This window comes from Salvelinus sp. IW2-2015, linkage group LG33 (genome assembly GCF_002910315.2).
Source record: "Salvelinus sp. IW2-2015 linkage group LG33, ASM291031v2, whole genome shotgun sequence".
NCBI classification, from domain to species: domain Eukaryota; kingdom Metazoa; phylum Chordata; class Actinopteri; order Salmoniformes; family Salmonidae; genus Salvelinus; species Salvelinus sp. IW2-2015.
Window position 1 is genome coordinate 36,143,984 of NC_036872.1, and position 72,089 is coordinate 36,216,072.

Sequence of the window (72,089 nt, forward strand, 5' to 3'; positions counted from 1 at the left end):
TATTTAATGGAAGATGATCTAATGTTAAATGTGTGTTGTACCACAGGGCAGCTCTCTAGGCACTCTACTCTTTTCTGTTTTGATCAATGACCTGCCACTGGCATTAAACAAAGCATGTGTGTCTATGTATGCTGATGATTCAACCATATACACATCAGAAAACACAGCTAATGAAGTAACTGAAACCCTTAACAAAGAGTTGCAGTTTTGGAATGGGTGGCCAATAATAAACCGGTCCTGAACATCTCTAAAACTAACAGCATTGTATTTGGTACAAATCATTCCCTAAGTTCGATACCTCAGCTAAATCTGGTAATGAATGATGTGGCTGTTGAACAAGTTGAGGAGACTAAATTACTTGGTGTTACCTTAGATTGTAAACTGTCATGTTCAAAACATATAAATTCAATGGTTGTAAAGATGGGGAAAGGTCTGTAATATAGAGATGCCACTAGGGTTATTTTCACAGTCCCCAGGTTTAGAACAAATGAAAGGAAACGTACAGTATTATACAAAGCCATGAGTGCATGGAACTCCCTTCAATCTTYTAGTGTAAATAAACAGCAAACCTGGTTTCAAAAAATAAATAAAGCAACACTTCATGACACAACGCCTCTCCCCCATGTGACATACTTGTTGTGTGTATGTARTGACATGTATGTGGAACTGATAGATGCACACARACACACTACATGTTAATGTTTTAAATGTATGTCAATTGTAAAGTATTTTGTCTGTAATGTCTTTGTCACGCCCTGACCTTAGTTCCTTTTTTATGTCTCTATTTTGGTTTGGTCAGGGCATGAGTTGGGGTGGGCATTCTATGTTTTGTTCTATGTTGTCCTTTTCTATGTGTTTGGCCGGGTATAGTTCTCAATCAGAGGCAGCTGTCTATCATTGTCTCTGATTGAGAACCATACTTGGGTAGCCTGTTCCCACCTGTGTTTGTGGGTAGTTGTTTTCTGTTGTGTGTCTGCACCAGCCAGAACAGGTCGTTCTCTTTGTTATTTTTGTTATTTCAGTGTTCATTAAATAAATTATGGACACGTACCACGCTGCACCTTGGTCCACTCCTTCCAACAGCCGTTACAGTCTTTTTCGTTATGTGTCAGACCCCAGTAACGCTAGCAGTCACCATTGGCGTTGCTATGGGGATCCTAATAAATCAACACAAAAAAAACACCTGAGGCCGAGCCTGCATACCCATGCTTTAACTATGCAGCAAACTATCTTCAGACATGTCACTCRCCTCTCCCAAATGGCAAACGACATCAAAATGACTGGATGCATGAGTTACAATAAAAAATGTCATGTCTTTTAACATTTCCACACATTGACACATGTATCAAGAGCAAAGAAAATACCACATAGTGTAAATTAACATCTCCCAAGTGTGTGTTGTTGGAGGGTAGTTTTCCAGCAGCCTGACTTCCATCAGACCGTTCAAAGGGGTGGATGAAGGTGATACGAAGCCCGAAGGATTGGTGATGATACTGGGCTAGAATCCCAAACATCTCAGTGGAGGATCCATGGCTACAGGAAGTTAACATCATACCCAGTTGGGATCCAAACATACTGTACATCATAGGATAGCATGGACTGACTATCATATCAACTGTGTTAGTGTGCCCGCTAGTTATTCTGCAATGTAAGCATCTTCAAAGGGAGACGCTACCTACGGTTTTAAACCATGTGACAGATTGCATTGCTTGGACTCAGAGTCTCTGAGAAACCAAGATGCGACTTGAGATGGAATAGCAATCTATAAATCCACTGAACCCAAGAAAGCCCATCAGTTTATAATGAGTTACAATCTGAAATCATATCAAACAGTATTGTGATACAGTCCATAGAGACAGTCCACAAAGTTGTCAACGTAAAGTTGAAACTGGGATTTTAGATTTGATGAATCGAAAGGATTTCACACGTCAATGCATTGCGCCAATATACTTTTATTTATGTGAAATACCATTCCACAGACAGACAGGTACATATGGTGTGATCAATGAACATATGTCACAGCGGGTGGATAATATAACATCGTTTTTGAGACATAAAGTATCAAAGTACAATTAATAGAACTTTAACATTCAGTAAACTATCAACATTTTCAATACAATATGTTTTGTTTCATCTGTAAAAAGAAAATAAATATTTGATTGGTCTTTATATTTTTGTATAGCTTTGCTTTGATAATAAACATGTCTTGGAGTGTTTCATGTCTCAGAGTATAAGGCAAAGTATTAGATCATGGAACAACATTCTCAACACCCTCTGTTTCAAACGGCAAAATGATCTCATTAGAATATGCCAAAAGTAATGATATTTAACCATTGTAGCCAAATGTCACCCAAGCCGACATATTAGTGTCACCCAAGCTGACATATTAGTGTCACCCGAGCTGACATATTTGTATCACCCAAGCTGAAATATTAGTGTCACCCGAGCTGACATATTTGTATCACCCGAGCTGACATATTTGTATCACCCAAGCTGAAATATTAGTGTCACCCAAGCTGACATATTAGTGTCACCCAAGCTGACATATTAATGTCACCCAAGCTGACCATATAGTGTCACCCAAGCCACATATTAGTGTCACCCAAGGCTGACATATTAGTGTCACCCAAGCGACATATTAGTTGTCACCCGAGCTGACATTATTTGTGTGCACCCAAGCTGAAATTATAGTATCACCCAAGCTGGACATATTAGTTCACCCTAGCTGACATATTAGTGGTCACCCAAGCCGACATATTAGGGTCACCCAAACTGAAATATTTAGTATCACCCAAGCTGCATCATATAGTATCACCCAAACTACATATTAGTGTCACCCAAGCTGGCATATTAGTATCACCCGAGCTGAAATATTAATATCACCCGAGCTACAATTAGTGTCACCAAGCTGACATATTAGTGTCACCCAACTGACATATTAGTGTCACCCAAACTGAATATTAGTGTCACCCAAGCTGGCATATGAGTGTCACCAAGCTGACATATTAGTGTCACCAAGCTGACATATTTGTGTCACCCAAGCCGACATATTCGTGTCACCCGAGCTGACATTTTAGTGTCACCCAAGCTGACAATTAGTTCACCCGACTACTTTTAGTGTCACCCAAGCTGACATATTAGTGTCACCCAAGCTGACATATTAGTGTCACCCAAGCTGACATTTTAGTGTCACCCAAGCTGATACAATATGTACCAACAACAGATGAAGTGGGTTCATATATCAGTTATCTATCATCTACTCCCATATTTTCTGAAGATGTAAGGAAAATGTATATACAATACTGTAACCATTCAAGACGTATGTACAGTATGTTTTGAAATTGAACACAATCATAATGGCGGTGTATTATCGTTGTGCGCATCTACACCATATTATAAAGTGCAAAATGAAAACAAAGCTATTTGTTTACAGTACGGTGAATTGACAATGTGCAATTGTATTATGTCCTCTGTGAACTTGCTGCAACCTTACTGCAACCTTGCTGCTTTTAACAAAACACTCAGCAAAATGAGATAATTGTTATCTGTCTTGACTGTTTTTAGACAGGACAGTAATCATAATTCCATCACCTGGTTGCTGAATTGTACCACCAAAATATTGGTGTGCTCAATCGTGTAAAACCAAATAGTCCAATACAGTAGGTTTTATTTAACTAGGAAAGTCAGATAAGAACAAATTCTTATTTAAAATGACGGCCTATGAACAGTGGGTTAACTGCCTGGTTTGATCAACCTTTCGATTACTGGCCCAACGCTCTAACCACTAGGCTACCTTCCGTTACATTACAAAAAGTCCTCCGCCTCAAAAACAGATGTCAGTATTTTAGTGAAGGGCATTTATCTTTTAGTTCTTTGTTTTTGCATCTCTCCAGTGCATTGTATTATACTTGCCTATTAGTTTCTTTACAACAAATCTAATAGAAGACATCATGACTATTTTTTGAATTCCAACAACAATACATATTGATGAGCTATTCAAGTTTCCCTTTCATTTGGCAACTACATTAAAAAATGGTGTGCTTTTCCATTGACTTGTTTTACTGTTCTCTCTCCTACATTCTGAGAGCCATTTACTCCACACAATGGTTGACTTTCATAGCTTTGGTCGAAATGTGTATTATACAGATGTATAGAGATTATCAGTATTCCAAGATGTCACTGGCAATCATGCACAACACTCTAAAGAGCACTGGAACAGCAATGGTGGAAATATTGCCCAGAGTTGGATTAGTGCTTTATTGCAGGGTTTCACAGGCCATTTGATGATCAGTATAGCAAAGTCTGTGTCCCAGAATGAGACATAGGATAGAAACCTGGTTTCAGAAGAGTCTTTAAGATGAAAGTGCTTCCTGGTTCTTTTATCTAGTGTGAATGTCATTACTTTTTAATWAAAAAAAACAAGATAGAATATATTGCTATGGTATGTTCAAAGTCGCCATAGCAAGAGTCTTGCATCCCAAGGACAACAAGGAGCTACCAAGGCATGGAAGTGGATTGAAGGTTATTGCTCCTGCTTCAATTCTCCAGAGCAGAGCTTCCTCATGGATGAGCCTAAAGGTCTATATTGAACATGTCTAGCCGGCGATATCACATGTGAGATGTATACTCGTGATATATTGCCTAATATAGCAGTGTATACATTCCATCACATTCATCATATTCCCCGTGTACAGAGCAGATCTCTGTTATAATGTTATTATGCATATATGTCACATATCAAGCAAATACTGTATGATTTCTCAGTGATATGCTAATACAACACCCATCACGTCTGAGTTGTTGGTTTTTCAATGGCAGTGAGATATGTTAGGATCCTTATGGCAGTGACATATGTTATGATCCTTATGGCAGTGAGATATGTTGGGATCCTTATGGCAGTGACATATGTTATGATCCTTATGGCAGTGAGATATATTGTGATCGTTATGGCTGTGAGATATGTTGTGATCGTTATGGCTGTGAGATATGTTGTGATCGTTATGGCTGTGAGATATGTTGTGATCGTTATGGCTGTGAGATATGTTGTGATCGTTATGGCTGTGAGATATGTTGTGATCGTTATGGGGTGCTCAGTGAAGCTAATAGTCCACAGTATGTCAATAAGAACAGTTGTCCAAAAACTACTTTTACAATATGATCATGTAGTCCACTAAACAGCCCTTTTGATCATGCAGAACTGTGAAATATACATTTATTATGAAATATTAACTTGTTTGTTGTTGTTTGTTTGTTGTTGTTTGATACACAGTACAGATGTAAAACCCATTGTTCATTCCCGCCACTGACCCCTTGACCCGCGACCCTATTAACAAAGTTGGTCACAGTTGGTTCACCATAAGTTAATAATGACACACCTCTGTTTGTTACACAGTCATATGGATATACACTGATAATAACCTCTACAAATGTTTCAAGAGACGACTGGTTAAATCCATGCACTTCATGCACAGATGATGGTCAACCCTCCAGGCCACCATAGTTAAGGGTCTCAATGGGTTCCATTCAGAAAGGATATAAAGGAGCATGTTGGGAAATATGCCCATGAAGTCATTTGGATGAGAGCCATGCCTTTCTGTCAGTTTATTTAGATGGTGGATTAATTGTCTGTTGTTGTTGTTGTTGTTGAGCTGTTTTTTCTCAGTCATTTGTCCAGGTGTCTTACAGCAGTCTCTTTCAGAGGGCCAGGAGGCCATGAACGTCCCCGCCTACTTCATGCCGCTCCGAAGCACCTGATTGGCTGCGATAAGCATGACGCTGATGATGAAAGCGATGGCAAAAGCACATATCAGGCTCTTGCGTACACACGTCTGCTTGACTTGCTGCGTTGGACTAGCTGCTTGACAGGGAAAGGAGACAAGAGGAGAAGGAGGAAAGTGAGAGATTATGAAGAAGGAGAGACATGCACCTGTGAGTCTTTTGAATAAAATCTCTGTTGATGCTCTGCACATATCTGATACCGGAGGCAAGTTACATTGTAATCTCATCTCCAAATGTACAAGTATCTGAACACAATTATTACGGATGAATACTGCTTGGAGATGTGTTTTTACACCAGTGTGTACGATACATAATTACCTAGATTACAGCCTAGAATCAGTTTACAGCTGATTTCAGTTAGCTCCAAACAAGTTAACCAATGCATTGGCACCTGAGAAGCATGATAAAGTAGAGTATGTTCAGGAGTTTGGTGTACAGTGCCTTGCAAAAGTTTTCATCAACCTTGGCATTTTTCCTATTTTGTTGCATTACAACCTGTAATTTAAAAATATTTTTATTTGGATTTCATGTAACGGACATACACTAAATAGTCCAAATTGGTGAAAAAAATTACATAAAAATAAAAAACTATGAAAAAGTGGTGCATGCATATGTATTCACCCCCTTTGCTATGAAGCCCCTAAATAAGATCTGGTGCAACCAATTACCTTCAGAAGTCATATAATTAGTTAAATGAAGTCCACCTGTGTGCCATCTAAGTCTCACATGATCTGTCACATGATCTATGCATATATACACCTGTTCTGAAAGGCCCCAMAGTCTGCAACACCACCAAGCAAGTGGCACCATGAAGYCCAAGGAGCTCTCCAAACAGGTCAGGGACAAAGTTGTGGAGAAGTACAGATCAGGGTTGGGTTATAAAAAAATATCAGAAACTTTGAACATCCCACAGAGCACCATTAAATCCATTATTAAAAAATGGAAAGAATATGGCACCACAACAGACCTGCCAAGAGAGGGCCGACCACCAAAACTCACAGACCAGGCAAGGAGGGCATTAATCAGAGAGGCAACAAAGAGACCAAAGATAACCCTGAAGGAGCTGCAAATCTGCAAAGCTCCACAGCGGAGATTGGAGTATCTGTACATAGGACCACTTTAAGCCCTACACTCCACAGAGCTGGGCTTTATGGAAGAGTGGCCAGAAAAAAAAGCCATTGCTTGTAGAAAGAAATAAGCAATCACATTTGATGTTTGCCAAAAGGCATGTGGGAGACTCCCCAAACATATGGAAGAAGGTACTCTGGTCAGATGAGACTAAAATTGAGGTTTTTAGCTATCAAGGAAAACGCTATGTCTGGCGCAAACCCAACACCTCTCATTACCCCGAGAACACCATCCCCACAGTGAAGCATGGTTGTGGCAGCATCATGCTGTGGGGATGTTTTTCATCGGCAGGGACTGGGAAACTGGTCAGAATTGAAGGAATCATGGATGGCACTAAATACAGGGAAATTCTTAATGGAAACCTGTTTGTCTTCCAYAGATTTTAGACTTGGACAGAGGTTCACCTTCCAGCAGTACAATGAACCTAAGCATACTGCTAAAGCAACACTTGAGTGGTTTAAGAGTAAACATTTAAATGTCTTGGAATGACCTAGTCAAAGCCCAGACCTGCATCCAATTGAGAATTTGTGGTATGACTTAACGATTGCTGTACACCAGCGGAACCCATCCAACTTGAAGGAGCTGGAACAGTTTTGCCTTGAAGAATGGGCAAAAATCCCAGTGGCAAGATGTTCCAAGCTTATAGAGACAAACCCCAAGAGACTTGCAGCTGTAATTGCTGCAAAAGGTGTCTCTTCAAAGTATTGCCTTTGGGGGGGTGAATAGTTATGTACGCCCAAGTTTTCAGTTTTTTTGTCATATTTCTTGTTGGTTCACAAGAAAAAATATTTTGCATCTTTAAAGCGGTAGGCATGTTGTGTAAATCAAATGATACAAATCCATTTTTCTAGGTTGTAATGGAAACAAAATAGGAAAAAATGCCAAGGGGGGTGAATACTTTCGCAAGCCACTGTATAGGCAATGCAGCCAACTCCGGGCTACGCATTTTTCCACCACTTCCACTCTGCATATCTCTCACCTTTCACTCCCTCTCAGTTAATCCACTGAACAAAAATATAAATGCAACATGCAACAATTTCAACAATTTTACTGGGTTACAGTTTATATAAGGAAATTAGTCAATTGAAATAAATTCATTAGGCTCTAATCTATGGATTTCACAAGACTGGTCAGTGGTGCAGCCATAGGTGGACCTTGGATGGCATAGGCCCACTCACTTGGGAGCCAGACCCACCCACTGGGGAACCAGGCCCAGAAAATCAGAATGAGTTTTTCCCGACAAAAGTCTCTAAAACGATGTTGGAGGTGGTGGCTTATCGTAGAGAAATGGACAGTCAATTCTCTTGCAACAGCTCTGGTGGACATTCCTGCAGTAAGTATGCCAACTGCATGCTCCCTCAAACCTTGAGACATCTGTGGCATTGTGTTTTGTGACAAACCGGCACATTTTAGAGTGGCCTTATATTGTCCGCAGCACACGGTGCACCTACAGTATGTAATCTGTTTATTCAGCTTCTTGATAAGTGCATCAAAGTGTACAATAGGTCTCCACCTGTCCATATTAACCTGAGACACATTAAAGTCTCTACTACAAAGTGTGTACTACAAAGTGTGTACTATACAGTGTGTACTACAAAGTGTGTACTATAACATGTATACTATAAAGTGTGTACTATAAGGTTCCTTACTGTCTATATCCACCTGGCAGGCCCCTGGGTTCGCTATGTGGCTCTCCTCGGTCATGATGATGTTCTCGATATCCTTCATGGTAAGGTGGTCGGAGAATGTATCGTACAGCAGCCTCTTCAGCTCCTCCACCGTCAGCTTCTGCATGTCAGTCTGGACACACACAAACACGCACGCACACACACACGTACACACACACACACACACGCACACACACACACACACACACCACATGCACACACACAGGAACTGATGTCACTACAATGAGCTACTGTTCTATGGCCGATTTTAGTTTATACAATGTGTTGTATTTGGGGATGGTAAGCTAAGTGATCCTGGAGATTTTAGCCAGAGATAACAACACAACACTGCCCATTGATGCATGTGGCATACTGTATGACTGTCTGGACTTAGGGATTCAATTCTTTTGAGCATACAGTACACTGCCATAGACCTCCCCTTCAAATAAAAAACGTGACATTTTCAAGTCAGATGTGGTTTTCAGGCACCTGTGATGTTTCACATTAATCTTTCACATGTGAACAAATCACTTAACAAATGTCACGTGGGAAAAACATACTTTTTTTTGGACACGTGTGAAGATTCACATGGTTTTCTCATATTACTCAGACATGTGTGGTCTCCCAACATTTCACATCATGAGTTTCATATGTGTGCTTTTGTAGCAGGCGGGATTAGCGCCCATGGGAGAAGCCAACGTCTTGACCATTAGACCAAGAGGGCCAAAACTAATTTTGAAGTCGCAGGCGAGACTACCTCATCATGTCACCATGAGCAACCATGACCGACTCATGCCCTCTACATTTTCACATGTGTATCTTCATATTTTAATGTACATTTTAACTATGGGTATCAAATGTACTTGAATTTACTGCAGGTTTTTCTGTGATTAATTATGATTAATCGCAAATTTGGAWTTTGCTCAAATTGAGCTGTAATTTAAGATTATTTATGCAAAAAAGCATTACAAAAATATTTACATCTTGATTTTGTTCAAAGTAATGGTTAGCAAAACTTTCTTTAACCTCAATGTCAACTTGTTTTGACATTGCATAGTTGTTTTTGGCTGTAAATATTATGTATGTTGGATGTTTTCAGTGTATTTTGAAAGCAATAAAAAATGTGTGCACAAGAATTACAGAAAATTAATTTCAGATTAAATCAGTTAATTTTAACATTGTAAACCAGGGCACCCAGTTTTCTTAGCATGTGAAACTGAAGTTTGATTTACACATGTTATTGTTTTTCAAGTGGAGTTTTTGAACATGTGACACTGCAAATGAGATTTTTACATGTGATTGTTTTTACATGTGATTGTTTTTACATGTGATTGTTTTTACATGTGATTGTTTTTACATGTGATTGTTTTTACATGTGATTGTTTTTACATGTGATTGTTTTTACATGTGATTGTTTTTACATGTGATTGTTTTTACATGTGATTGTTTTTACATGTGATTGTTTTTACATGTGATTGTTTTTACATGTGATTGTTTTTACATGTCAATATGCGATTTTCACATAAGAACGTTTCTCACGTGAATCTGCATAACCGATTTTAATAAGGCCAAGCACACATTTCACATGTGCAACTGCAATTCACATTAGGTGAAGACATGTTTTTGTTATCACATGTGAAAAGTTGGTGTTAACATGTGAATAAAAAATGTAATACACGTGAAAATATGGTGTCAAGTGAAATTTTTGCTCAGCATGTGAAAACAGCTATTTCACATGTGAAAATGTCAATTTTATATGTCGTTTTTTTTAGGGCGGGAGGGGCACACACAATAAGATATGAGTTTGTTCTAGAATCTGGATTGTATACAAAGACACTGCATAGATATTGCAAACACAAGTCTGACTCTGAATCAGTCTCTAAATACTTGTTAACTCCTACTACTGTCAATATGGAGGGTAATTATCTGAGAAACTGTCACACAGTAAAAACCTGATTTAATCTAAATTMATTTTACTTCATRCGATCGTAAGACTAGTYTATAAAATGGGTGGGGGTGGTTMTTGAAAGTCAGGAAGGAAGYACACAGTTTTGACAGAAGAACATTACTAAGAATACTAAGTACTAAGTAAATACTAAGGTTGCATTCCAAACACATAAAAGTCACACATTCTCCGCTCAGCCCTCAAATTAAGTGGACACTTCTGATGACGTATCATGATGTCTGYKGAGTTGACACTCGCAGGGCAAGGGGTGAGGGAAGAATGAATGGATTTTAAATGGACTGCTCTTGCCCGGAAATGTGCCACTCGTTCGTCCCACAGTTGTGTTTTCAGTTATCAGTTACAGTCAGTTACAGTCAATTATGATTGGCTAGAAGACAACACCTCCGCAGACATCGAATGCTAGCCATCCGACTATATCAGGTAAATCAAAAATTACAATGTATAAGTGTGATGTCGGGGGAAAGTTGTATGCGCAAGCTAACGTTTCCAAAAGCTAACCAAACAAAAGCATRATTACTCACCAGGGGTCACTGCCTTATCAACCCTCCACTGAATCTGGGAATTACATTTGTTTTCCTTTCAAGTCACAAAGTCTCCATGCGATGGATAAATGGTGCAATAGATGACAGTTACAGTATAGCATAACATCCTAATCACCCAGAAGCTTTTGTAGCTTGTCAGTTGTAATAAGCAGGAAGGAAGCGGTTTATGATTACTTACCTTCCAGAACACAGAGTCAAAGTCTGTTCCGTGGAACTTGTCTGGCATTCCGGCTGCTGTCAGCTTGGGTCCGAGGAGAGTGACAAACTCTTCGAAATCCACCTGACCATCACCTGTTGATGACAGGAATTTTGATGACACCTGGTATGCTTGTGTGTGTGTGTGTGTGTGTGTGTGTGTGTGTGTTCGGGTTGGTGGGTGTGAGCGCCCGTCTGTGTCGTAAATGCGTGAATGTGTGCATGTCTGTGTACGTGAGTGTGTGTGTGTACGTGTGTGTGTGTGTACGTGCCGTGTCTGTCTGTCTGTCTGGTCTGTTCTGTCTTTGTCCTGTCTGTCTGTCTGTCTGTCTGTCCTGGTTGTCTGTCGTCTGGTCTGTCCTGTCTGTCTGTCTGTGTCTGTCTGTGTCTGTCTGTCTGTGTCTGTCTGTGTCTTTTGTGTCTGTTGTGTGTGCGTGCGTGCCGCGTATGCGTGTGTCTTTGTGTGTGGCGTGTGTCTATCTCACATCGTCCATAGTCCCAGTCTCTGTATGATGAACCTCCAGCTCCACCTCAAATTAAGGGCAATGTACCCCAGAGACCTCATGGCCCCATGCCCAGCTCTTTGCTTCGAGATGAAGCTCATTCCCCATCACGGTCAAATACCATTGAACGCCTCGCGGATCCCTGTGAAGAAGACAACACAGAGAAGTGTTATAGAATTCAGCCTACTGTGTCGTGTGCCTAAGCACTAAATAATTTTCAATTTCAAAAATAAGGTTTTTAAATATGCTACAACAAGTGACTGGTCAATCTCTACCAACGAATGTAGTTGGATGCACTAAAAGACATGAAAAAAACAAACATATTAAGGAATGAATTAAAATAGTGTTTTTTCTCCAATAGCGATCATAGGTTCTCAAGGGGATAAAGTGAATGTGTGAGGATGAACAAATGCGCATTCACTTACACCACGTGGTATAGATTGGAATCTTAAAACCTCTCTTGGTACGTGAGATCATTAGCCGTCCCACCTCTTCAACAGCCAGTGAAACTACTGGGCGCCATTCAAATACAGAAATACTCATTATAAAAATTCTAAAAACAAAACATATTTTACATAGTTTAAAGATTAACTTCTTGTGAATCCAAACCACGGTGTCAGATTTAAAAATGCTTTAACGGGCGAAAGCATACCTTATTTGAGAATTATTATTTGAATTATTGAGAACATAGCCCACTAGACAAATCTTAAACAGTAACCAGCCCAAGTAGAACAGTTACAAGTTACAAAAGTAAGAATATAAATAAATTAATCCCCTTACTTTGATGATCTTCATATGGTTGCACTCAAGGCAGACATTCATTTTACTAATAAATGGTTCCTTTTGTTGATAAAGTCTCTTTATATCCTAAAAAACCTCCGTTTCGTTTGCGCGTTTTCTTCAGCAATCCACAGGCTCAAATGGCAGTCAAACAGAGACAAAAAAAATCGCAATATTGTATCCGTAAAGTTCATAGAAACTGTTTATGTATTCAATCCTCAGGTTTTTTTTAGCCTAAAATATGCGATAATATTTCAACAGGAACAATAACGTTGTCCAATTTAAAGGTAAACAAGAAACAGCCTCTCTCCGTCTCGCGCATGAAAAGGCTTGTGACACTTTACGGGTCCACTCATTCAGAACTGCTCTTGACTTCCTCGATTAAATTGTCAGAGATACAAGGCCTGATAAACAAATATTTAAAGACTGTTGACTCTAGTGGAAGGTGCATAGAAACTGCAATTTGAGTCCTAAGTCATGAACTGGTAAAAAGGGATTGAATAGAACTACAAAACCAAAAAAATAACTAAACTTTCTGAATGGATTTTTCTCAGGTTTTCGCCTACCAAATCAGTTCTGTTATACTCACAGACACTATTTTAACAGTTTTGGAAACTTTAGAGTGTTTTCTATCAAAATCTACCAGTTATATGCATAMCATATCTTCTGGGCCCGAGAAGCAGGCAGTTTAATTTGGGCATGCATTTKATCCAAAATTCCGAATGCTGCCCCCTACCCTAGAGAAGTTTTAAGAGAGCCACTGTGGCCATTTTGACAGACCAAAATGCATTCGTTAAAAAATGAACTGGGTTACTGTATGTAAAAGGTCACTTCAGGACAAAAATGTATGACAGAAACCTAAGAAGAGGAAATGTTGGCTTTTCCAATAGTTATTTAAATTTAAACTAATCTAAAGCATACCAGAGATCTGTATAATGAAGAGATATTCATGTCTCCGCCCTAACAATGGGAGTCGTTGTCCCAAAGGCAGCAAGGCAGGCGYAAAGCTTAGGTCTGCATACTAAGCCCATAGAAACGGATTGYGCTTATTCTGGACAGATTTTGGCAAGAGTGAGCCCTCTCATTTTGCCTCTTCCTATCTGAGCATACTGACCAGGTCCGTCCTTAAAATACTTCCCCCACAGCTCAAAAGCCCCTTTCCTTACAAGTGACCAAATCCCATCATTCATATGCGTTGTAGACCGTCGGCCAGTCAATTACTGATTGTAAAAGATCTAMCATACAGGAAACTGGTTCAGGTGATGATGAACAATCTTCCCTACATACACTTGATGATGGGTAGATCTGGGATGAATCTGCTCCGGTATCTACTGTGATTGCTTTTGCAGTAGCCAAGAATCACAAAACACATTGTTAACATAATTATGTACGATATTAGATGTGTTAAGTCAGTGTAAGCCTTATGGAAATGAAATGTAGCTCTGTGAGATTACATTCTAGATAACATTTGCAGGTGGAAAATAGGCGACTGCAAACATGCCTATGTAAAAAAAAAAAAGATATGGACCCCCATTTGAATTTGAATGACATTGAATAAATCTATAATTTAATACATAAGGGACAATTGTATATATTCATTCAAGTGATTAGAGAAAGCAGGAATGAGTAGATGTACCTATCACTAAGTATAATGAATTATCATAATAAAATGTACTTCATTCACTCTGTAGCTTATTGTTAGTGACATGCGGTGTAGTAAATAACATTTGCTGTTGCATTGATGTAGTGGGGTGTCAGAATAGGGATATGTGGGCATGTCCGTGGCCAAAATAAACCCCTGACTTATTTTGACAAATATTTTGGGCAAGAAAGAAAACCAAAATGTGAGACGGATGAATGAAGACAGAATGTGTTGTGTATACATGAGGTGATGCCAATGCTTTAGGAAATAGTTTAGTATTATTTTCAAGGCGCAGAACGGAATGGATGCCCATCTGCTTCAGGGACAGGGGCACTTGACTATCATGGATTACAATGTGACACACAATTTACAAGGTGGAGCAGAATGACATTTCCCCAACTCATGGCCACCCCAGCTGCTTCCGATCCTATTAACAACACCTCCAAATCCACCTGAGGTCCCTCACTCCATCTTTTTCTGGTGTTTGCTGTATAAACAGCTCTTCAGCTGAGCAGAGCCCTATTCCACTGAAAAGCTCAAACGCTGCCTCTCAGGAGGGGCGAGACTCTTAGAGAAGGTGCCAGCACCATTTTAGAAGGTCTATATCTCTTACAATGGGCTATGAACTATAAGAGAGTTACATCATAACAACTAATGACAATATACACGTAGTGGCCAGTTTATTAGGTACACCCACCTTTGCCTCCAGAACAGCCTGAAATCTTTGGGACATGGAAAAGTTGATCAATTGGTATCAAAACAAAGTTTATTTGTCACGTGCGCCGAATACAACAGGTGTAGACCTTACAGTGAAATGCTTACTTACCAATAACAGTAGCGAGGCTATATACAGGCACCGGTTAGTCAGGCTGATTGAGGTAGTATGTACATGAAGGTGTGGTTAAAGTGACTATGCATATACGATAAAGAGAGAGTAGCAGTAGCGTAAAAGAGGGGTTGGCGGGTGTTGGGTGGAGGGACACAATGCAGATAGTCTGGGTAGCCAATGTGCGGGGGCACCGGTTGGTCGGGCTAATTGAGGTAGTATGTACATGAATGTTTAGTTAAAGTGACTATGAGTATATGATAAACAGAGAGTAGCAGCAGCGTAAAAGAGGGGTCGGGATGGCACACAATGAAAATAGTCCGGGTAGCCATTTGATTACCTGTTCAGGAGTCTTATGGCTTGTGGGGTAAAAACTGTTGAGAAGCCTTTTGGTCCGAGACTTTGCACTCCAGTACCGCTTGCCATGGTAGAGAGAACAGTCTATGACTGGGGTGGCTGTGGTCTTTGACAATTTTTAGGGCCTTCCTCTGACACTGCCTGGTGTAGAGGTCCTGGATGGCAGGCAGCTTAGCCTCAGTGATGTTCTGGGCCGTACGCACTACCCTCTATAGTGCCTTGCGGTCAGAGGCCGAGCAGTTGCCGCACCAGGCAGTGATGCAACCAGTCAGGATGCTCTCGATGTTGCAGCTGCAGAACCTTTTGAGAATCTGAGGACCCATGCCAAATCTTTTTAGTTTCCTGAGGGGGAATAGGCTTTGTCGTGCCCTCTTCACGGCTATCTTGGTGTGTTTGGAACATTCTAGTTTGTTGGTGATGTGGACACCAAGGAACTTGAAGCCCTCAACCTGCTCCACTACAGCCCCGTCGTTGAGAATAGGGGCATGCTCGGTCCACCTTTTCCTGTAGTTCACAATCATCTCCTTAGTATTGATTACGTTGAGGGATAGGTTGTTATTCTGGCACCACCCGGCCAGGTCTCTGACCTCCTCCCTATAGGCTGTCTCGTCATTGTCGGTGATCAGGCCTACCACTATGGTGTCATCAGCAAACTTAATGATGGTGTTGGAGTCGTGCCTGGCCACGTAGTCGTGGGTGAACAGGGAGTACAGGAGGGGACTGAGCACGCACCCCTGAGGGGCTCCAGTTTTGAGYATCAGTGTGGCAGATGTGTTGCTACCTACCCTCACCTCACCTACCCTCACCAAGTCCAGTATCCAGTTGCAGACGGAGGTGTTTAGTCCCAGGATCCTTAGCTTAGTGATGAGCTTTGAGGGCGCTATGGTATTGAACGCTGAGCTGTAGTCAATGAATAACATTCTCACATAGGTGTTCCTTTTGTCCAGGTGGGAAAGGGCAGTGTGGAGTGCAATAGAGATTGCATCATCTGTGGATCTGATTGGGCGGTATGCGAATTGGAGTGGGTCTTGGGTTTCTGGGATAATGGTGTTGATGTGAGCCATTACCAGCCTTTCAAAGCACTTTATGGCTACGGACGTGAGTGCTATGGGTCTGTAGACATTTTGGCAGGTTGCCTTAGTGTTCCTGGGCACAGGGACTATGGTGGTCTGCTTGAAACATGTTGGTATTACAGACTCAATCAGGGACATGTTGAAAATGTCAGTGAAGACACCTGCCAGTTGGTCAGCACATGCCGGCAGCACATGTCCTTGTAATCCGTCTGGCCCCGCAGCCTTGTGAATGTTGACCTGTTTAAAGGTCTTACTCACGTCGGCTACGGAGAGCGTGATCACACAGTCGTCCAGAACAACTGATGCTCTCATGCATGCCTCAGTTTTGCTTGCCTCGAAGCGAGCATAGAAGTGATTTAGCTCGTCTGGTAGGCTCATGTCACTGGGCAGCTCTGTGCTGTGCTTCCTTTTGTAGTCAAGGGGCCTAACGTGTTCCCCACATTATTACACCACTGCCACCAGCCTGTACCATTGACAACAGGCAGGATGGGGCCATGGACTCATCCTGCTTACGCCAAATCCTGACTCTGCCATCAGCATGGCACAACAGGAACTGGGAWTCGMCAGACCAGGCAATGTTTTTCCTCTCCGTAATTGCCCAGTGTTGGTGATCGCGTGCCCACTGGAGCTGCTTTTTCTTGTTTTTAGCTGATAGGAGTGGAACCCGCTGTGGTCGTCTGCTGCAATAGCCAATACGTGACAAGGACCGACAAGTTGTGTGTTCAGAGATGTCGTTCTGCACAGCAGTGTCATACTGTACCAATATTTGCCTGTTTGTGGACCGTCTGTTAGCTTGAACGATTCTTTCCATTCTCCTTCAACTTGTCATCAACTAACTGTTCTCTCCCACAGGGATGCCCCTTACTGGATGTTTTTTGGTTATAGCACCATTCGGGTGGTGGGTAACCCAGTGGTTAGAGCATTGGGCCAGTTATCGAAAGGTTCCTAGATTGAATCCCCAAGCTGACAAGATTTAAAAAAAATATTCTTCCCCCAAGGCAGTAAACCTACTGTGCTGTGGATTGATTAAGGCAATACGCCCCCCCCCCCATACACCTCTCTGATTCAGAGGGTTGGGTTAAATGTAAAAGACACATTTTAGTTGAAGGCATTCAGTTGTACAAATGACTAGGTATCCCCCTTTCCTTCTCAATAACCTCTAGACACTGTCGTGTGTGAAAAGCCCTGGAGGCCAACTGTTTCTGCAAAACTGAAACCAGCGCACCTGGTATTGACAAACATACCACCCTCAAAATCGCTTAGGTCACTCATTTTGTCCATTCTAATGTTCAATCAAACAGTAACTGAATGCCTTGATGCCTATCGGCCTGCTTTATATAGCAAGCCACGGCCACGTGTCTCTGTCTGTAAGGGCAAACCATTTTCATAAACTGGGTACCTAACAAACTGGACATTGACTGTATATTTGCCACCATTGCCAATACTTGTCAGCACAAGACATCTATTAACATTAATCAAATAAATCAAAACAAACTCCTAACTCCTAGTTCTCCAGCCAACTTCGGCTAAAATTACAGGCATATCCAAAACCAGAATCAGTGCAAAGGGGTCTTGGAAGCAATCTCTTCCATGAGGGCGAACTTTTCCACTCGAAAGTGTTGTAACAGGAATTAGTGAGGTTAAACTTTACCTTAACTCCACGCGCTTTGACAAAGCAGAGGAACGCATTAGCATGGTGGAAGTTACTGTAGTCACTGTCAAAACAACGACCGAAAAGTTGGAAAAACAGGTGGCCGACATTACTTCAAAACTAAGCTCGCTCGAGATCCACCACAGGAGGTAAAATTTGAAACTGGTTGATCTACCCGAAAAGTGAAAAATGTTGATGCAGTTGCATCACTTGAGAAATGGCTGCCCAGGCATTGGGGCCGGACATCTTTTCGGACCCCCTGTGCGTTGAAAGAGCCCATTGGCTTCCAGCTCCTAAAGGCCCAAGTCCTAATCATGAAGTTTCTCAACTTTCAAGACAAAGTCTGACTGTTGTGGAAAGCCAGAGCCAAGGGTAAGGTGATGTACGGGGACCAAGAGATCATGTTCTTCTCTGACATATCAGCGGACCAGCACCAAAAAATAAAAGGCTACGACTGGGTTAAACGCCAGCTCAGGTCCATCCCTCAACATTGCCTATGGAATAGCTTTCCCAACTAAACTACGTCTGACGTACAWTGGACGGTCACACGAATTTGAATCTCCCTCTCAAGCCTTGGCATTCATCTGTGATGTATAACGTGATTCTTCTTTCTAGTCGTGTTTGCTGCTGTGAAGTTTATCACCGCTGTGAAGTTTATCACCACCCTGGACTTCGGAGAATTAAACCACCATGGATTATGTGACTGGTTACAAGCTAGCAAACTAACGTTAGCCAATTTGTTGGCAGCTAGCTAGCATAACATTTAAGCGAATAAAAACTCCTCTGAATAACAGTGTCTTGACAAGTGAGCACATTTTCTATGCCAGATAAAATCGTGCCTCATTAGCTCATTGTTATGGATGTTTCCAAATAAATATCACTAGAAAACWGCTTAAACAAATGCAAATACAGCTACTTTGCTGTTATTCTGGCTGCACTTGTTGGCGGGACTGTAAGTTACCCGTAGTTGGCTAGGTAGCAACCAACAGATAAGAYCATTGCCAGCCAGCACGGCGATGGAACATTTAGAACYAACAACTGGGTTGCGTCCATAGATAAAGAACAAAAATACTGAGCYATTGGGTCACGTCTCTGGCAACCGAACCGATAGACCAGCCGGCTTGGGTAGCAACCCTACAMTTGTGTCGGGACTATATATTGTGGAAGGATGAAGTAGCATGAATAAATGTATCAAAATAAAGTTTTTATTCAAATATGTCAATCATTACTTGAACATGTTGGTAACCTGTTGTATAAAAGTGATAATGCCTTCAAAGCCAGTGTTTGGGCCTAACAACACACATGCCAATATATCTTCCAAGCATCGGCTTCTCGGACATTAGCACTTAAGCATGTCGCATAGCATGTTGCTAGGTATGCCTTTTGTTTGGTTCGTGAGGAAAAATAGTCGAGAGAAGGCAGGAGACACTTTGTTTTGTTTAGCATCACTTAGATTAGACTGCTCCCTTTACTGGATCAGTTGTCAACCAGGCTACACTTTACGATTAGGAGGATGTGGGAGGGGAAGCGTTGAGTGTCTCGGTTAGGGAGCCAGGGGAATGGGGTTCAGTGTTTTACTGTTAGGAAAGTTTTAGGTTTTTTGTTTCAACAGATCTTTACATATTTTTCTCACTACAAAATACTCATGCAGTGCTTGTGGTTACTAAACATATTTTAGAAATGTGTTTATACTCTAGCTTATTCCATGTTCATATCTTTAGTTATATGACTTCAAATGCAAAACTGAAATTTACTTTGTGGAATGTCCGTGGAGTTGATAAACTATCCAAGCTTAAACAGGTTATTACTAATCTATTGTGTTCCTACAAGAAACTCACTTTTTGAAGGATGAGCTAATTAAAATATACAGGAGATTGCAAGCACAAGTGATGGCATCCTGTTTCTCCTCTCATTCTCATGGTATTATGGTTTTAATTAAAAAATCTGTTCCATTTCAAATGGAAAATATTATAACTGATACAGCTGGGTAGATACATTTTGATACAGGAAACTCTTTTGAATGAACGTATTAATCTGGTTAATGTATATGTTCCTAATGATAATAATCTCAAATTATTTGAGAATTTCTTTCTATTCATAGTATAGCCTCCCTTCCTGGTAAAGTCCTAATGGCAGGGGATTTTAATTGCACTCTTGATCCTCATCTAGATTACGCCACTTGCAGAGTAGAAAGAAATTACAGCATTTCATTAAGAAWACAGAACAAGGTTTTACATATCTTGGTATTAAAATCACATCAGAAATTAGCTCCTTGAGTTCAACAAATGATGAACCCATMMTAACGAGTGTAACAAAATCCATRAACAGATGGACATCATTACAGCCTAATCTATTATTGGTAGAATAAATATAATTAACATGAATATTCTGACTCAATATCTTTATCTATTTCAATCAATTCCTCTGGCTCCACCACCTTAATTTTTTCCAAAGATCAGAAAGATACTAACATTTTATCTGGAGCAACAGAAAACCAAGGCTTAGACTTTCTCTTATTTATTTGCCCTAAGACAGAGGGGGGTTAAAACTTCCAAACCTACAGTGGCATTACTGGTCTCCACAACTGAGGGCTGCAATGTTTTGGTTTTCCAAGGAACCATACTTARCCTGGCTGCAGACTGAAATCTTATCCACGAAAGACTTAACTTTGGATGGATATTTGTACTCTGCTCCCTTTAAGAAACTAAGAAGAACACTACTAATCCTTTTGGTAAAAACAACCTATTTATATGGCACGAAGTYCAGCAATATTGTGTGAATCCCCTGTATTATCCAGTTGTACACCAATTTTGGGGCAAAGACAATTTCACACCTGATAAAAATGACTTGGGGTTTAAAGAATGGGAAAGAAAAGGTACTGTTAAAGTAATGGACTTATACAATGAAAAAGGGCTCATGTCGTTTGAAGAACTAAAGGGCATTTTTTCAAATACTTACAATTGAAAAGCTTTATTTTTTCCAGTCCAAAACAATCTGCCCTACAACCTCATTTGACCACTTTAGAAATGTTCTCTGTTGATATGTGTTATGGGAGAGGTCACATGACATTACTATATGGGAAAATGGTAGCTACTCAAAAAGACAACTCTGATAGTAAGAGACTTCAGTGGATACAAGATATGGAAGAAGATATTTCCGAAGAGGACTGGGGTATGATATGCTCTAGAGCTCAGATACAGACACTAAACACTCGCCGGAAATTGTTGCAAAACAATTAGAAAATGTGAACATACATGTATATCACCCTTGTTAAGCTTCCCAAGTTTGACCCTAAAATCCAAGACCTGTGTTTTAAAAGTAACATGCATCTACAGTAGGAACCTTGTATCATTGCTTATGGGAGTGTGCTGAGATATAAAGGTTTGGGAGCTCACTTCAGCGTTACATCTCTGAGATGACCTTTACCCTAATACCAATAATCCCTACATTTTGCATCTTACATTTTTTGTCAGAGAATTTGTCTTTACATAGGAGAGAAAAGAAAACAGTTGACCTCTGTCTAATACGAGCTAGACGTTCAAATGCTCTCCACTGGAAGTATGTCAGTTCCCACTCGTCATTGGTTAAAATAATTCATGTCAAGCTCTTGAAAAATGTACTTATATAGTGAAAAAGAAAGTGTTCATTGGAATCTGTTTTTGAATTTCTGTAAAACGGTGACATTGTAGAAGCATTGGAATTGTATATTGGAATCTGTATATTTTCTCTCTTTTTGGTTGTGAATATTGGCTATAGTTGAAGCATAATCTGCATTATCTGCGACTGCATATTATTATTTGTTTATTTTGACTATTGGGAATGTGAGGATGTATTTTTTTCTGTTTATCTGTTGTTAATGTTGGTTCTTGTTATGTTTTTGTCTTTGTTTTGGGGTTGGGGGGGTGAAAAACATACATTTTATATTTTATTTATGTAACTGTTGATTGTCCTATTTGAAACAAATAAATAAGTATGTGTAAAAAAAATCAAAACTAAATAAATAAAAATAAGAATATGTATAATATAGCATGCACTCTTCAAGTGGAATTTGGTAAATCATAATCCTGCCGATGTCATTTAGTTTTATGGCCACATGACACACAACTCACAGTCCTTCTGTCAAGCTCTCTAATGAATCTCATACGAATATGATCAGCGATTAAATGAGGGGGACCTTAATATCGGAAACAGAAATAAAAAGATTCCTGTTCAAACGATCATGAAGAAGCACACCAGTTATAAGGACATTTCCACCAGTTTCAAARATAACTGTGACTCACATATTACCATGAAGAGGACCGTAAAAGACAAAGACTACTCTAAAGTGGTTCACCTTTTACAAAGCTGTTTAGGGTATATCTGCACAATACAACCTGAGGCAATAGTCAGCACATGGTCAAAAACTGGACAAAATGGAGGTTACAGTACAACCTTTAGGGCATGGAGACGATTTAAGATGCATTATAAACTTGGTGGTTCAAGCACTGAATGCTGATTGGCTGACAACACATTTTTTTATACTGATCTAATTAAGTTGGTAACCAGTTTATAATAGCAATAAGGCAGCTCGGGGGTTTGTGGTATATGGCCACGACTAAGACCTCAGCGATGCGTCATACATAAGAACAGCCCTTAGCCGTGGTATAATGGCCCTATACCACACCCCCTTAGGCATTATTACTTAATTAGCACTCCCTAATGACACGGATCAAGTGAATAAGCATTGATGCTCTTGGCCTCGTTCAGATACTGTTTCCTTGGTGCAGCAGCTTTTCTGTATCTGTTTGACCCTCTTTAAACTGACCCGTGTTTGTTCCCTTTTCTTTCATTTGTTCCTGCTCGGTTCGGTGAGCTTCAGAGTGGCCTCCTCTCTCTGGGAGTGTGTGCCGCCATTGAAGACATAATAAACAAATATATTTGTACCGAGTGGCATTTCCTTTGATGTAAGAAGGTGCTTCAAACATGCCGTTATGTACAGTCCCCTAGGGGTTTGATGGAGTGGAGATCTGGAGACACTCCTTTAAAGTTTAGCCTCACAAGAGAAAGGTGTTCCAGGCTTCTTTTCCCTACATTACATAGAAAGCCATAAACAGTGTATCGTTACAGCTCACAAGTCACTATTTGATCATATACAAAGTACTTGGGAACCAAACAGTTGAAGTAAGTTACTTTGGGATAGCAACAACATTCACATGAGACTCAAAGGAAACTTCATATCTGAACATTTTCTGTGGACCTGGATTGATCTTACATTTAAGGTGATTTTGGCTCGCAATTCAGATAATGCTAAGTCACACTCTCAGTAACATGGTGGAGGAGGTTTGTTGATTGCGCTCACATGGACGGAAAGACCACAGTCAACAAAACATGTAGCAGTATTGGACTAAACAAGAAACATCCTGCCGATACACCAAATGGAATACCTTGATCAAAGGTTTATGGTCAATCCCATACACTTCAAAAACATTTTAGAGAACAAATAATGAAATGGTTGAACAATCTTCATTCCTGAATAAAAGCCCACCACAGAAAATATGGATTGTCTTTGACACATCCATTTCCTAAAGTAAAGTTGTTGCCTTGAGTTTAGTTATTAACTTTGTCATTACTAGCTGCAGTGGCTTTGTGAGAGCTTAGTAAAGTGGTGAGGAGAGGAAATACCCACTCCTAGAATCCTGGGTTCCTCTACACACATTCACTCTCACACACATGCACTCTCACGCACTCTCACACACACATGCACTCTCACACACACACACACACACACACACATGCACTCTCACACACACACAACACACCACACACATGCACTCTCTCACACACACACACACACATGCACTCTCTCACACCACACACACACACACACACACACACACACACACACACACACACACACACACACACACACACACACACACACACACACACACACACACACACACCTTTAATCCTGGGCTCCTATCCATGCTTCAGAGCCAGGGAACTTCTCCAGTCAGTCAGAGCCTGTGTGTGCGTGAGTGTGTGAGTGTGTGTGTATGTGTGTGATGTACTCCTCCAGTCAAGCTCCCATCTGCCAGGACGACTCCCTCACATCAGTAATTGCTGCAGACCAACCATGTCTTTATGTAAGGCCCCTAAAAATCGATACTTCCAACCAAAACACCTCTTCACTGTGTTTGTGTGTGTGTGCGTGTGCGTGTGCGTTCCTGACTGTGTGCGTGTGTGCGTGTTTCTGTGGGTGAGGATGTGCAGGTATGTGCCTGTGCTCATTCCTGCACGTGTGGCAATATACAATATATATATTGTGTCTAATGTGTATATTTATGTTGTATCATACAAGGCGCATTTCAAAAAGAGACCTAGGTCTCAATATGTCTTCCCTGTAAAAATAAATGTTAAATAAAAAATACCCTAACATGATGCTAACACCTAAATACTAGAAAATATAAAGGGATCAACATCATTGCATTCACTCTGCGTTACTGGCCTGTATGACAGAGTGAAAACAGGGAAGCTTGTTTAAAAGAATATCCACTCCAAATCATGCATTCTGTTTACAACAAGGCTGTTAAGTAATACTGCAAGACAACGTGGCAAAGACATTKACTTTTTGGCCTAACAGAAAAACTGCAGGTTTGAGTCAAATGCAATACAACACAACACAAAGTGAAACCCTCTGTATTTTCAAGTATTGTGGTGGCAGCATCATGTTATGGGTATGCTTGTCACCGGCAGGGACTGGGAAGTTTGTTGGGATCAAAAGAAATATGAAAAGACCAAAGCCCATGTAAAAATTGAGAGGAAAACCCGCCTAAGTCTGATAGTTATTTTTCAGCGATACATTTACAAAAATGCTTGCAGTATGTCAAAGCCACACCAGAATGTCTTTCCAATAGGTGTTMAGTGTTCCTGGGTGTCAGTCCTACTAGTGTCAGTCCTACTTAAATTTGCTTGAAAATCAGAGACAAGGTTTGAATATTGCTGTCCATCACTGATACCTAACCAAATTTACTGAGCTTGACCAATTTTGACAAAAAACAATGGAGTGAATTGTGCAAAGCTGGTAGAATAATATTCCAAATGATTCACAGCTGTAATGGCTGTCAAGTTCTTCCACTAAGTCTTAACTACTGGGTCTTGCAATCAAGACCTCATCAGTTTTTGGGGGAGGGGTTCTTCTATAACATTCTTTTACTTTGAACATGTGGAGTTGGTTGTGTAGATCCGTAGAGAAAAACATCTAAATTAATARTTTAATTTAATTTTAAGGCAGCAAAATGTGAAGACCGTGAAAGGGGTGTGTACACTTTCACCTGGCACTGTATATTACCCCTCAACAACTGCGTTACAAAGAGGGCTAAAGTGGACAAGAATTCAATAAAGCATAGAGTTCCTGCATCTATAAGAATACTGAATGCAGCCGCTCCAGTGTATAGCTAGCTGTAAGATGAATCTTTGTGTTAGTGTTCATCCTCTTTCTGTGGAATATACTGAGTCATTGATCTAACTCCTCTTTTCTCCATTTCCCCTCCCTCTTCAAAGCTGTGTGCTCAAATAATCTCTCCAGAAATCAAACTGAGTCTCTCTATATCCTTCAGGCTAAAACCATGAGATCACCCAAAAAGGTCAAATGCGAAAATCTAATGTTCTGCTACGCATATAAACAAAGCTGTCCAAAAAGTTTTTCCTAAATGTATTCAAACTATTTATTAAACATCCATTATGTTTATACCACACTGATCTTATGAAGGGCAACAACAGGGTGGGATATTGATAACTGCACAACAGTCTATATATTTTCATAATATAAAATAAGTATACTGTATATGCTTCTATATATCCAGTGAAGATCAAATTACTTTTCATTAAACTGAGACACAATATCATCCAATTAGGGTGGTTTCTTTCTTTTGATTGAAAAACGTTCAACCTCCAAAACTCATCACAGTTCATTTCACAGGAAATAAAGTGTACACAGTCCATCTCTGCAATCGATCAAAGGGGAAATAAAAGATTTAACCCTACCTTAACTGACAGCTACTATCTAGCAGCTCTATGAAATTCAGAGGCATTCCTTTATCTGGCCCACATTGTATTCCATCAGAATGTTGAACAAGTTGAACAAGGGAAGTACAGTCCAGTACATTGATGACAATAACATTTTGTATTACCTTCAGTCCGGTTTTAGACAATCCTATTCTACCGACACCTGTTTACAATACTTGGTTAGTCCTCAACTGGCAGCTTCATTAAATAGTACCTGCATAACATCAGTCTCAATGTCAACAGTGAAGAGGTGACTCAGGGATGCTGGCCTTTTAGGCAGAGCTGCAAAGACAAAGCCATATCTCAGACTGGCCAATAAAAATAAAAGATTAAGTTGGGCAAAAGAACACAGACACTGGACAGAGGAACTCTGCCTAGAAGGCCAGCATCGCGGAGTCGCCTCTTCACTGTTGACGTTGAGACTGATGTTTTGCGGGTACTATTTACTGAAGCTGCCAGTTGAGGACTTGTGAGGTGTCTGTTTCTCAAACTAGAAACTCTAATGTACTTGTCCTCTTGCTCAGTTGTGCACCGGGGTCTCCCACTCCTCTTTCTATTCTGGTTAGAGGCAGTTTGTGCTGTTCTGCGAAGGGAGTAGTACACAGCGTTGTACGAGATCTTCAGTTTCTTGGCAATTTCTCACATGGAATAGCCTTCATTTCTCAGAACAAGAATAGACTGACGAGTTTCAGAAAAAAGTTATTTGTTTCTGGCCATTTTGAGCCTGTAATCGAACTCACAAATGCTGATGCTCCAGATACTCAACTAGTCTAAAGAAGGACAGTTTTATTGCTTCTTTAATCAGACAACAGTTTTCAGCTGTGCTAACATAATTGCAAAAGGGTTTTCTAATGATCAATTACAGCCTTTTAAAATTATAAACTTGGATTTGCTAACACAACGTGCCATTGGAACACAGGAGTGATGGTTGCTGATAATGGGCCTCTGTACGCCTGTGTAGATATTCCATAAAAAATCATCCGTTTCCAGCTACAATAGTCATTTACAACATTAACAATGTCCACACTATATTTCTGATCAATTTGATGTTATTTTAATAGACAAAAAAAATTGCTTTTCTTTCATAAACAAGGACATTTCTAGTGACCCCAAACTTATGAACGGTAGTGTATATCTGACATGGTATAGGTGTCAAATATTTTTAAGACGATAACCATGTGTGTGAGGTGTATAGTTTTGTTTCAAAGACTACCAAGATTTGTTTAAGACTACCAAGAAGCACACTGTGTGACCCCGATTTAGCCCACTGCAGTAAAAGGTTAACATTTATTTAGGCAAGGTGGAGTCCCACTCTGATTCTTTGTTACCCCATATTGTATGGAGATAAACTATTAACATATTATAGGCCCACAGGTGAAATACAGTATGCAAGGACAAGAATACGGTATGTTTTTTATTGGGAGAAGTAAAGCCTTGTGGTGGTCTAAAGAGATGCTGGCTAGATGATCAACAATCAGGAGTAACAAGTTCTTCTCTTGGAGTACAGTACAGTATGAGTATTTGGTCATCCTGCACCCAGAGAACATGAAAATCAGCCAACACATCTTTGCCATGAAGATTGGTCACTGTCACGTGTTGTCCTCATCACCATGGCAACATGTGTTTCCAACGGACGGTTGGTGTTTGACCCCTTGAAAGTACACCCCCACAACGCCCACAAATTCTGCACAGGCAAACATAATGTGCATCATTTCTGACTTAGCCTACTGAGCATATCCCGGATTCTTTAAATATCTTCATTTGTATTCACTCAAGTATTTCCACAGAAATGGAAAGCAAGCCATCACCTTGAGGCTATGAGATGTCAATGTTTCTTCTGCATCTAGAAGGGGAGCAACAGACATATCAAAATAGCCTTGCAGGCTGTCAGTGTCATTATTAATACACTGCTGTTATTTAAAACCTCTTAAGCTGACAGTCCCCGAAATCGGGCACTAGAATTACATTTAAAAATATGTATATTTTTACGTAAACATTTTACACAGTGGCAAGAAAAAGTATGTGAACCCTTTGGAATTACCTGGATTTCTGCATAAATTGGTCATAAAATGTGATCTTATCTTCATCTAAGTCACAACAATAGACAAACACAGTCTGCTTAAACTAATAACACACAAACAATTATACGTTTTCATGTCTTTATTCAACACACCTTGAAAACATTCACAGTGCAGGATGCAAAAAGTATTGTTTCAGTTCAGCAATATTCTTGGAATGTCTGATGTGAACCACTCTCTTGAGGTCATGCCACAGCATCTCAATCGGGTTGAGGTCAGGACTCTGACTGGGCCACTCCAGAAGGCATATTTTCTTCTGTTGAAGCCATTTTGTCGTTGATTTACTTCTGTGTTTTGGGTCGTTGTCCTGTTGCATCACTCAACTTCTGTTGAGCTTCAATTCGCGGACAGATAGCCTCACATTCTCCTGGAAAATGTCTTGATAAACTTGGYAATTCATTTTTCTGTCGATGATAGCAAGCTGTCCAGGCCCTGAGGCAGCAAGCAGCCCCAAACTATGATGCTCCCTCCACCATACTTTACAGTTGGGATGCGGTTTTGATGTTGGTGTGCTGTGCCTTTTTTTCTCCACATATAATGTTGTGTGTTCCTTCCAAACAACTCAACCTTAGTTTAATCTGTCCACAGAATATTTTACCAGTAGCGCCGTGGAACATCCAGGTGCTCTTTTGTGAACTTCAGAAGTGCAGCAATGTTTTTTTGGACAGCAGTGGCTTCTTCCGTGGTGTCCTCCCATGAACGCCATTCTTTTTTGTGTTTACGTATCGTAGACTCGTCAACAGAGATGTGAGCATGTTCCAGAGATTTCTATAAGTCTAGTTGACACTCTTGGATTCTTCATAACCTCATTGAGCATTCTGTGATTTGATTTGATTTGTGCTGTGCTCTTGCAGTCATCTTTGCAGGACTACCACTCCTGGGGAGAGTAGCAACAGTGCTGAACTTTCTCAATTCATAGACAATTTGTCTTACTGTGGACTGATGAACATCAAGGCTTTTAGAGATACTTTTGGAACCCTTTCAAGCTTTATGCACGTATTCTGAGATCTATTTTGTTTGAGGCATGGTTCACATCAGTCAAAGCTTCTTGTCAATAGCAAACTCAAGGGCCTCCCGGGTGGCGCATTGGTCTAAGGCACTGCATCACAGTACTAGCTGTGCCACCAGAGATTCTGGGTATGAGCCCAGGCTCTGTTGCAGCTGGCCGTGACCGGGAGGCCCATGGGGCGGCGCACAATTGGCCCAGCGTTGTCCGGGTTAGGGAGGGTTTGGCCGGCAGGGATATCCTTGTCTCATTCCGCACTTGCGACTCCTGTGCTGGGCTGGGCGCAGTGCATGCTGACCAGGTTGTCAGGTGTACAGTGTTTCCTCCAACACATTGGTGCGGCTTGGTTGTGCATTGTGTCAAGAAGCAGCGCGGCTTGGTTGGGTTGTGTTTTGTAGGACTCATGGCTCTCGACCTTCGCCTCTCCCGAGTCTGTATGGGAGTTGCAGCGACGAGACAAGACTGTAACTACTACCAATTGGATACCACGAAATTGGGGTAAAATAAAAATAGCAAACTCAAATTTTTATAGGACAGGGCAGCTCTAACCAACAACTCCAATCTTGTCTCATTGATTGGACTCCAGGTTAGCTGACTCCTGACTCCAATTAGCTTTTGGAGAAGTCATTAGTCTAGGGGTTCACATACTTTTCCAACATACACTGTGAATGTTTAAATGATGTATTCAATATAGACAAGAAACATACAACAATATGTTCATTATTAGTTTAAGCACACTGTGTTTGCCTATTGTTGTGACAGATGATGATCAGATACAATTTTATGACCAATTTATGCAGAAATTCAGGTAATTCCAAAGGGTTCATATACATTTCTTGCCATTGTAAGTCAGAAGACAGCCATCCAGACCTTCCTATGACAATAAGTAAAGAAGTAATTTTGTGTGTAAGTCAATTAAAAAAACTTTGTCGGAGGCAGACACATTGCATATTCTCAGAACAACAATATTGAGCCCTAAACATAGCTCTTCTCCCCTTGTCTGTTAAAATGGCTCAAATGTTTATTTACACTACCGTTCAGAAGTTTGGGGTCACTAGAAATGTCCTTGTTTTTGAAAGAAAATTTAAAAAATTGTCCATTAAAATAACACTAAATTGATCAGAAATACAGTGTAGAGATTGTTAATGTTGTAAATGACTATTGAAGCTGGAAACGGCTTATTTGTAATGGAATATCTACATAGACGTACAGAGGCCCATTATCCGTAACCATCACTCCTGTGTTCCAATGGCATGTTGTGTTAGCTAATCCAAGTTTATCATTTTAAAAGGCTAATTGATCATTAGAAAACCCTTTTGCAATTATGTTCTACCCCCAAGCAATAAGACTGCTGAACAATTAATCAAATGGCCACCGGACTATTACATTGATCTTGTTTGTTATGTACACTGCTGCTACTCGCTGTTTAATATCTATGCATAGTCACTTCACCGCTACCTACATGTACAAATGACGTCTAACCTGTACCCACGCACACTGACTCAGTACCACCTGTATGTAGCCTTGTTATTGTTATGTTATTGTGTTACTTTTCATTATTTTTTATTTTAGTTTATTTGGTAAATATTTTCTTAACTCTTCTTGAACTGCACTGTTGGATAAGGGCGTGTAAGTAAGCATTTCACGGTAAGGTCTACAGTTGTTGTATTCAGCGCATGTGGCAAATAAAGTTTGATTTGATTTGAAACAAGCCTAAACATTTCACAGACAGGTGTTGATTTTTGAAATTGTCTTTACTGTATTGGCAAAAGACGAGCACAGAGGAGATTCCAGTTCTGCCCTATCAGGTGTCAGAAGGTCTTTAGGACTCCTCCTTCTCGTCTCTGTGTGTAATGATGTAACACAGTGACTTGTAGTCGATGTTGCCGGCCATGTCAATTGGAGCCACAYAGAAGGCCTGATCCACCTGAGGATTTCATCAGGAGAGGACAGTGGGGTTAGGCAACTCACTGGGAACGGATCCCAAAAAATGTGCACAGATATTGATTCTACTGTCCATGTAGGACTGTGCTACTGATCACTCTAGTAATTTGTCAACTGTGTGATTTTTAGACATTACCAACCTCATCTGCTGTGAATTTGATTTGACTTGATTTGAAACCCAGATTTGTCCGTCGGACTGCCAGATGGTGAAGCGTGATTCATCATTCCAGAGAACGCGTTTCCACTGCTCCAGAGTCCAATGGTGGCGAGCTTTACAACACTCCAGCCGACACTTGGCATTGCGCATGGTGATCTTAGGTTTGTGTGTGGCTGCTCGGCCATGGAAACCCATTTCATGAAGCTCCTGACGAACAGTTCTTGTGCTGACATTGCTTCCAGAGGCAGTTTGGAACTCGGTAGTGAGGACAGACGAGTTTTACGCACTACGCACTTTAGCACTTTGCGGTCCCGTTCTGTGAGCGTGTGTGAGACTAGTCAAGGATCATATCACCTCCACCTTACATGTCACCCTAGACCCACTGCGATTTGCATACCACCCCAATAGGTCCACAGACGATGCAATCGCCATCACACTACACACTGCCCTATCCCATCTAGACAAGAGGAATATCTATGTAAGAATGCTGTTCATTGACTACAGCTCAGCATTCAACACCATAGTACCCTCCAAGCTCATCATTAAGCCCACCCTGTGTGATTGGGTCCTGGACTTCCTGACAGGCCGCCCCCAGGTGGTGAAGGTAGGAAACAATATCTCCACTTCGCTGATCCTCAACACTGTGGCCCCACAAGGGTGTGTGCTCAGTCCCCTCCTGTACTCTCTGTTCAACCATGACTGCATGGCCATGAACGCCTCCAACTCGATCATCAAGTTTGCAGATGACAAAACAGTAGTAGGCTTGATCACCAACAACGACGAGACAGCCTATAGGGAGGAGGTGAGGGCACTCGGGAGTGTGGTGTCAGGAAAACAACCTCTCACTCAATGTAAAAAAAACAAGGAGATGATTGTGGAATTCAGGAAACAGCAGAGGGAGCACCCCCCTATCCACATCGACAGGACAGCAGTGGAGAAGGTGAAAAGTTTTACGTTCCTCGGCATACACATAATGGACAAACTTAAATGGTCCACCCACACAGACAGTGTGGTGAAGAAGGCGCAACAGCGCCTCTTCAACCTCAGGAGTCTGAAGAAATTTGGTTTGTCACCTAAAACCCTCACAAACTTTTACAGATGCACAATTGAGAGCATCCTGTATCACTGCCTGGTACGGCAACTGCACCGCCCACAACCGCAGGGCTCTCCAGAGGGTGGTGCCATCTGCACAACCCATCACTGGGGGCAAACTACCTGCCCTCCAGGACACCTACACCACCCGATGTCACAGGAAGGTCAAAAAGATCATCAAGGACAACAACCACCCGAGCCACTCCCTGTTCACCCCGCTACCATCTAGAAGGCGGGATCAGTACAGGTGCATCAAAGCTGGGACTGAGAGACTGAAAAATAGCTTCTATCTCAAGGCCATCAGACTGTTAAACAGACATCACTAACACATTGATGCTGCTGCCTACATACAGACTTGAAATCATTGGCCACTCTAACAAATCCCTAGTCGTTTTATTATTGCCACTTTAATAAGGTGGCAATAATAATTAATAATAATGGGATGAATAATCTTGCATTATTCATCCCATATGTATATACTGTATTTTATACCATCTATTGAATCTTGCCTATGCCGCTCGGTCATTGCTCATCCATATATTTATATGTACATATTCTTATTCCATCCATTTTCTTAGATTTGTGTGTATTAGGTAGTTGTTGTGGAATTGTTAGATTCCTTGTTAGATATTGCTGCACTGTCGGAACTAGAAGCACAAGCATTTCACTGCACTCGCAATAACATCTGCTAACCATGTGTATGTGACCAATAAAATTTGACTTGATTTGTGGCCTACCACTTCGCAGTTGAGCTGTTATTATTCCTAGACGTTTCCACTTCACAATAACAGTACTAACAGTTGAACCGGGGCAGCTCTAGCAGGCCAGAAATTTGATGAACTGAAATATTGGAAAGGTGGCATCCTATGACGGTGCCACGTTGAAAGTCACTGAGCTCTTTAGTAAGGCCATTCTACTGCTAATATTTGTCTATGGAGATTGCATGGCTGTGTGCTCGATTGTATACACCTGTCAGCAACTARGGGGTGTCCACATACACTATATATACAAAAGTATCTGAAGATGATAGAAATCTGTTTTTGAAGAGGATCCATCCTCATTCCTCCCCAATAGTGTAGGAGGAAATGATGAGAACACATCCCCTTAATCCTGGTCTTGTTGTACATATGCATCCCACACACACTTCAGGCTTCAGAGCAACACAAATGATGGCTTTTGACAACCCTCTCAGGCGCTGGGAGAAGGATGCTGTTTGCCTTATCCCCCTGAGAGGCCAATCTGAAAATTGAAAATCAAGTTCTTGGCTATGAGTGTCAATAGTAATTGCCCTGGCCGTCCCCTATCACATACCAATGTGCAATTTGGCCGGCTGAAGTCAAAGCTCCCTGCCTCCCTAATCGGCTGGCTGATGCTGATGATTTTAACATCTCCGACGACCAAAGACAATTCCCGATCCTCATCTAAAGAGACTCTACCTAGCTGAGACCTTACAGAGAGCGTACTACATACAGTGTACATACAGAGTTTCAGTGGTATTAGATGTGAGAAAGAACTGAAAGCTCTGTGCATCTTGGCTCCCCTTAAAAACTTGAGTAATGAGAATTAAAATCATTCAAAATAAGCACATATTGTGAATGATAATTATGATTCCCACAGCTGTTGAAAAGGATGCATTAAAATCATTAAAAAAACACACTGGAGATAATATAAGACTGGAAACGATAGGACACTATGAAAAATCTGGGAAACAGGGCCTGGTATTCATAGCTGACTTTGAAAAGGCTTTTGATGAAGTACGACTGAAATGTATATATAAATGCCTGGAATATTTCAATTTTGAAAAATATCTTATTCAATGGGTTAAAGTGATGTATAGTAACCCTAGGTGTAACATTGTAAATAATGGGTATTTCTCAGAAAGTATCAAGGGAGTAAAACAAGGCTGTCCACTATCGGCATATCTACTATATATTTTGGCTATCGATATGTTAGCTATTAAAATGAGTTCCAAAAATAATATCAAGGGGCTAGAAATCCAGGGTTTAAAAACAAAGGTGTCATTGTACACTGAGGACTCATGTTTTCTTTAAACCCACTATATGGATCCCTCCAAAGCCTCATAGAGGATCTACAAAATGTTTCATAATTACAAACAAATTACAATAAGTGTACTATATTACATATTGGATCACAAAAAAATTWAACTTTAACCTGTTATGGCTGCAGGGGGCGTATTGAAAAACTGGAAAATATGTGCAAATTTTCAAACGGCCTCTTAATCAATTTTTGCTCTTACAATATGCATATTATTATTACTATTGGATAGAAAACAGTCTCTAGTTTCTAAAACCGTTTTAATTATTTCTCTAAGTGGAACAGAACAATTTTTACAGCCCATTTCCTATCCGGAAGTGAGATTTCCAAAATCGATGTCGCTTTTCAAGCCCTTGTCTATAAAAGGGCATGTCACTTAGGACTGTATAAACACGTCATACGCCTTCCTCTGGGTGTCATGCGGAAGTGAGAGAAGAAATCACTTGATTATCTCGGTCAGGGATTGTATACAACATCTTGGAGTGAGAAGTGCGCACTTAATTTTTTTTGGAAGGCGCGAAGTTGGATCTGGAGTAGCCTCCTGGAAAACCGTCGTTATAGGTGAATATGATCTCTGGCTTCGATTTTATTTGATACATGTCACAATATCATCCTAAAGTATGTTTTTTCAATATACTTTAATTATATTATTGAAATGTATTCTGGACTTTAGACGTGATGCGACGCAAGAATTTTTTCAAGATGAGAGGTTAGCGTCGCACTGCCAGTGTGCTTGCTAATTCAAGAGGGAAATTGTTCGTTCTGGATCGAAATAAAAGACATTTCTGAACAAAGGACCCTTGGAGAACATTCTGATGGAAGATCAACAAAGATAAGGACCCAATTTGGGATGCTTTTTCATATATCTGTCGAACTGTGCTATGCTACCGTTTGACTAGAATCAATGCTGCTGTGTGCTAGCTATTGTAGTAAGCTAATATAACGATATATTGTGTTTTAGCTGTAAAACACTTCAAAAATCGGAAATATTGGCTCTGTTCACAAGATCTTATTCTTTCATTAGCTATCCACCATATATTGTTCTGAAATGTTTTTATGATGTGTAATTAGTAGTTGACGTTGGTGTCTGTATTTTCTCTGGCTACTCCCGTGCGATTTCTGACTGTAGCTTGATGGTGGCTATGATGGTAGCAGTAATGTAAAACTGATTTATAGCTAAAATATGCACATTTTTCGAACAAACAATAGATTTATTGTGTAACATGTTATAGGACTGTCATCTGAGGGAGTTTTTTCTAGGTTATTTAGGTTGGTTCTAGGTTAGTTAGGTTAGCTTTGTGCATGCTACTTGCATGCTACCGTTGCTGTGAAAAATGTCTGTCTGTCTTTTGTATTTGGTGGTGAACTAACATAAATATATGTGGTGTTTTCGCTGTAAAACACTTCAAAAATCGGAAATATTGGCTCTCTTCACAAGATCTTTCTCTTTCATTAGCTATCCACCATATATTGTTCTGAAATGTTTTATGATGTGTAATTAGTAGTTGACGTGGTGTCTGTATTTTCTCTGGCTACTCCCGTGCGATTTCTGACTGTAGCTATGATGGTAGCAGTAATGTAAAACTGATTTATAGCTAAATATGCACATTTTTTGAAACAAAACATAGATTTATTGTGTAACATGTTATAGGATGTCATCTGAGGTAGTTTTTTCTAGGTTATTTAGGTTGGTTCTAGGTTAGTTAGGTTGGCTTGTGCATGCTACTTGCACCTACTTGTGCTGTGAAAAATGTCTGTCCTCCTTTTTTATTTGGTGGTGAGCTAACATAAATATATGTGGTGTTTTCTCTGTAAAACATTTAAAAAATACGGACATGTTGGCTGGATTGACAAGATGTTTATCTTTCAAATGCTGTATTGGACTTGTTAATGTGTGAAAGTTAAATATTTTAAAAAAATAGATTTTGAATTTCGCGCCGTGCACTTGAGCTGGATGTTGTCATAGGTGTACCGGCATCGGGATGACGTCGGGCTGCAGCCATAACAGGTTTAACATTACCGTGTAGTTAATCAATAAAATGGTCTGACGGGGATGTGGACATACTCTGTATTCATATCTGGAAAGAAGGAAATGATCTCACTACAATATATTATAATAGAAAGTTAGAAAAAACAGATAAGATCTTACTACCATGGAAAGGAAAATTTAGTAATATCTCAGTTTACCTATTTGCCTTGCCAACACCAAGCAATTTATTGTTGTTTTTTTACAATAAATGGGCCTATTTATATAACGAATATAAATTCAGAGGGCAGAAATGATGAAATATTAAACCATTAAACCTCTAAAAGCTTCAGTCATAAAAATGTTATACTTAAATCCGAACTAGCAGATTAGTAAGAATGTCTCACCCCATGTTCAAGAATGGCATTTTCCCCTTTATTCAGATTACAACCTCTCACTTTCGGTTATTAAAAAAAATATATATATCATTATGTTTTAAACAAGTCATAGAAAGTTAGTTGCAATTTCAGTTTAATCGACCAGAAAAGACAGAACAAATAATACAACAAATATTATGGTTAATAAACGCAAAACTCAAATGGTGCGGCAGGTAGCCTAGTGGTTGGAGCATTGGGCCAGTAACCGAAAGGTTGCTAGATTGAATCCCCGAGCTGACAAGATAAAAATCTGTTGTTCTGCCCCTAATCAAGGCAGTTAACCCACAGTTCCTAGGCCGTCATTGTAAATAAGATTTTTTTTTTTACGGACTTGCCTAGTAAAAAAGTAAAAATATACTGATGAAAAAAATATATATCTTATTTTATGTATAATCTTTGTCAGTTAAATCATAAATAGCAGTGGTGGAGTTATCTAAAAAAATATATGAAAAATCTCTGCTCTACCCAAAATTACAACCAACTAATTGCAGCATTACCGCAGAAATAGAAGAGGCAAGTGGAAGGGGCAGACAGGTAAGGAACTTGTCTGTTTGCCCTGCATTAAAGACCAGTTTCATTTAAGGACCAAAAAATGGACAGCTGTGCAATAAAGATTGCAATATAGTTGGGAAGAGATTTTCGATGTACCGATTCCATGGCACATGGTTAATGAACTGATATACAAAACAATTCAAAACTATGTTTTTTAATTTCAATTATATATATTTTTTTAAATCAACCAATAGAATGTTATATTAAGTGCATTCGGAAAGTATTCAGACCCTTTGACTTTTTCCAAATGGTGTTAGGTTACAACCTTATTCTAAAATTGATTAAATAAAACATGTCTCTCATCAATCTACACACAATACCACATAATGACAAAGATCGAATCCCAGAGCTGACAAGGTAAAAATATGTCTTTCTGCCACTGAGCAAGGCAGTTAACCCACTGTTCCCCGGGCGCCGAAGACGTGGATGTCGAATAAGCACACCTGTATTTGAGAAGTTTCTCCCAATCTTGTTTCTCATAGTCTGACAGTCTTTAGGTGCCTTTTGGCAAACTCCAAACGGGCACTTCTCTAATTCAGAGGGGTTGGGTTAAATGCAGAAGACACATTTCAGTTGAAGGCATTCAGTTTACAACTGACTAGGTATCTCCCTTTCCCTTTCCCAAAAACAGGTTTTTAGACATTTTTGCAAATGTTGGGYAAAAAAACGGAAATATCACATATACTGTATATACGTTTTCAGACTCTTTACTCAATACTTTGATGAAGCAACTTTGGCATCTATTACAGTTTTGAGTATTCTTAGGCAGAATGCCACAAGCTTGACACACCTGTATTTGGGAAGTTTCTCCCTATCTTGTTTCTCATGGTTTGATAGTCTTTAGGTGCCTTTTGGCAAACTCCAAACGGCCTGCCATGTGGCTTTTACTGAGGAGTGTCTTCCGTCTGGCCAATCTACCATAAATACCTATTTGGTGGAGTGCTGCAGAGATGGTTGTCCTTCTGGAAAGTTCTCCCATCTCCACAGGGGAACTCTGGAGCTCTGTCAGAGTGAATATCGGGTTCTTGGTCACCTCCCGATTGCTCAGTTTAGCAAGGCGGCCAGCTCCAGGAAGAGTCTTGGTGGTTCCAAACTTCTTCCATTTAAGAATGATGGAGGCCATTGTGTTCTTGGGGACCTTCAATGCTGCAGACATTTTTTCGTACCCTTTCGCAAATCTGTGCCTCGTCGCAATCCTGTCTCGGAGCTCTACGGACAATTCTTTCAACCTCATGTCTTGGTTTTTGATCTGACATACACTGTCAACTGTGGGACCTTATATAGACAGGTGTGTGCCTTTCCAAATCATGTCCAATTAATTGAATTTACCAAAGGTGGACTCCAATAAAGTTGTAGAAACATCTCAAAGATGATCAATGGAAACAGGGTGCACCTGAGCTCAATTTCGAGTCTCATAGCAAAGGGTCTGAATACTTATGTAAATATGGTATTTCTGTTTTTTATTACTAATATATCTGTAACAATTTCAAAAATTCTGTTTTCGCTTTGTCATTATGGGGTATTGTGTGTAGATTGATGATTTTTTTATTTATTTAATRCATTTTAGAATAAGGCTGTAATGTAACAAAATGTGAAAAAAGTCAAGGGGTCTGAATAATTTATGTAAACTGTATCCAAACTAGAGAATGGCGATGGAGGGTTGCCGCTTTTGGGCTCCTAACAATTGTGCTATTTTGTGTGGTTTTTTTGCATTGTTTGAAACTTATTTTGTACATAATGTTTCTGCTACAGTCTGGTATGACCGAAAAGAGCTTCTGAATATCAGGACAGCGATTACTCACCTCCGACTGGATGAAGATTGTTTCTTTCGTCTGAAGCGAAGGATATACTGTTGCTCCGGAACAGGCCCAAATCCCTGTCATTCGCATGAAGAGAAGACAGAGAGGGGGGCGCAGATCCGGGTGCCTTGTAAAACGGAATCCAAACCGGCTGTGCGCCATCGTGCGCCATCGTGCATAAATGTATTTTGTCCCCCTACACCAAACGCGATTACGACACGCAGGTTAAAATATGAAAACAAACTCTGAACCAATTGCATTAATTTGGGGACAGGTCGAAAAGCATTAAACATTTAAGGCAATTTAGCTTGTTAGCTTGCACTTGCTAGTTAATTTGTCCTATTTAGCTAGCTTGCTGTTGCTAGCTAATTTGTCCTGAGATATAAACATTGAGTTGTTATCTTACCTGAAATGCACAAGGTCCTCTACTGCGACAATTAATCCACACATAAAACGGTCAACCGAATGTTTTCTAGTCATCACTCCTCCTTCCAGGCTTTTTCATCTTTGAACTTATATGGTGATTGGCATCTAAACTTTCATAGTATTACTACACCGACCGGCAAAACAGTTCGTCTTTCAATCACCCACGTGGGTATAACCAATGAGGAGATGGCACGTGGGTACKTGCTTCTATAAACCAATGAGGAGATGGGAGAGGCAGGACTTGCAGCGCGATCTGCATCAGAAATAGGAATGACTTCTATTTTAGCCCTTGGCCACGCAGATGCTCGTTGACGGGTGCGAGCAGTGTGGGTGCAATAATTGAATTACATAGATTCATAAATMTATTTTGCGCACGCGATGCGAGCGGTGTGGTCAGCCTGTAAGAGATCCATTCTATTGGCCAACGTGAAAACGTTGGATAATAAACTGGTTGAGTTCGGTTCAAGACCATCCTACCAACGGAACATTAAAACTGTAATATCTTATGTTTCACCGAGTCGTGGCTGAATCACGACACGGATAATATACATTTGGCTGGGTTTTCCGTGCATCAGCAAAACCAAACAGCTACTTCCGGTAAGACGTGGGGTGGGGGTGTGAGTCTATTTGTCGATAACAGCTGGTGCGCAATGTCTAATACTAAGGAAGTCTCGAGGTATTGCTCGCCTGAGGTAAAGTACATCATGATAAGCTGTAGACCACACCACCTACCAAGAGAGATTGTATCTATATTTTTCGTAGCTGTCTATTTACCACCACAAACTAATGCTGGCACTAAGCCTGCACTCAACAAGCTGTGTAAGGCCATGAGCAAACAAGAAAATGGTCATCCAGATGCGGCTGGAGACATTTTTGCAGGCAAACTTAAATCTGTTTAACCTAATTTCTACCAGCATGTCACATGTGCAACCAGAGGAAAAAATGCTCTAGACTACCTTTACTCCAATACAGGACTAAGTTTGAATACTACTACACTGGCTCTGAAGCTCGGCAGATGTGGCAAGGCTTAAAAACTATTACGGACTATTAAAGGAGAACATGGCTGCGAGCTGCCCAGTGACGCAAGCCTACAAGATGGGATAAATACCTTTTATGCTTGCTTCGAGGTAAGCAACACTGAAGCATCCATGAGAGCACCAGCTGTGCCGGATGACTGTGTGATCACGCTCTCCGTAGCCAATGTGAGCAAGACCTTTAAGCAGGTCAGATGACAGAAGGCCGCTGGGTCAAATGGATTACCAGGACGTGTACACAGGGCATGCGCGGACCAACAGGCAAGTGTCTTCACTGACATTTTCAACCTCTCCCTGACTGAGTCTGTAATACCTACATGTTCCAAGCAGACCACCATAGTCCCTGTGCCCAAGCCATGAAGTGCTTTGAAAGGCTGGTCATGACTCACATCAACACCATCTTCCCAAAAACCCTAGACCCACTCCAATTCGCATACCGCCCTAACATATCCACAGATGATGCAATCTCAATCGCACTCCATACGGCCCTTTCCCACCTGGACAAAAGGAACACCTATGTGCGAATGCTGTTTATTGACTACAGCTCAGCGTTCAACACCATAGTGCACAAAGCTCATCACTAAGCTAAGGACCATGGGACAAAACACCTCCGTCTGCAACTGGATCCTGGACTTCCTGACGGGACGCCCCCAGGTGGTAAGGGTAGGTAACAACACATTTGCCATGCTGATCCTCAACACATGGCCCCTTAGGTGTGCATGCTTATTCCCAACCTTTACTCCCTGTTCACCCACGACTGTGTAGCCAAGCACTACTCCAAACACCATCATTAAGTTTGCTGATGATATAACGGTGGTAGGCCTGATCACCGACAACAATGAGACAGCCTATAGGGAGGAGGTCAGAGACCTGGCAGCGTGGTGTCAGGACAAAAACCTCTCCCTCAACGCGAGCAAGACAAAGGAGCTGATCGGGTACTAAAGGAAAAGGAGGGTCGAACAAGCCCCCATTCACATCCACGGGGCTATATTGGAGCGGGTCGAGACCTTCAAATTCCTTGGTGTCCACATCACCAACAAACTATCATGTTCCAAACACACCAAGACAGTGACAAAGGCATGACAATGCCTTTTCCCCCTCAGGAGACTGAAAAGATTTGGCATGGGTCCCCAGATTCTCAAAATGTTTTACAGTTGCATGGTAAATGCTCGGTATCTAACCGTAAGGCGCTACAGAAGGTAGTGCGTACGGCCCAATACATCACTGCAGCCAAGCTTCCTGCCAACCAGGACCTCTATACAAGGCGGTGTCAGAGGAAGGCCCAAAAAGTTGTCAAAGACTCCAGTCACCCAAGTCATAGACTGTTCTATCTGCTACCGCAAGGCAGGCGGTACCAAGTCCAGGTCCAAAATGCTCCTTAACAGCTTCTACCCCCAAGCCATCATAAGACTGCTGAACAATTAATCAAATGGCCACCGGACTATTGGCAATGACCCCCCCCCCCCCCCCCCTTGTACACCTTGTATTCGGCGCATGTGACAATTTGATTTGAATTTGATTTGAATTCAGATCCTTTGCTATGAGACTCGAAATTGAGCTCAGAGGCATCCTGTTTCCATTGATCATTCTTGAGATATTTCTACAACTTGATTGGAGTCCACCTGTAGTAAATTCAATTGATTGGACATGATTTGGAAAGGCACACACCTGTCTATATAATGTTCCCCAGTTGACAGTGCATGTCAGAGCAAAAACCAATCCAAGAGGTTGAAGGAGTAGTCCGTAGAACTCCGAGACCGGATTGTGTCGAGGCACAGAACTGGGGAAGGGTACTAAAACATTTCTGCAGCATTGAAGGTCTCCTAAAACACAGTGGCCACCATCAGCCTCAATCAGGCTAGTCAGGCTGTAATTTACTTACGCAAATGTGATATTTACATTTTTTTTATWAAAAAAACWATTGAATCCATTTTAGAATAAGGCTGTAATGATACAAAATGTGTAGAATTTCAAGGGGTCTAAATACTTTCTGAATGCACTGTATACAGTTGACGTCGGAAGTTTACATACACTTAGGTTGGAGTCATTAAAAATAGTTTTTCAACCACTCCACAAATTTCTTGTTAACAAACTATAGTTTTGGCAAGTCAGTTAGGACATCTACTTTGTGCATGACACAAGTAATTTTTCCAACAATTGTTTACAGACAGATTATTTCACTTATAATTCACTGTATCACAACTCCAGTGGGTCAGAAGTTTACATACACTAAGTTCACTGTGCCTTTAAACAACTTGGAATATTCCAGAAAATTATGTCATGGCTTTAGAAGCTTCTGATAGGCTAATTGGCATCATTTGAGTCAATTGGAGGTGTACCTGTGGATGTATTGCAAGGCCTACCTTCAAACTCAGTGCCTCTTTGCTTGACATCATGGGAAAATCTAAAGAAATCAGCCAAGAAAAGAAGTTGTAGCCCTCCACAAGTCTGGTTCATCCTTGGGAGCAATTTCCAAATGCCTGAAGGTACAATGCTCATCTGTACAAACAATAGTACGTAAGTATAAAACACCATGGGACCACGCAGGCATCATACCGCTCAGGAAGGAGACGCATTCTGTCTCCTAGAGATTAAGGTACTTTGGTGTGAAAAGTGCAAATCAATCCTAGAACAACAGGTACAAAAGTATCTATATCCACAGTAAAACAAGTCCTATATGGACATACCCTGGAAGGCCGCTCAGCAAGTAAGAAGCCACTGCTCCAAAACCACCATAAAAAAGCCKGACTACGGTTTGCAACTGCACATGGGGACAAAGATCGTACTTTTTGGAGAAATGTCCTCTGGTTTGATAAAACAAAAATAGAACTGTTTGGCCATAATGACCATTGTTATGTTTGGAGGAAAAAGGGGGTGGGCTTGCAAGCCGAAGAACACCATCCAACCGTGAAGCACGGGGGTGGCAGCATGTTGTGGGGGTGCTTTGCTGCAGGAGGGGTTGGTGCACTTCACAAAATAGATGGCATCTTGAGGAAAGAAAATTATGTGGATATATTGAAGCAACATCTCAAGACATCAGTCAGGAAGTTAAAGCTTGGTCGCAAATGGGTCTTTCAAATGGACAATGACTCCAAGCATACTTTCAAAGTTGTGGCAAAATAGCTTAAGGACAACAAAGTCAAGGTATGGAGTGGCCATCACAAAGCCCTGACCTCAATCCTATAGAAAATGTGTGGGCAGAACTGAAAAAGTGTTTGCGAGCAAGGAGGCCTACAAACCTGACTCAGTTACACATTTACATTACATTTACATTTAAGTCATTTAGCAGACGCTCTTATCCAGAGCGACTTACAAATGGGTGCATTCACCTTATGATATCTAGTGGAACAACCACTTTACAATAGTGCATCTAACTCTTTTAAGGGGAGGGGGGGGTTAGAAGGATTACTTTATCCTATCCTAGGTATTCCTTAAAGAGGTGGGGTTTCAGGTGTCTCCGGAGGTGATGATTGACTCGCTGACCTGGCGTCGTGAGGGAGTTTGTTCCACCATTGGGGTGCCAGAGCAGCGAACAGTTTTGACTGGGCTGAGCGGGAACTGTACTTCCTCAGAGGTAGGGAGGCGAGCAGGCCGAGGTGGATGAACGCAGTGCCCTTGTTTGGGTGTAGGGCCTGATCAGAGCCTGAAGGTACGGAGGTGCCGTTCCCCTCAAGCTCCGTAGGCAAGCACCATGGTCTTGTAGCGGATGCGAGCTTCAACTGGAAGCCAGTGGAGAGAGCGGAGGAGCGGGGTGACACCAGCTCTGTCAGGAGGAATGGGCCTCTACTGGGCCTTTACTTGGTTTAAATGTCAGGAATTGTGAAAAACTGAGTTGAAATGTATTTGGCTAAGGTGTATGTAAACTTCAGACTTCAACTGTATAAACTAAAAGTATATATGGGGGATTGGAAATAATGCAGACAATTACATTGATGGAAGCTACAATCTATCTGCAATGTCTACCCCCTGAAAGAAAAACTCAAACACATCGTGATCATCACTGGCTGAAGGAGATGTATTTTCTTATAAAGCTGTTTTTATAATTCCGTCTGTCTAAAACACTACCCTGGCACAGATTTGAGTGTAACGCCTGAGCGGCTGAGCTCATTGTGAGAGAGTCTGATTGCAGTGAGCCAACACCTTCCGTTTTCTTCTCATATCATTGGATAAATTCTAAATTAAACTGTATCTGTTCAAAGAGCCTGAGGCTATTGCTTACAGATGACAAGTAGAACAAAATAAAACAACTAGAAATTGAGATCCATTTGTACTATATGCAGTACATCAAAACTCCTCACTCAGAAAACTGGGAAATCAATTTGTACCACCCAGAATATGAGATACTGCCTTGACTTCTTTCGTAGGTCACATCATGCAGTCAGTGTGCAAAAACAAATCTATGTGACGCGATGTGCTATGTCTTTTCTCTGAAAGTCATATTTGCTCTTAAGGAATGTGACACAGTCTGATGTCGGTTATGTGGGAGTGACGGGTAGACAGAAGGAATGAATGGTATAATTAAGCAATAAGGCCCAAGTGGGTGTGGCATATGGTCAATTTCCCACGSCTAAGTGCTGTTCTTATGCACGACGCAACACAGAGTGCCTGGATTTTTTATTTTTATTTCACCATTATTTAACCAGGTAGGCTAGTTGAGAACAAGTTCTCATTTACAACTACGACCTGGCCAAGATAAAGCAAAGCAGTGCGACACAAACAACAACACAGACTTACACATGGAATAAACAAACATACAGTCAATAACACAATAGAGAAAAAAAGTCTATATACAGTGTGTGCAAATGAGGTAAGATAATGGAGGTAAGGCAATAAATAGGTCATAGTGGCGAAATAATTTAAATTTTGCAATTAAACACTGGAGTGATAGATGTGCAGAAGATTAATGTGCAAATAGAGATACTGGGTTGCAAAGGAGCAGAAAAAAAAGAACAGTATGGGGATGAGGTAGTTGGATGGGCTATTTACAGATGGGCTATGTACAGGTGCAGTGATCTGTGAGCTGCTCTGACAGCTGGAGCTTAACGTTAGTGAGGGAGATATAAGTCTCCAGCTTCAGTGATTTTTGCAATTCGTTCCAGTCATTGGCAGCGGAGAACTGGAAGGAAAGGCGGCCAAAGAAGGAGTTGGTTTTGGGGATGACCAGTGAAATATACCTGCTGGAGCACATGCTACGGGTGGGTGTTGCTGTGGTGACCAGTGAGCTGAGATAAGGCTGGGCTTTACCTAGCAAAGACTTATAGATGACCTGGAGCCAGTGGGTTTGGCGATGAATATGAAGCGAGGGCCAGCCAATGAGAGCATACAGGTCGCAGTGGTGGGTAGTATATGGGGCTTTGGTGACAAAACGGATGGCACTGTGATAGACTGCATCCAATTTGCTGAGTAGAGTGAAGTCAAGGATCGGTAGGATAGTCAGATTTACGAGGGTATGTTTGATACAGTCCTTAGCCGTTGTATATTTGCAATATACCACCAACACCCAAGGTGCCTTATTGTTATTATAAACTGGTTACCAACGTAATTACATCAGTAAAAATACATGTTTTGTTATACCCATGGTATATGGTCTGATATACCATGACTTTCAGACAATCAGCATTCGTGGCTCGAACCACCCAGTTTATAATGTCTGATATACCATGGCTTTCAGCCAATCAGCATTCAGGGCTCAAGCCACCCAGTTTATATTCATGCAAAAGACACTGCAAAGAACAATGTTGGCTTCTCCTATACCTTATTCAGTCTGTCTGATGACAAAATAAGCAACTACACTTTTAGAATAAAGTGCTCCAAAAGGGTTCTTCAGCTATCCTCATAGGTGAACCCTTTTTGGTTCCAGGTAGAACCCTTTCTGGTTCAATGTAGAACCCTCTGTGGAAAGGGTTCTACATGGAACCCAAAACAATTATTCCTCGAACTAGAGAGGGTTCTTCAAAGGGTTCTCCTATGGGGAGGGTTGAATAACCTATGTTTTTCATCATATATGTTCTCTATGTTTGCTGGTTGAGAGAGGGACAGAGAGACACAGAAAGAGACAGAGACAGAGAGAAAGACAGAGAGACAGACAGCAAGACAATTAGACAGACAGAGAGACAGAGACAGAGAAAAAGAGAGAGACAGGGAGACAGAGATGTATTCCCGAAACTGCTCACAGTCTGAACAACCCTGTTGGCATCCACTCTACTGTAGGTGTCAAAAGATATTCAGAGTGTTAATTTAACACATGCTCAGTCTATCGGAGTTGAAACTCATCATCCAAACTAAATGATAGAATTTCGCCGTTCCCGTTTTTCAGCAAGCTTTTGTAATTGAAACCAGTCGCAGCACTGAATGGGTTTCCTCTACTGAGCCAAGCCAAAGTGTGTGTGTGTGTGTGTGTGTGTGTGTGTGTGTGTGTGTGTGTGTGTGTGTGTGTGTGTGTGTGGTGTTGTGTGGTGGTGTGTGTGTGTGTGTGTGTGTGTGTGGTGTTGCGTGTGTGTGTGTGCGTGACCGTGTGTGTGTGTGTGTGCGTGCGTGCGTGCGTTTTTGTGGTGTGCGTGTGTGCGTGCATCCCCCTGTGAGCCTGTGCGAGTGTATGTGACTCGAGATTCAATTAACTGTTCATCTCGTTTCTGTCCCAGCGAATTTCTGCATCAATAACCACGGTGAAGACGATCTCTCACAAGACCTGACCAGCGACACACAATCAGATGCTGTCATTCACACTTACGCACGCATTCTGTCATGGTCAGATTGGCCAACATGTAATTCATTTGGATTGTCTTACAGTACATTGATATACATCTCCTCAATCCTAAACAGCACAATACAGCAATAGTCAATCCATCAGAATCAACCATGCAACCAAGTGCTGCTGTCTGTGTCATAGTATATACTGTTACTGGAGAGTGGGTTGACTGCCTTAGGCATGCTTCCCTCTCTGTATCTGCACTCAAAACTATTGTGTTCCCTTGAAACACAATCTATAAATATACTCTATCGGATCCATAAACCTCAATCAGGTGACAGGGGGAGTGTTGGGGAGTGTTGCAGTGTATAAAGCCAGCCAGACACAGTAAGACTGAATCCAACCCTACAATAGTAGATGTCTGTCACAATGTAAGCATTCAGTCATTGAGGTGATTCATCCACTGGCTTTCTATTCCAATACAGGGGGGAGTGTTGTAATATTTATAGCTAGTAAGACAGCCAGCCACCACAACACTGAATATAACCCTACAATGGGAAATGTCTGTCACAATATTTACATCAGCGAGATTCAGTTCAGGTGACAGGGGGATAGTAGCAGTGTGTGATTCAATAGTAAACCAGACAGATCCCACAACAATAAATACAGCACTAAAATAAGCGTTCTGTCAAAAAGACAGATTTCTGACATAATACATGTGAGCATGTCTGTGTGTTGTAATGTGTATTACAGCCAGCCACCACAATACTGAATATAACCCCAGAATACTTAAAATAACCCCACAACACTGAATATAACCCCACAATACTTAAAATAACCCCACACTACTGAATATAACCCCACAATACTTAAAATAACCCCACACTACTGAATATAACCCCAGAATACTGAATATAACCACACAATACTGAATATGACCCCACAATACTGAATATGACCCCTGTCGTGTCTTTGGCATCATTAAAAGTGAAGACTGTTATTTTCTCAAATCAATTCTCTGTAATTATTATTACGTGATTAAACTCATCAGGTAAATGTAATTAACTAGGATGTCGGGGCACCAAGGAAAATCTTCAGATTACAAAGTTATAATTTTCCTAATATAACTCTTCAGATATTTTTATATCTGATCAATTAGTATTCTTATTAATGAATTATTATTTACCTCACATTAGTCTCATTCCAAACGTCGTTAATTGTTGGTTATCTGCATGAACCCAGCCTTTACTATGAATCATCCATACACCAATTGGCTAAATCATTGATTTACTAACTAACTAAATAATCACAGAAATGCATAAACAGACAACAGTAGATATTGGTTACTAATACAGGATAGGGAAGATTCCCTAGTGGGCTAAGCCGATATGACGGCTTGGTGGACAAAGGGAAGTGGGTGCGGACTGAGCGAGAGCGGGAAAGACCAGAGGGATCACTACACACAGTACTACTATAATTATATTAATTGAAATGCTAATCCCTTGCACATGAACGCTCACTCATTCGGGAATAATTGCAATCAAAATATATTCACATCCAGGTGTTATCGTGATCTCTGTTGGAATCTTCAGTCCGTCTGCTGGAGAGTCAGTTCATCCGCGTCTCTTTCTCAATGTATTTTGTGGTTAGAATGGATACTTCAGAGTACCATTCAGAAATGTTCTCATAGAGTAGATTTTTCGGCGGTTGTCGGTAATAGCATCCCAGGTTTACATAATGTCTAGCTGCAGACTAGTAAATAGTAACTAATATTTGCTCCTATTGTTTCGGGATCGATCAACCATTTCCAGCCGTGTAGCCAATGTGCCACGTGGTATGGTTAGGAATTCAATAAGGCTTCGCAATCACAGCTCACGCTGTGGGTTTGCTTAGTCTAAACTATTCGCAATCACAGCTGTGGGTTTGCTCAGTCTTGGTACTCAAACCTGTGCCACCTCAGCTGACACCTAGGTATGCGTGGTCTGAAGATGATTTCCTCAGGAGGGGGTTTTATTCGTAACAATAGGAAAGGGCTGTTCCATGATACCAGATCATGTCTGTATTCACAGGAGTGGATCAATGAATACAATTCTCTCACATTAAAGGTTTAACATCACATTACATAATTTCACAAATGGTTTCATCTTTACTCATTCATTTTATGTCCACGGCCCAATACCACCTTTTCACAAGTGGACATTTTGTTTCAAATTCTCATTTTGGGAAATTAGGAGTTTGCCATGTGAAATCCTTTGTTCTCTCCGTCACTCTTTCTGCATGTCCAGGAGGAGAGAGTCTCCGCAACGGATTTACAACCAGAGATAACAGAACTTGGGTGTAGGAGAGAGTGGGAAGCCATGATCTATACCCAGAAAGAGCCACTCCATGACACCCCACAATACTGAATATAACCCCACAATACTAAATATAACCCCAGAATACTGAAAATGAGCCCACAATACTGCATATAAACCCACCATACTGAGTATAACACCACAATACTGAATATATATCCCAACAATACTGAATAGAACCACACAATACTGAATATGACCCCACAATACTGAATACAACCCAACAATACTGGAGAAAAAAACACAATACTGAATATAACCCCACACTACTGAATATGACCCCACAAAAATGTGTATAACCCCAGAATAGTGAATATAACCCCCCAATACTGAATATGAACACACAATACTGAATATGACCCCACAATACTAAATATAACCCCACAATACTGAATAAAAACTCAACATTCTGAATATAACCCCACAATACTGAAAATAACCCCACAATACTGAATATAACCCCACAATTCTGAATATAACCCCACAATACTGCATATTACAACACAATACTAAATATAACCCCACAATTCTGAATATAACCCCACAATACTGAACATAACCCCATAATACTGAGAATGACCCCACAGTACTGAATATGACCACACAATACTGAATAAAACACCAGAATACTGAATATAACACCACAATAGTGAATATAACTAAACAATACTAAATATCACCCCACAATACTGAATATGACCCCACAATACTGAATATAACTCCACATACTGAGTATAATACAACCATACTGAATATGACCCCACAATACTGAATATAATACCATAATCCTGAATATAACACCACAATACTGAAAATAACACCACAGTACTCAAAATGACATGGAAACTAATGAATATGAAACAAAATACTGAAAATTACTCCACAAAACTCAATATTATCCTACAATACTGAATAACCTAACAATTCTAAATATAACCCCAAGCACTGAATATAACCCCAAAATATTGAATATTACCCCACAAAACTGAACATGACCCCACAATACTGAATAGGACTTCAAAATACTGAATATAACACCACAATACTGAATTAAACCCCACAATACCGAATATGAAACCACAACATAATATAACCCCACAAGACTGAATATGACCCCCACAAAAATGATAATAACCCCACAATGTTGCATATAACCTCAGAATAATGAAAATGAGCCACAAAACTAAATATTACCTCACAATAGTGAATATGACCACACAATACTGAATATGACCCCACAATACTGAATATGACCCCACAATACTGAATATGACCCCACAAAACTAAATATAACACCGAAAATACTGAAAATAAGATCACAATACTGAATATAATACCACAATACTGAAAAGACACTACAATACTGAATATTTACTAAATACTGAAAATAACACCACAGTACTGAATATAACACCACAATGTTGAATATAACATCACAATACTGAAAATAACCCCACAATTCAGAATATAACCCCACAATACTGAATATTACAACACAATACTAAATATGACCCCACAATACTGACTATAACCCCACAATACTGAGTATGACCCCACGATACTGAATATAATCCCACAATACTGAATGAAACCCCACAATACCGAATATGAAAACACAACATAATATAACACCACAATACTGAATATAACCCCACAATTCTGAATATAACACGACAATACTGAATGTAACACCACAATACTGAATTTAACACTACAATACTGAATGCAACACCACAATACTGAACATAACATCACTATACTGATTATAGCACCATAATACTGAATATAACTCCACAATACTCAATATATTCCTACAACACCGAATATAACACCAATATCATGAATGTGACACCACAATACTGAATGTCACACCACAAACCTGAAACTAACACCACAAAAATGAATATAACGCTAAAACACTGAATATAACACAGAAAATACTGAATTTAAGACAACAGTACTGAATATAAGACCGCAATACTGAATGTAACATCACAATACCGAATATGACCCTGGAACACATAATATAACACCATACAACTGAAAATAACACCCCAATCCTGAATATAACCCCACAATACTGAATATAACGCTGAAATACTGACAAATAACACCACAATACTGAATATAACCCCACAATACTGAATATAACACCGAAATACTGAATAAAAGATAAAGTACTGAGTATAATACCACAATACTGAATATAACCCTGCAAAACTGAAATTAACCCCACAATACTAAATATAAACACACAATACTGCATTAAACCCCAAAATACTGAATATAACACTACCGTACTGAATTTAACACCATAATACTGAATATAATACTACATTACTGAATATAACACCCCAATACTAAATATAAACCCAAAATACTAAACATAACCCCAAAATACTGAATATATCCCCACAATACTGAAGAAAAAAAACCAAGACTGAATATAACCCCAGAAAACTGAATTTAACCCCAAAATACTGAATACAACACCGAACATACTTAATATAAGACCACAATACTAAATATAAACCCAAAATACTAAACATCCAAGCCAAAAATACTGAACATATATACCCACCAATACTGCATAAAACCAAACAAGACTCGGAATAACCCAACAAAATAAATACTAACCCCACAATACTGGAAAACGATCACCACCACTACTGAATATTAAGTAGCATTGACGAATGTCGTACCCACAGCAACGATTTTAAACACATCCCAAACCAGAAAACCCGGGATTGATGGCAGCATTCACGTGAAAGCTAAAGCGCAAAACCAACTGCGCTTTTTAACCAGGCTAAGGTGACCGCGAAACAGATCGAATACAAACCAGTGTAGCTATTCCCTCCCGCAAGGCAGATCAAACAACAATCCCATATAGAGACAAAGTAGAGTCGCAATCAGAACAGGCTCCAGACACAAGGAGTATGTGGCAGGGTCTACAGTCAATCACGGCATTACAAAAAGAAAACCAGCCCCGTCGCGGACCACGGATTTCTCTCAGAACAGACTAAAATAACTTTGTATTGCCCGCTTTGAGGAAAACAATACAGTTTGCCACTGACACGGCCCGCTACCCAAACCTGCGGGCTCTCCTTCACGCAAGCGAGTGTGGGTTAAGGAAAAACAGTTTTTTAAACGTGTTAACCCTTCCGCCAAGGCTGCGAGGCCAACGGCATTCCCAGGCCGCGTCCTCAGCAGCGATGACGCAGGACCAGCTGGCTGGTTTGTGTTTACGGGACATATTCAAATCAATCCTTACCCCAGTCTGCTAGTTCCCACCATGCTTCCTAAGAGGGCCACCATTGTTCCTGTTCCAGAAACAGCTAAGGTAACTGAGCGACCTGACGCCGTATTCCGATGTTCAGCACTTTCACTTCCGTCATCATGACAGTCGCTTTGAGAGACTAGTCAAGGAACCTTATCACCTCCCACCTTATCCCATGACACCCTAGACCCACTCCAATTTGCTTACCGACCCAACAGCTCCACAGACGACGCAATCGCAACACACTGCACACTGCCCTAACCCATCTGGACAAGAGGAATACCTATGTGAGAATGCTGTTCATCGACTACACAGCTCAGCATTTAACACCATAGTACCTCCAAACTCGTCATCAAGCTCGAGATCCTTGGTCTCGACCCCACCCTGTGGAACTGGGTCCCTGGACTTCCTGACGGGCCGCCCCCAGGGTGGTGAGGGTAGGTAACAACATCTCCACTCTGCTGATCCTCAACACTGGGGCCCCACAAGGGTGCGTTCTGAGCCCTCTCCTGTACTCCTGTTCACCCACGGACTGCGTGGCCATGCACGCCTCCAACCAAATCATCAAGTTTGCGACGGACACTACAGTGGTAGGCTTGATTACCAACAACGACGAGACGGCCTACAGGGGGAGGTGAGGGCCCTCGGAGTGTGGTGTTCAGGAAATAACCTCACACTCAACGTCAACAAACACAAAGGAAATGATTGTGGACTTCAGGAAACAGCAGAGAGCACCCCCCTATCCACATCGACGGGGCAGTAGTGGAGAAGGTGGAAAGTTTTAAGTTCCTCGGTGTACACATCACGGACAAACTGAATTGGTCCACCCCCACACAGACAGCGTTGTGAAGAAGGCGCAGCAGCGCCTCTTCAACCTCAGGAGCTGAAGAAATTTGGCTTGTCACCAAAAGCACTCACAAACTTCTACAGATGCACAATCGAGAGCATCCTGTCAGGCTGTATCACGCCTGGTACGGCAACTGCTCCACCCACAACCGTAAGGCTCTCCAGAGGTAGTGAGGTCTGCACAACGCATCACCGGGGGCAAACTACCTGCCCTCCAGGACACCTACACCACCCGATGTCACAGGGAAGGCCATAAAGATCATCAAGGACAACAACCACCCGAGCCACTGCCTGTTCACCCCGCTTTCATCCAGAAGGCGAGGGTCAGTACAGGTCATCAAAGCAGGCGACCGAGAGACTGAAAAACAGCTTCTATCTCAAGGCCATCAGACTGTTAAACAGCCACCACTAACATTTAGTGGCCGCTGCCAACATACTGACTCAACTCCAGCCACTTAATAATGGGAATTGATGAAATTATGTAAAAATGTATCACTAGCCACTTTAAACAACTGCCACTTAATATAATGTTTACATACCCTACATACTCATCTCATATGTATATGTATATACTGTACTGTATATCATCCACTGCATCTTGCAATCTTATGTAATACATGTATCACTAGTCACTTTACACTATGCCACTTTATGTTTACATACCCTACATTACTCATCTCATATGTATAGACTGTACACATTACCATCTACTGCATCTTGCCTATGCCGTTCTGTACCATCACTCATTCATATATCTTTATGTACATATTCTTTATCCCTTTACACTTGTGTGTATAAGGTAGTAGTTGTGGAATTGTTAGGTAGATTACTTGTTGGTTATTACTGCATTGTCGGAACTAGAAGCCACAAGCATTTCGCTACACTTGCATTAACATCTGCTAACCATGTGTACTGTGACAAATAAAATTGATTTGATTTGATTTATACAGTAACCCCACAATACTGAATATAACCCCACAAAACTGATTATAAACCCACATACTACATAATAACCCAGAATACTGAAAATGAGCCCCACAAACTAAATATAAGCTCACAATACTGAAAATGAACACACAATACTGAATATAACTCACAATACTAAATGAAACGAACAATACTGAATATAACACCACAATACTGAATATAAACACAGAAAATACTGAATTTAAGACAACAGTACTGAATATAAACCCACAATACTAAATATAAACACACAATACTGCATAAACCCCAAAATACTGAATATAACACTACCTTACTGAATTTAACCCCATAATACTGAATTATAACACTCCATTACTGAAGTAGAACCCCAGCAGAATACTGAATTTAACCCCAAAATACTGAATACAACACCGAACATACTTAATATAAGACCACAATACTAAATATAAACCCAAAATACTAAACATAAGCCAAAAATACTGAATATATACCCACAATACTGAATAAAACCAAACAAGACTGAATAACCCAACAAAACTAAATATAACCCCACAATACTGAAAACATCACCACACTACTGTATACAGTAACCCCACAATACTGAATATAACCTCAGAATTTTGAATATAACACCACAATATTGAATTTAACACCACAATATTGAATGTTAATCCACAATACTGAATATTAGTCCACAATACTCAATATTATCCTATAATACTGAATTTAACCCCACAATACTGAATATAACCCACAATACTGAATCTAACACCAGAATACTGAATATAAGACCACAGTACTGAATATTACCCCACAATACTGACTATAACCCCACAATGGGATATGTTTGTCACAGTGTCAGCATTTTCTCAGATGATTTCTCCACGGGGTTTTCAATGTAATGGAGCTTTTGTGTCTACCACAGGCTTACATCTCATTTGCTGTTCATATAGATGCAGATAATCTTGCAATAGGGAAACATGCATGTGTGAGGATCAATACATAGAAACATTAACAACAGTGATCTCTAACCCTTATCTGGGAGAGTTAGAGGGAGCAACACCTTCATACTAGAATGTTACTGATGGTCAGTCACTGACTGGCAAGTCTACCATGAGACAATACAACAAACAGGTGTGCTCTCCCTAAAATTACCTTACATTATAAATCAATCCCAAATAAATGATCAGTGACATCTGTGGACATCCCACTCCTCTCACAATTCCCCTTTCACCTGCAAACACAACATGTTTTTACTACACACAATTAGCCCACTAATTCACGATCAAATAAATTGATTAATTGATAACTTCATAATTAGATCAACTATAAAGTTGAGGTAGCGAAGTTATCTGTGAGTGACAATCTACAGTGAGTGGACGCTAATCCAAACGGAGTCGCACCTAGTCAACATGGTCAGGCAAGGGACTGATCAAAATGCGGACTCCCTGCGCGGCGCTGTCCGTGGTGCTGAATCTACTTGCACTGATGGCGACAGTCTGAAAGAACTCACCGCTCTCTTGCCATTACTTTGACTCAAGACCTCGCTTCACCAAGTATGAATTGATAATGAAACGATTATGTGAGATGAAAGGCTACAGCATAGCTGCGAGCTGGCAATGGAACCAGACCTGGGAACAAAACAGGTAAACTCTCCTCCTCACCTTCCACCTCGTCCTCGGGCAGGTTGACCGGGGCTCGGTAGGCGAGCATGTCTGGGATGGTGCAGATGCCCCGGTACATCAAATTGGAGGTGATTGGATGCATGATAGGCATGGCTGCGGTGACGGTCTGGGGCTGCCACCTGTGCCCTGATCTTCATATAAGGGAGAGTTCAAGAGAGTCACTCACAACTTTTCCCCAGTTTCAAACAGGGTGCGGAAGATCAAGTCCATGAATAGAAAGGAACAGATGTGGTCCCAGATTTGAGAGGCAGGAGAGAGGAGAGGATCCGTGGTAGCCTATCCCCCGTTCCTTGGTGAATGAACACGGAGAAGACTAGTGGATTATTGTTTTTATATATATATAAATTTGACGTTGTCACTGTATCTCCTTTTTCTTTATCTGGATACTTGACAGTTATTTGTTACACAAATTGCGAGATATATCTAGCCTGGGTTGAGGAAATTAATTGACAATAAAGTTGAATTAATTGCCTAAATTGTCACACTTATACAGGCTATTTGCTGAACAAGACTAAACACATCACGGTGGCTCTATCTGCTGAGACACACCGCCAGTGAGATGTCAGTGCAGATGAAAAGGAACAGCGGTTTCTCTCACTGGGTTAGAAGACAAACAGATAAAATCCAAAGACAATGAGATCATTCAAAGACGCTTAATCCGTTGTTTTAGTCCAGTCATTATTCCAGAGGCAGAATATTCGTTCATCCACTTGTTGGATCTTTTGGATACGAGTGTTTTTCTTGGTAGGCACTGTGTCCTTTTACCTTTCCATTGAGCTTTTAGTGGTAAGATCCAGGTGAGAAACACAAAATAAATACGGACAGCGTAGAAATTATAAGTCCAAATGTACCTTCACTCAAAACACAAAAAATGTAAAGTCATCGAATCCTTAGAACATTCACTGAAAATAGCCTATGCATTCAGCGCGTGGGCACACTCGCTCGCTCCTATTTGGTCATTGGAACGGGGGCGGCTTTCCATCTCCAATTCACTCTTCGCTCCACAGGTGATAGGACGACGCTCTGTGTGGATCTTGTGAACTGCAACCCTGGCTCCTGTGTTTAGTCAGCTCTCTCTCTCCCACAGGAACACACACACACACACACACACACACATTCCGTACCCTGACTCCAGTGTGTGTGGCTCTCTCGCACTGTGTGAATTCTGTATTCCACACAGCACAAGCACTAAATTACGGTGTTGCTTGCCCGTAGCGACACATGTGCTCCCCAGGTACCAAACAAACAAAGAGAGCTGTGGTTAATGACCACGAGACACATCGTACGATACGGATGATTTCTACCCTGGCATCTCTCCTAATGGAAATTAATATATTTTAATCTTAAGCCTTAAATGACACACTCTAGATGTTATACACTGAACAGCCAGGTGTGACATTGTGTCTGTTGACCAGAAACCATCGAAGGTGAAGCCAGTAAATGAATAGAATTGAAATCATGCTAGTGGCTGTCATAATGCAGTAACAGTAAGTAACACACGTTTCTCATTAAGTTGATAAGGATGAAAAATGTTTCTGTTTTTTCAGATAGCGGTTCTTTACTGGCTTGTTGTTGTGTGGTTAATAAACTGCTTAGTGTTTAAAAGATAAGTCACACACCCTTCCTTCCCAAGTGTGGCTGCCGAGGCAGATATATTTGCATAAGAATGGACAAGGGCATATACAGTAGGTTAATTTGCTTTTGAAAACCTTCACAATTTTGCATCATTAGCCCTTATCAACACTGCTGTGTGTGTGTTGCGCTTCGGGGGAAGTGGTACTCGCTAAGAAAGAAACGAGATGCCCGTAACACTAGCAAGGCAGAGGTCCTGGTTTCTAGTCTTGGTGTAGCCTGAATTAAGAGGAAGTGGTTCCCGCTTAACAAACAGCGTGACGTCCTTTACACATGTGTGTGTGTGCGCTCTCTCTCTCTCTCTCTCTCTCTCTCTCTCGTCCTCTCTCTCTTCTCTCTTCTCCATCTCTCTCTCTCTTCTCCCCTCTCGCTCTCTCTCTCTCTCTCTCTTCTCTCTCTCTCTCTCTCTCTCTCTCTCTCTCTCTCTCTCTCTCTCTCCTCTCTGCTCTCTCTCTCTCTCCTCTCTCTCTCTTCTCTCTCTCTCTCTCTTCTCTCTCCTCTCTCTCTCTCTCTCTCTCTCTCTCTCTTCTCTCTCTCTCTCTCTCCTCTCTCTCTCTCTCTCTCTCTCTCTCTCTCTCTCTCTCTCTCCTCTCTCTCTCTCTCTCTCTCTCTCCTCTCTCTCTCTCTCTCTCTCTCTCTTCTCTCTCTCTCCCTCTCTCTCTCTCCCTTCTCTCTCTCTCTCTCTCTCTCCTCTTCTCTCTCTCTCTCTTCTCTCTCTCTCTCTCTCTCTCTCTCTCTCTCTCTCTCTCTCTCTCTCTCTCTCTCTCTCTCTCTCTCTCTTCTCTCTCTCCTCTCTCTCTCTCTCCTCTCTCTCTTCTCTCTCTCTCTCTCTCTGATGCACCAAAAATTCTCCCTGACTGGGTTTGATAACATTGTTTGATCACACTGTGGTTGAAGCTATGTTGATGACTGTGGAGGACAGGGTGGTCAATTCCATCTAAACTGAGGAATCACATTTCCAGTCCTGAATTCAATTCCACATGGCCGCAATCCTGGGGTTGTTTAAGTCATGTTTAATTCTTAGAATTGAAAGTAATGACATTAAATCAAAACAAATCACGAGTATACTGTTAAGAGTAAAACACACAACACACACACACACACACACACACACACACACACACACCACACACACACCACACACACACACACACACACACACACACACACACACACACACACACACACACACACACACACACACACACTGTACGATCGTCCTGGAAGACGAACGTCCTGGGAAGACCAAAACGCAGCGTGGTAGGGGTCCATGTTAAAATGTTAATTAACTCAGAACACTAAGACAAAATAAAAAAATAGACCAACACGAAACAGTTCTGTCTGGTGCAGACACAAAGACAGAAAACAACTTACCCACAAACACAGGTGGGGGAAAAAGCTACCTAAGTATGGTTCTCAATCAGGACAACGATAGACAGCTGCTCTGATTGAGAACCACACCCGGCCAAACACATAAACTAGACAACATAGAACACAACATAGAATGCCCAAACCCCAACTCACGCCCTGACCAACCAAAGTAGAGACATAAAAAGGATCTCTAAAGGTCAGGGCGTGACAGTACCCCCCCCCCCCCAAAGGTGCGGACGCCGGCCGCAAAACCTAAACCATTGGGGAGGTCTGGGTGGGCCATCTATCCGCCTGGTGGCGCCTCTGGAGCGGGAACCCTTGCCGCCGACCCCGGACTGGGACGCTCGCAGCGGGCCCCGACAGGAGGCGACCTGCACTTCCGGACAGGAGGAGACTTCTGGCTGCTCCGGACAGGAGGGAGGACTCTGGCTGCTCCGGGACAGGATGGAGACTCTGGCTGCTCCGGACAGGATGGGAACTCTGGCTGCTCGGACAGGAGCGAGACTCTGGTTGCTCCGGACAGGAGGAGACTCTGTTGCTCCGGAAGGAGGGCGACGCTGGAGGCTCCGGACTAGAGGGCGTCGCTGGAGGCTCCGGACTAGAGGGCGTTGCTGGAGGCTCCGGACTGAAGGGCGTCGCTGGAGGCGACGGACTAGAGGGCGTTGCTGGAGGCTCCGGACTGGAGGGCGACGCTGGAGGCTCCGGACTAGAGGGCGTCGCTGGAGGCTCCGGACTGAAGGGCGTCGCTGGAGGCCTCGTGCCATAATTCCTCACTGGAGGCTTCGTGCCATGGATCACCACTGGAGGCTTCGTGCCATGGATCACCACTTGAGTGGAGCGACACATAGGAGGCCTGGCTCTGGGAGACATGCAGGAGGGTTAGGGCCTAGCACAGGCACAGGACTCACCAGGCTGGGGAGACATGCTGGAGGCCTTGTCCTTGGCCGAGGCACCGGATATCCTGGACCGTAGAGATGTACTGGAGGTCTGGAGAGCAAGGCTGGCACACTCCGTCCTGGCTCGATGCCCACTCTAGCCCGGCCGATGCGACGAGCTGGGATATAGCGCACCGGGCTAAGAACACGTACTGGAGACACCGTGCGCTCCACCGCATAACAGGGTGCCTGACCAGTACGACGCTCGCCACGGTAAGCACGGGGAGTTGGCTCAGGTGTCCTACCTGACCCCGCCAATCCCCTCGTATGCCCCCCCCAAAAATAAATTCTGGGCCTGCCTCTCGTGCACATTTGAGACTGGTGTTTTGTGGGTACTTTTTAATGAAGCTGCCAGTTGAGGACTTGTGAGGCGTCTGTTTCTCAAACTAGACACTCTAATGCACTTGTCCTCTTGCTCAGTTGTGCACCGGGACCTCCCACTCCTCTTTCTATTCTGGTTAGAGGCAGTTTGCACTGTTTTGTGAAGGGAGTAGTACACAGCGTTGTACAAGATCTTCATTTTCTTTGAAATTCCTTGCATGGAATAGCCTTAATTTCTCAGAACAAAAATAGACTGACGAGTTTCGAAAGTCCTTTGTTTCTGGCCATTTTGAGCCTGTAATTGAACCCACAAATGCTGATGCTCCAAATACTCAACTAGTCCAAAGAAGGCAAATTGTATTGCTTCTTTAATCAGAACAACAGTTTTCAGCTGTGCTAACATAATTGCAAAAGGGTTTTCTAGTGATCAAATAGCCTTTTAAAATTATAAACTTGGATTAGCTAACACAACGTGCCATTGGAACACAGGAGTGATGGTTGCTGACAATGGGCCTCTGTACGCCTATGTAGATTTTCCACACAAAAAATCTGTTGTTTCTAGCTTCAATAGTCATTTACAACATTAACAATGTCTACACTGTATTTCTGATCAATTTGATGTTATTTGATGTTATTTTAATGGTTTTCTTTCAAAAACAAGGACATTTCTAGTGACCCCAAACTTTTGAACGGTAGTATACATATACCTGTGAGACACACCTGACATCCTATGGACCTCAATTGTATTAATCCTTCCTCTGATCTGTCTCTCTCTCTCTCTCTCTCTTGCTCTCCCTCTCTCTCTGTTCCTCTGATCTCTCTCCCTCCCTTGCTCTCCCTCCCTCTCTCGCTCTCTCCCCTCTCTCTATGTCTCTCTCTCTCTCTGTCTTCTTGCTCTTTCTCTCTCTTTCTTTCCCTGCCTCTACTCCACCCTCCATACATCCCATCCCTGTGTTAAATCAAAAGGCTGAGTAAAAACAACTCTCCACATGATCGTTTGTTCCAACCAAGCATGGTCTGTGACTAACAATACCCTTCTCAGAAGAAGCATTGAAAGCTTCTTTGGCATCCCCAAAACGATTCTCTGCAGCTACCAGTTCCTCCTTATTGTCTAAAGGAGAAAACCCATTGCACCGAGTGACGGTCTGCAGGTTCGTCTGCCGTTTGTTCACCGTTCGTTTGGCACTGTGTGTTTTAGGGACCAAAACGCACCGTCACTCTGTTCAGAGATGCTAAGTAATCTCGGCCGGTAAATGCTACCGACCGGTGTGTCTGTGCCTTAACAGCACAAACCTGGACTCTCACACTTTTATGTTCATAAAGCAGCCTACCTGAAGTCCACTCAATGGGGAGGCATTGAGAAGGTCAGACTGCTTTCTGCTCCCAATAGACACTCAATACCCCTGACGTTTAGAACCTGATGCAGTCAGGGCCTTCCTTTGTAACTGCAGGCATATAATGATTTCCCTTTCCTGTGCTAGAGTATGTATCCTACTGTTTCTCTCTGGTTCACCTCGATGTCAGTGGTTTGGTGTGTCTGTCTGTTTGTCTGTCTGTCTCGCTGTCTGTCTCAGCGCTAGCACTAGATGTCAGTGTTCCTACCATTACTGCCCACACAACCCCCACTGCCCACACAACACTCACTGCTTAAGCCCTCTCAATTTACTGAATGACAAATTAACAAATATACGTCGTACCCCTAAGGCAGTTGTGTAGATGCGAGACACAGTTAGGGGGAAGAGGATAGATTTGGAATTCAGTGTATGCTGTCTGGTAGATGTTCCCCATAAACATTTTTTTGCTGACCCTGTATCAGTTCTTAGGAACAACTTCTTCCCACTCTGTGTCCATGAGTTAGGAGATAGTGTAGCATAGAGACAAGGCATGCCTGGGCTGGGCTGGGAAGGACTAGAAGCTAAGAGATCACATAGCATGTAACTAATGGGCTAGGGGAGCTGGGGTAGAGTATTTGAGTTAGGGGAGCTGGGGTAGAGTATTTGAGTTAGGGGAGCTGGGGTAGAGTATTTGAGTTAGGGGAGCTGGGGTAGGTATTTGAGTTAGGGGCTGGGGTAGAGGTATTTAGAGTTAGGGGAGGCTGGGGCTAGAGTATTTGATAGGGGAGCTGGGGTAGGGTATTGGAGTTAGGGGAGCTGGGGTAGGGTATTTTAGTTAGGGGAGCTGGGGTAGAGTATTTGAGTTAGGGGAGCTGGGGAGGGTATTTGAGTTAGGGGAGCTGGGGTAGGGTAGTTGACGTGGGGGTGTATAACGGGGGGCTCCGGTGATGCCCATCAGGTCTCTGATGACAGCTTGGCATTGCAGATTTAAACTTACTCACACAGAGCCTAACTCCTCAGCTCCCTGGCAGTTATTCCCCAAAGACAGGAGGCTCACAGGAGGCTGATAGCCTTTTCCTTAGACTATTTTTCTGTATCGCACCATCTCTTTAGAGAAGAGGAAGAATTGACAAGTCTGTAACAAGGACCAAGTGGAGGAGAGAGGCAGAGCTTTTTGAGAAGAAGCCTGATTGCATTGTTCCAGATGAAAGAGAGGGGAGAGATAAATAAGTAGGGAAGACAGAGAATGGGAGGAGGGGCGAGATAGAGAGGAGATTGAACATTTGGGAAAAAATAATTTAAGCCAAATACAATTTATAACACAGAATACAATATTTATCTCAATGCCTTCAAAGTATACTAACCAGATTTAGTTTTTAATTCGCAAATTGAAATCAGCAGTTGGAGCTTTTAAAGAAAAAACGAATACAGCAGAAACACATTCCACCAGGCAGACTGACGTAAAACTACAATCCCAAAGTAAAATTATAGGAACATTGTGTATGTCATTTCAGAACACTCTATTGAAAGACATCCAGATTGTACTACCATGTCCATCCATCCCCCCAGAACCCAGTTAGGGATGAGCAAGTTTGTTCGTCTGTCTGGGGGGCTAGTACCCTTCACTTTCTTTCATATTTGCCCCTGAACCAATCATCCGCTCCATTCAGACTGCATTTCTCGCTTGCTGCAGAGAGAGCCGCAGAGCAGCCAGGAAACTACAGTACTTGGGAGTGAATAATGGCCCACATTGCAGCTTATTCAGCTGCAGCCGGATTAGGGCTACGTCCCAAATGACACTCGTTTTCCTATATAATGCACTGCCTTTGACCAGGGCACATAGCGCTCTGGTCAAAAGTAGTGCACTATATACGAAACAGGGTGCTATTTGGAACATTTAAACTGCAGACTGGAGCCACAGGGACCTGCAGGCTGAAGGATAAGAAAGCAGGAGAGAGAGGGGAAGGGGCTATTTTTCTGAATTTGGGACTGAGGAACACAGACTTTATGGTCATTTGGATAAAGCACAACACACTAATGCATCTTTATTACCGGCTAGCCACTTTCTTTCTATGGGATCCATTTAGATTTTTTTTATTGATGCACTGAATGCTTGTGCAACATTCACTACAATACAGGATCAGACAGAGCTTTGTTCCAATTGGATTTCCCCTCCATGACCCATTTCAAACGTTCCCATTTGGTAAGCATTGGCACCGCTAGCCTTGTCTCAAATCCGCTTTTGCTGACTCTCATACTGCTCGTCTGTGCATACTCACTGAAACACACAGCAGACCCACTTGGTCCACCACATCATTTAGACGTAGAAAATGTGATAATATTTGGTAGATTCATGATATTTCAACCTATTTTCACCCACTCAAAAAGACAGTTATTTAGTTGTCACCTAAATGTGTTATCACTGCACTTTCCACAATTTCAAAGCACACCAAAGTTTAAATTGGCAATACAATGTTCGATATGTTGTTTATTTATACAACAACTTAATGTGTTCTCACTCTGCTTCATCTAATAGCACAACCAAATGACCTGTACTGCAGTTAATTGAGATTACAATAAAGTACATGGTGCAAGTGATCAATCCTGTTTCAGATTCTGTGCAGATTATCATAGCAATTTTGAAGATTTCTACAGACCTGCGACTCTGATCATACGCGCTTTCTATGATTACATAAGAAAACCCTGGTTACAACCCTGGATAGGAGACGGAAGGGATAGCTGTAGATAGATCACCTCTCCAGTAGGAGGTGCTGCCAGGCCTATAGTTTTTTTCTGTTAGTGGACATAACGTTGAAAATCTGACATTGTTACAAAGGTACAAATTCCACATATTTTATACAAGGTTTGTCTATGTTGCAAATATGTTACCATGATGACATAATCACGTGGTAAAAATGTTACCCTAAAAACAACAGTTTACGTTAATAATTGCAAAAACAAATCCTATGTATTTTTCACGTAGATTCCACATCACAATGCATTGACAATTTACATTGAAACGACGTTGATGTACCCAGTTTGTGCCCAGTGGGGAGCTGCCAAGAGGAGAAGAGCCAGACTAAACCCTTCTCTCTAAATGCTGCAGTGTCATAAATACACTAACCAGAAAGGGTTCTTTTTTGGATGAAAAAGTTTCCAACTCTTTGAGACCTTTTTTCTTTGGCTTTCTCTTGGGCATTGTGTTCATCTCCAATCATCCCTCCCCTCTCTTCTCCTTCCCCTCTCCCCTTTCTTATCTCTCCCCTCTCCCTCCCCTCTCCCCTCTCTCTCTCTCCTCCCTCTCTCTCACTCTCCCTCCTCCCTCTCTCTCTCTCCTCCCTCTCTCCCTCCCCCCTCTCCCTCCCCTCTCTTCTCCATCCCCTCTCCCCTCTCTTTTTTCTCCCCGCTTTATCTCCTCTCTAATCTCTCCCCTCTCCCCGCTTCATCTCCACTCTCCTCTCTGATCTTTCCCCTCTCCCTCCTCTCCCCTCTCTTCTTTCTCCCCTCTCCGTCCCCTCTCTCCTCTACGCTCTCTTCTCTTTTCTCTCTTGTCTCACCTCTCCCCCTGTCCCCCTTTTCCTCTCTGAGACGGACAGACCATGCTGAGATTTTTAGAGGACAACCCCCCAGCTCCTGTTTTTGAAGTGTTGCTCGGTTATTTGACGAACTTCCGCTGTGAGGAGGTAGGGGGTAGGAGATAGGGGAGAAAGGTAGGCGGAGGAAGGGAGGAATAGACTTGGATGTGCGGAAGTGGAAAATAAGAACACAACTCCTGGTGACAAACGGATGAGACAGCTCAGGCTCCCCCGGTGCCACACTGTTGATCCGATGCCTCTAAATAAACCAAGGCTTTGCAGGAGTTCTGAAACGCTTTGAAGATATCTGAGGAAATCTTGGGAGTGGTAGAGAGCTCCTTGTGGCGTTGTGCACATTTGCATAGACAGAGTGGTGTATGTGTTTGCAGCTTTTTGTCAGTATGAGTGGGTAAGTTAATGTATACCGGTATGATATAATTAATGTTGTTTTTCTCAAAGACCCTCATATTCTCTGCAGTCAATCAGTCAATCAAATGTATTTATAAAGCCCTTTTTACATCAGCAGATGTCACAAAGTGACAGAATCCCAGTCTAAAACCCCAAACAGCAAGAAATGCAGATGTAGAAGCACGGTGTCTAGGAAGAACTCCCTAGAAAGGCAGAATCCTAGGAAGAAACCTAGAGAGGCACCAGGCTGTGAGGGGAGGCCAGTCCTCTTCTGGCTGTGCCGGGTGGAGATTATAAAAGTACATGGCCGTTTAAGGACAGATTGTTCTTCAAGATGTTCAAACGTTCATAGATGACCAGCAGGGTCAAATAATACTTGCAGTTTTTGTAGAGGATGCAACAGGTCAGTACCTCAGGAGTAAATGTCAGTTAGCTTTTCATAGCTGAGCATTCAGAGGTTGAGACAGCAGGTTCAGTAGAAAGAGAGAGTCGAAAACAACAGGTCCGGGACAGGGTAGAACGTCTGGTGAATAGCTCAGGGTTCCCTAGCCGCAGGGAGAACAGTTGAAACTGGAGCAGCAGCACGACCAGGTGGACTGGGGACAGCCAGGAGTCATCACGCCAGGTCATCCAGAGGCATGATCCTAGGGCTCAGGTCCTCCGGGAGGAGAAGGAGAGAGAGAGAATTAGAGGGAGTATACTTAAATTCACACAGGACACCAGATAAGACAGGAGAATTACACCAAATATAACAGATTGACCCTAGCCCCCTGGCACATAGACTATTACAGCATAGATCCTGGAGACTGAAACAGGGGTGGGTCAGGGGACACTGTGGCCCGACGATACCTCCAGACAGGGCCAACCATGCAGGATATAACCCCACCCACTTTGCCGAAGCACAGGCCCCACACCACTAGAAGGATATCAACAGACCACCAACTACTACCCTGAGACAAGGTTGAGTTGAGCCCACGAAGATCTCCTCCAACGCACAAGCCCGAGTGGGCACAAAAGCAAACAGGAGGATCATGTCTGTGACTCAACCCACTCAAGTGACGCACCCCTCCTAGGCACAGCATGGAAGAGCACTAGTAAGCCAGTGACTCAGACCCCGTAATAGGGTCAGAGGCAGAGAATCCCAGTGGAGAGAGGGGAGTGTGGCGATCATGTCATCAGCTGACAGTATTTCAATGTAAACAATATAATAATAAACTTAAACGGATGTCATTGGATTAACTGATCTCCCAATTAAACCAATGCAGAGTACATTCTTTACTCAGTGCCATGCTTCAGATGTATACATGTTCTGAAGGAGAAAGTGCTTAGGTGGTGTTACTCTAGTAGTCTACACGGTTATTCATAGTTTTGGCTATGATACATGACCACCTATTTGGTAACGGAGTGATAGTGTGGAGACTCAAAACCTACCAAATGAATGCACACCTGTGATAATATTAGGATAGATAAATGGTAACTAAAGTATTGATATGATGGAATTTCTCTCATGGAGGCCTTATAGCTCAGACACACCGGTAGGCTTGTCAAACGTTTGCCTGCCGACAGTACTTAGCACCTCTGAACAGTGCCGGCAGTCAATCTCTTTTGTGTTCACACAGCAAAGACCTTGAAGTCATCAGCCACTCAGCCTTGTTAAAATACTCCAAACCAGAAGGTGGCCGAAGCAATGTTTGGCAATGCATGTCCGTGTATGTTATTTCAGAGATACTTTTGAGGAGATGGGAAACTCCATTGGAATCGTATTAACGGCCATTATGTACGTTGCCCATGCGACATCAATGGGCTGTGCAGTGCATTCTGGATGATTCTGGGACAAGAAGGTCACTCCTTCAATGAGTGAATGGGAGACAATTGATCGCTAAATCAAAAACCCAACATTCGCATGAATTATGTGAGCAAGAAGTACAGCATTACAAATCATTTCAGAGATGTGAGATTATTAACTTGTTCTCTCTAGTAGTGTATAGCTTTGAAATCTTAACATTACATACTTTTGAGGAAAATAGGCAGATTTCTCGACTCATACCCTGACTTTTAGAAGGGATTGCGTGAGAAATAGCTTAGCCTCCGCGTGACGCAGCATGGCCATGTGAAAGCGATTGGACGACCGATAAATCAATAAGCATTTTTCTACGGCTGCATGCTTTCCACCTGGCTACCCCTACCCGGTCAGCAGCTCTGCACCCCACACAGCAACTTGCTCAAGCCTCCCCCATTTCTCCTTCACCCAAATCCAGATAGCAGATGTTCTGAAAGAGCTGCAAAATCTGGAACCCTACACATCAGCTGGGCTAGACAATCTGGACCCTCTCTTTCTAAAATTCTTCGCCGCAATTGTTGCAACCCCTATTACTAGCCTATTCAACCTCTCTTAAAATAAAATAAAATAAAATTGTATTTGTCACATACACATGGTTAGCAGATGTTAATGCGAGTGTAGCGAAATGCTTGTGCTTCTAGTTCCGACAATGCAGTAATAACCAACGAGTAATCTAACCTAACAATTTCACAACAGCTACCTTATACACACAAGTGTAAAGGGATGAAGAATATGTAAATAAAGATATATAAATGAGTGATGGTACAGAACGGCATAGGCAAGATGCAGTAGATGGTATCAAGTACAGTATATACAAATGAGATGAGGAATGTAGGGTATGTAAACATTATATTAAGTGGCATTGTTTAAAGTGGCTAGTGATACATGTATTACATAAAGATGGCAAGATGCAGTAGGTGGTATAGAGTACAGTATATACATATGAGATGCGTAATGTAGGGTATGTAAACATTATATTAGGTGGCATTGTTTAAAGCGGCTAGTCTCTTTCGTATCGTCTTCGTATCGTCTCTAGTCTCTTTCGTATCGTCTGCGATCCCTAAAGATTGGAATGCTGCTGTGGTCATCCCCCTCTTCAAAGGGGTGACACTCTAGACCCAAACTGTTACAGACCTATATCTATCCTACCCTGTCTTTCTAAAGTCTTCGAAAGCCAAGTTAACTTCTTTGGGATAGGGGGCAGTATTCGGAAGTTTGGATGACTGAGGTGCCCAAAGTAAACTGCCTGTTACTCAGGCGCAGAAACTAGGATATGCCTATGATTGATAGCATTAGATAGAAAACACTCTAAAGTTTCCAAAACTGTTAAAATAATGTCTGTGAGTATAACAGAACTGATATAGCAGGCGAAATGCCGAGGATAATCTTTTTTTTTGAGCTCACCACTCATTATAATGGCTGTCTATGGGTATATGAATGGAATACCTAAAAAATTGCAGTTCCTATGTCTTCCAATAGATGTTAACAGTCTTTAGAAAGAGTTTCAGGCTTGTTTTTTGAACAATTAGCTAGAATTTGTAGTTTTTGTAAGTGGCTCCCATTTTGGCTGTAGTGTTGTAACTTCGTTATTTATCTCTGGTAATGAACATACTATTCTCCGTCTGAAATTGTATTGTTTATTTACATATTAGGGTACCTGAGGATTGATTAGAAACATTGTTTGACTTGTTTGGACGAAGTTTATTAGTAACTTTCGGGATTCATTTGTATGCATTTTGAACAAGGGCAACCGGTGGATTACTGAGTCAAGCACGCCAACTAAACTTACTTTTTTGGGATATAAAGAAGGACTTTATCGAACAAAAGGACCATTTATGATGCAATCCCTTTGGATTGCAAACAGAGGAAGATCTTCAAAGGTAAGTGATTTATTTTATCGCTATTTCTGACTTTCGTGATGCCTCTGCTTGGTTGGAAAATGTTTGTAATGCGTTTCTATGCGGGGCGCTGTCCTCAGATAATCGCATGGTGTGATTTCGCCGTAATTTTTTTTTGAAATATTACAAAGCAGCTGGATTAACAAGAAATTAAGCTTATAAACGATGTAAGACACTTGTATTTTCATGAATGTTTAATATTAAGAATTTTGTATTTTGAATTTCGGGCTCTGCAATTTCACTGGATGTTGGCCAGGTGGCCAACTAATGCCTCCCATGTCTAAACAAAAGACTCCACTTCACATGACCCATCAAATTAGCCAGCTGTGTCTGACGGTGATTGTACAATAATGCCAAAATATATTAATCTGAGATTTGTCTTTCAGCATCAGTAGAACACGCTTCACTCTCCTCTACCAGTCATACAAGGAGAAAATTATAATGCCTCCCATCAAAAAGAGAACTGGCCCAAGCAAGCACAGGTTACACCTGAATCATGAGGACCTGCAGCGAGTGGTGAACTTCATCAACAACTACGCAGAGGATAATGCAACAGTATTACCAGGACTCCACCCAGAGGATAATGCAATAGTATTACCAGGACGCCACCCAGGACACAAACACTTTGGTGGAAAGCTGCTGCCATCCCATGTGACAAAAGCAGCAGTGTGGAGTCTCTACAAGGAATTGATGACAACACGTGGTATGTAAAGCATAAACAAAACATTTTGATTATTTAATTGAACTCCAACATGATTGGCACTACTTTTATTGACCTCACGTTATTTCTGTATTTTCCAGAGGTACGTGAAGTCGGGCTGTGTGTTATCTTTTTAACTTCCAGGTTCCAAGATGAGGTTTCTGTATACAGTGCTGCTGTCCTGCACATTTGTAGGTAAGTAAAACTTACCTGATAATGATGCGTTAAAAAATTATATTGAGTTTGGCTTGTTTGGTGTCTGCTGTGCAGGAATACCACAACAAGTACACTACTTGATTGATGAAGACATGTCATCCAGCAAACCATTTGGATATACTGTTTCCACCTTCTGTAGAGACCCATCCTCTTAGCAATATGTGGCTGGGGGTTATAGCATGTCTTTCACATGACCCATCAATTTAGACAAGTGTGTCTGGGTAAGCGTCATCTAATATTTTTTTTTTTTTTTTATCTGGACACTCTATTTACCTGGAATTTTTCATTATTGTAGGCTACTACTTTTACCACTTTTAGTCTTAATCTTTACTACACAACTCACTGTTTAGCACATGACCTCACATGTGAATCCTTAAAGAGATGGGTGGGGCTGGCTTAAGAGGGTGTGAACAATGCTGAATGGGTGTAGACAAAGGAGAGCTCTACGGTAGGTATCAAAATATTCAAAGGCACTTTTCTTTGAAAGTGATTTTACAAGATTAGCAACTTTCAAAGCAGAATTACTTTCCCATTGTTCCTCAAATGCAGTATATGACATATCATTTTGAATCTCTACTTTTATCCAATGTAAAAAACACAATTTCAAATGTTGGTACATAAGACCGATTTGAGCCGATCGGTCACATATATTTTTTATCTTTTTTATGTTTCACTATTTAAATTTGTATGAACTTCCCTGAGGAGGATGGTCCTCGCCCTGCTCTTTTGAGGATCCTCCACTGATCTCATCACATACCCATAAACAGACAGAAAGAATGAAAAAAATGAAAACAAACAATGAGGGAATAAGCATCATTAGACTCTCTTCATCCCATAATCTGGAGCTATATTTTCTTCTAACCCACGGGACTGAATTCATTTAATTTCTCTAGAAATTATTGCAATATCCCTCAAGTTACGGTATGTTAGTGGGGGGGTGGGTGTAATGTAAAGATCTTTTTGGAAAGATAGGCATTGAAGCCAGAAAGTGTGTGGCAATATTTGATACCCTCCAATGAATTATTTGTCAGTGGCCTTACGGGCCTCTTCGGTGCTATAACTCTGTCCCCAAATGCAAATGAACCTGAGCGAACTGCAACAAGCCCTAGGTACGTGAGCAGTTTTTAATGCAAAGATAATACATTGCATACATCACCCAGCCACAGCGCTCATTAAAAGTCAATCACCTCCTATACGACGTGCCATACGAGGCTACGCTTTTCTATTCTCATTTAAATAAAGTCAGTGGTACATGGCCAATTGACAGGGGATACTTAAGAAGACTCATGAGACCATAGGCCTACTGGTAAAATGGCACATGATGGGGTCCTTCAAGGGTACTCCTGGCAGAGCACGACTCG

The 72,089-nt window shown here is 41.6% G+C and overlaps 1 protein-coding gene across 1 annotated transcript; it reads right to left on the minus strand.

Annotated features, from left to right (window-relative positions):
• Nucleotides 1–4,243: 4,243 nt before the first annotated feature.
• On the minus strand, nt 4,244–15,905 carry LOC111957587 (calcium-binding protein 7-like). The gene is made up of 5 exons (XM_070436910.1): nt 15,812–15,905; nt 11,901–11,921; nt 11,260–11,372; nt 8,556–8,706; nt 4,244–5,854 (listed from the first exon to the last, which is right to left on the minus strand). Exons 1-5 carry the CDS (start codon nt 15,903–15,905, stop codon nt 5,727–5,729), a joined length of 507 nt encoding a protein of 168 aa, XP_070293011.1. The 3' UTR covers nt 4,244–5,726.
• Between the last annotated feature and the right edge of the window lie 56,184 nt (nt 15,906–72,089).

Bases quoted from the DNA above. Each gene is read 5' to 3' on its own strand.
- LOC111957587 (XM_070436910.1), bottom strand. From the start codon at position 15,905: ATGATTGTGAACTACAGGAAAAGGTGGACCGAGCATGCCCCTATTCTC. The intron at 11,922-15,811 runs GTGTCCACATCA...TCTTCTTCACAG, and splicing joins TGAGGGCTTCAAGTTCCTTG to GGATCCGCGAGGCGTTCAAT. The intron at 8,707-11,259 runs GTAAGTAATCAT...GTGTGTGTCCAG, and splicing joins TTGACTCTGTGTTCTGGAAG to ACTGACATGCAGAAGCTGAC.